Source organism: Borostomias antarcticus (assembly GCF_949987555.1).
Source record: "Borostomias antarcticus genome assembly, chromosome: 4".
Lineage (NCBI taxonomy): Eukaryota > Metazoa > Chordata > Actinopteri > Stomiiformes > Stomiidae > Borostomias > Borostomias antarcticus.
In genome coordinates, this window is record NC_140237.1 from 1,494,989 (window position 1) to 1,567,077 (window position 72,089).

Below are 72,089 nucleotides of genomic sequence, written 5' to 3' on the forward strand. Positions count from 1 at the left end.
AACCCTATTAGCTGAATCCCAATCTGAGTCTGAGTCCTGAGCACTTAATTAATGTCAGCTGGAAGGGCCAGAGGGTGGAAGGGCCCTAAATTATATGCTATTAAAGCATTTCTGATACAACCCAACTTCCTGTTTAGCGGCATTGTCGCCAAATGCAATTGGCTGTCACAAGCGAACGCATTGGAAAATCCAAAACTCATATTGAACCTTTGTAGACTAGGATTGGTCTACAGATTATGTGTAGGCCTACCACGTTTCATGCAGATTGGAAGAAAATCTGACATGGGGTTGAACGAGATTCGAACTCTGTACCTGCTGCTTGCAAGGCCGACTCGCTATCCACTGTGCTACGCCTGATCTTGCAAAGGAGAATTGCCCTTGTCCACAAGGCATGTCAGCCGTTGCTTCCTCTCGATTGATTGAGAGGGGGTGTGTCGTCATTTAAATTGGCACATGGCGAAAATAATACATAGCAGAGCGTAACTATTTTCTTCTATAGAATCCAGACAATCACACAAACATTTCGAGGTTTAATATGTCCTTCTGTCTTCAAAAGTGTAGGAGAGGTGACGAGTTAGAAACACAACATTGATTCAGTCATTTTCTGCTTCAAGTTAGAGCGTGGCTCCATTGGTTTCAATGGAGGGGAGGAGTCATCATTCAAACTGGCACACGGCAAAAAATTATACATCGGAGAGCTTAGCTTTTTGGATTTTACAAATCCCAAGAGTCATGTGAACGTTTTTATATATAATATGTGTATAAGCTGTGTTGGAAGAGGGATGGCAGTTTAGAAAATGTGTGACATTTTTCCTAAGTGCGATTCTCCCCACTCTAAAATCTGTGAAATTGTGCAGAACACCAAAAGTGTAACTTGCATTCTGCAATCAAGAGAATGAAAAATAATGAAACCATGGTATGTTTTACACTCGGCTTGACGCAAGGCATCCAATGATCCCTGAATCATTAAAATCGAACAAACAGTTCAAAAGTTACAAGCATAAACGTGACTCCAACTTTGACACGTTGGTGGCGCTAGAGTGCTCAACTTGTCAACATGTGACTTGGTTACAGAAGTCACGGGAGGGTCCCTAACCAGTCTGCTAAATGTGCTTTTGATACATTAAAGCATTTATGCGATATGCCCTAACTTCCTGTTTGGAGGCTTTGTCGCCAAATTCAATTGGCTGTCACAAGCAAACACATTGGAATATTAACAATTCAAATCAATCCTTTGTAGACATTGGTCTCCAGATTATGTGTATAAATTTTTTTGCAGATTGGTGAAAATCTGTAGGAGTAGCATTTTAAGTGTTTTTCACTAAATCCAAAATGGCAGAAAATCCAATATAGTATGCATGACGTAATAGGGTTCGTTTAACTCGGCTTGAGCCAAGGAATCATATGGAATCTTGATTTTGAAAATTGGACTTACGGGTCAAAAGTTGCGTGCATAAATGCATTGCCAACTTTGACATGTTGGTGGCGCTAGAGTGTTGGAGCTGAGGACATGGGACTTGGTGAGAGGGGTCATGGGACTGTCCCGAATCAGTGTGCCATATTTCATAACTTTCTACCATATGGTTCTATGGGTTGCCATAGACTCCATTGGCAGAAGAATATAATAAAGAAAGAAAGAAAGAAAAAAGGATAATAATAAGAAAAGGTCGAAAGATAATGGTGCAAGTACAAGGCTAGACTGACGTGGCAACATGAGACATGTTTGACAAGGATGGTTCCGAGAATTTCAAAAGTCAAACATATGGTGGAAGGGGATTCGTTCTCTGTACCTGCTGCTTGCAAGGCCTACATGCTAACCACTGTGCTATGCTGGATGTTGCGAAGGTGAATCACCCTAGTCCACAAGGCATGTTAGCCTTCGCTAACCCCCTAACCATATTAGCTGAATCCCAATCTGAGTCTGAGTCCTGAGCACTTAATGTCAGCTGGCAGGGTTGCTTCCTCTCGGTTGAGTGAGAGAGGGGGGTGTCGTCGTTTAAATTGGCACACGGCAAAAAGTATACATAGCATAGCTCAACTATTTACTTCTTCAGAATCCAGACAATCATGCGAACATTTCCATGTATAATATGTCATTCGGTCTTCAGAAGTGTAGGAGAGGTGACGAGTTAGAAAAATCAACACTGATTCTGTCACTTTCTAGAGTGTGGGTCCATTGTATTCAATGGAGGTGGGGAGTCATCATTCGAACTGTCAGAGTGAAAAATATACATCGGAGAGCTTAGCTTTTTTGATTTTATGAATCCCAAGAGTCGTCTGAACGTTGTGATATATAATATGTGTATGAGCTGTGAGAATTGGAAGAGGGATGGCAGTTTAGAAAATGTGTGACTTTTTCCAAAATGCGCCTTTCACCACTCTGAAAGTGGTGAAATTGTGCAGAAGACCAAAAGTGTTCCTTGCATTCTGCAATCAAACAAATTCAGTAATAATGAAACCATGGGGTGTTTTGAACTCAGCATGAGCCAGGGAATCCATTGCTACCATAATTTTGAAGATTGGACATACAGTTCAAAAGTTACTGGCATAAACGCTACTCCAACTTTGACACGCTGGTGGCGCTAGAGTGCACGAGATGTCAACATGAGGCTTGGTGACAGATGTCATGGTTGTATCCCGGATGACTGTGCCAAATGTGGTTTTGATAGATTAAAACATTAATGAGATATGACCCCAGTTCCTGTTTTGCAGCTTTTCTGCCAATTTTGATTGGCTGTCACAAGCAAACGCAATGGACAATCAAAAATCCCTGCACAACTTTTGTGGACATCGGTCTATAGATTGTGCATTCTGCGTTTCATGCAGATTGGTGAAAAAACCTAGGAGGAGATACATTTTAAGTGTTTTACACAAAGTACAAAATGGCGGGAAATCCAATATGGCAGACAATGACGTCATGAGGTGCGTTGAACTCGGCTTGAACCAAGGATTCCAAATGTACCTCGTTTTTCAAAATCAGACTTACAGGTCAAAAGTTGCATGAAAAAAAGCATTGCCAACTTTGACACATTCGTGGCGCTAGAGGGTTCAAACTGTGGACATGACTCTTGGTGAGGCGACTCAGGGGACTGTCCTGAATGTGTGTGCCAATTTTCATAACTTTCTACCATACGCTTCTATGGGCTGCCATAGACTACAATGCAGAGGAATAATAAATAAGAAAAGGTAGAAACTTAATGGTGGCCTACGCAGCTTCGCTGCTTGGCCACCAATTACAATAGGGGCTTTGCCCCTTCGGGGCTTGGCCCCTAATAATAATAATAATAATACTGTATACAGACTACACAATTTTGTTATCACTAGTAAAGTTAGCCAAAAACAATTGCTACAAAAGTCAGACTTGTGCTAATGGCCATTGCCAGGGAGTATTCAGGAATTTATACATGGGGTATGTCCCAAAAGAATGTCCTATTTCCTCCTTTCTTCCACTCCTTCATGACCACTGGTCTCCTATTCAGAGATATCTGACAGAAGTAGAGGAGATAACCAACCGAGGAGAAGAGAAGAACATTGGGATACGTCGACCACTTCTGCATCATACTGTATGCTGCTACGACAACTGCTCATAATCTCATGCCAATCTGAGCTCAGAATGAGTCGCCTGTCCTTGTTAGTAGTAGCATGTGACAAAAAACATCTGGGATCAGATTTACAGATTTAAACAAAATGTTATTGAGTATGACTGACTAGAGATCAATGCAAGGATGAAACAATCAGAATCTTTACTTTCAAACCGTTCAAATTGATAATAGAAAACAATATCTGGCCTGGAATTATTGTTGTGTAAACTTGCATTTAGATAATCCACATGTACAAAATGGTCAGACACAGATATAGTAGAACATACAGTAACAGCAAAGCTAGCATTCTGTAGACTGGCTATTACACTGGGTGCTTCTGAAGCATTTACCCCTTGTGACCAGTGACCTTCTGGGATGAGATCCTTATTGCAAAGTGTAAACAAACTCAGCTAACTAGGTTAGGGCCACATGATGTGCAGTAGCAGGAATCTATTTGTCAGTCCCATGTCATTCATAACCAGGGCTGCTGGGTTGTGATTTTCTCAGTAGCAGAAGAACACAATGGCTTTTACTGAAAACTTTTCATGGTGTGTAACTGCTTGACCTGTGGTCCCTTAATAACACTGTGGCATAGGCAAATTAATCACCTATCTCCTCTTAAATAATAATAATAATAATAATAAGTAAGGTAAACAATTGGTTATTCATTTGTCATAATTGTAAATATCGCCTACATTTCCCTATAGAGGCACACAAAGTGCTTTGTCAGTCTGTGGTATGATGCACTCATGTTCTCAAATTCCATCAGATCACTCCAAAGAAATCGGTGAGTGAGATTGCAGGATAGGATTGAGCATTTTGGTGTTCATTTCAGGAAGTGTTGCTCCTCTTCCTGGTTCGAGGTCTTCTCCTCTTGATCTCCCCCTCCTGGTCACTCTCACAGCTCCTCTGCAGCGGAACAGTGAGTTATTACACCACCCCCTCATTGGCCAACACCTCAGCCCGTAGCATACTTTACAGTAGCAACACCAGCTGGACAAATTCTGGACACTGAAGCAAAGCTGGGGCCTTATGCTATAACCACACCCAAGGAAATACTAAAGAAAAAACGTAGAGGTATCTGAAGATGTGAAGTGAACAGAATCTCTGGGGAGATGGCACGACCATATTTGGATACATGGACCAGGACCCAGCAATAACACGCTTACTCAGAGCGACTCAGGACATCCGTATCTCAGCCTGGATCTGTTCCTTGATCTAATTGTTTGCAGTGGAGCAGAGACAGACGCTCCGCTGGGGATCTGTCATGGTGGAGTGTGAGCAGGAAGACCCACCGGACTGTCCTGCTGCTGCAGAGAGGCGGTCCTCCTCGTCAGCCTGGACAGATGGACGCACAAGGCCACGATCTTGATAGACATCTGCATGGAGAGGGTGGAGATTTCACAGACTCTGCAACATAGGCAGACGCCTACTGTATGTAGATGTGCTTCCAGACAGGGATGCTCCACATAGACAAGGACAGTTAGACAGACAGCAAATATACACACATAAGCACACGTATACACACAATGCTTTCTCAATAATTGAAGCCTATGTTGTATGTAATACTCAGAGAGAGTGCTACATGTGCTGAACTGTAGCTGTGCAGGATGCTACCTTCCATCTCTGTCTGGCGTACTGTGACGTTCAGTCACAACAATACTGGTGGGTAAATCTTTGGCTCTGTGGTCCTGTATGCCATGGATCTTAGCACTTGTCACATGATGGGCAATGCTTTCCAATGCTACATTGGTTATCTAATAGTGATAAAGGTCTTTCTAGTGTACTACTGTATATCTGTATGCCAGACAAGGCCTTATGAAGTTATCAACAAGGCCTTCATTGGCCTCAGAAAGTTTAGATAACCTTTGCTCTTGTCTGATGCACTTATAAGTCCTCTACAATACAAATATATTTTTTTTTTGTCTCATATGCACTTTAATCCAAACACTGAAAGCAAATGATTGAGTGTACATACACTCCGTATCAAACCTCTACTGAACTGTGCTACTCTACGCACACTCAGAAACTAGACTGCACTCAGGCAAGGTGCCATCTTGTACCATATACAGGGTTTTTGCTTTTTCTATTTTTTTCTATTCTATTTGCTATGTCCTTTATTTTAGCTGGTGGTTCCCATTGAGATCAAAGATCCCATTTACAAGGGAGACCTGGCAAAAATAGCAGCATAACAAGTTACAGACCAACAATTAATAAAAACAATAGAACTTCAGAGGTTATCAGTCCCTCCAGAAAAATGTGATTATGCGATCGAATAATTCATTGCATAATCAGGCAAAGACGCAGATTATGCAAGGGTCACATCATTTTAGAAAGAGCGCATTTTCACCACGATAATCACTGAACTCCGCGCAAAAAACGTGGAATATGCGGGGCTCGCTTGATTTCATACTTCCCGCATTTTTCTGCTTCAAGTTAATGTTTTTCACCTCGTTTGTAGGGTTGCCACCTTCAATGGGGAAAGATGAGGGACACCTTGCCAGCAGTCCCATGCTCACGGAACACAAATCAAGCAGGGGTCTGGGGGTCCTCCCCCATGAGATTATGAGTGTCAGACATCTCATTTCCTGCATTCTAGTGAATTGCACCAATGTATGTTTAAAGGATTAACATGGTAATTCAATATAACACTTTCCAGATATCTTTAGGCAACAACAAAACAAATGTGTTTAACTATTTCAGAATTCATCCATAAAAATTCTTTTAAAATATTTTTTTATAGGTCTGAATCTGCCACTCAAAAAGTTCACTCACTCAAAACTGGGCGTGATTCATTACAACTGATTGACAGTTCTCTGAGCAAATGACCAACTGGAATCATTATGATTGACAGACGTGTGCCCCGTTACCATAGATACCACCGCTCCGAGCTAGACAACACGAGCTAGATCGCACAACAGCCAGATCAATAGCCATTTTTCTAGCTGCTAACCAGGGGCATTTACAAAGTCCTTAATATTATATTAACCCCCAAACATTATAAAGATACACGCTACCTAACAGGCCGTATCCTCGAATTTGCATTAGGCCTATTTGGGAAAAGTACGATAAAAGTATAACGACGACACGTCTCCCCTGTTCTGTTGTTTGATAGGTACAATGAAACCGTTCAATGGAGGATGGACATCTCACGCGTCTTGTCTCATTCCTTTATTTAATCCCGCCTCAAACACATCTACTCGTCATGACATAACGTGCCTACGTATCACGTATCAGAACATGTCACTACATCCCCCTTTCCAGATAAGAACCCCTTCTAATACAGAAGCATGAATAACCATGTCAACCTAAAATAAAAGCTTTTCCATGCCGCATCAATTAGGCTTAACAGTTCAGGGATTTCAAGTATTAACAAGGAAAATAATTACTTTTATAAAGAACACTTTTGGCTTGTCTCTTTATGTATTGTACCAACCAAAACCTCACTGCTATGAACATTTTCAGATAACACCAAAATCTCTCTTCTCCTATGTGTGTGTGAGGGCTGGGGTAGACTGCCCAAACCCTTAATCTGAGTGAGGGGATTATTCTGCCCCTTGGGCACTCAGTGTCAGTGCTCACCTAACATAGTCCATAAGATGTGTTGGAGGCCTGCTTTCTCGGGCAGGATAACGTCTTAGGCACACCGGAGTCTGTTGACTGGAGTCACACTGGACAGGTGCGACAGGTGCACTCACTGTGCCCGGAGCGGCGTTCTCCTGCGATGTCTCAGGTACGTTGGTGGGTGTTTCCGGTGCCACAGGGGTCGGTGAGAGGTGGAATCGGTTTCTGCGCAGGGTGCCCCTGGGCGTCTCGATGACATAGGATCTCGGTGTCTCTGATGTAGACACCACTGTACCTCTCTGGGCAATGTCTTTGACCCACACATGCTCGCCTGGTTGCAGGTGTGGCAAGTCACGTGCTCTGTGTCTCTGGTTGTAGTTTTGCTGCTGCTTTTGTCTGTATCTCTGTTCCTTCCTTTTCAGGTTCCCCATGTCTGCACATGCTGGGTTGAGCTGTGATGGGATGATGGGGACAGTTGTTCGAATCTTCCTCCCCATAAGGAGCTCAGTGGGACTGTACCCATTAGCCAGAGGAGCAGCACGATAGGCCATGAGGGCCAGGTAAGGATCACAGGACTTCTTGAGGAGACCTTTGATTGTCCTCACCGCCCGTTCTGCCTCCCCGTTGCTCTGCGGGAACCGTGGGCTGGACGTCACGTGACTGAAGCTCCACTCTTGTGCAAACCTCCTGAAAGGCTCGGAGGCAAACTGTGGCCCATTGTCTGAGCGCAGCACTTCTGGTATCCCGTGACGAGCGAAGATGGACTTACAGTGCTCGATCACAGCTTCTGATGATGTAGATGTTAGCTTGGCTACCTCAAAGTACCTTGAGAAGTAATCTACAATGACTAAGTACTGTTTGTTTTCTATCTGAAACAGGTCTGCCCCTACTGTTGACCATGGCCTTGCCGGGAACTCTGTGGGCATCATTGTTTCTCTAAGATTTGTTCTGTCACGGGCGCATGTGTCACAGTTCTCAATCATCTTAGTCAGCTCCCTGGTGAGGCCTGGCCACCACACAGATTGCTTGGCTCTCTCCCTGCCCTTGGTTATGCCAAGGTGTCCCTCGTGTAGCTTGGACAGTATGTCGGCTCTGAGTGATGCTGGGATTACAATTCTGCACCCTTTTAGTAACAGGCCATTCTGAACTGTGAGCTCGCCCGAGTATGGCAGATAAGGCTCGAACACCCTTCCAACTGAGAACCTGTCTGGCCATCCCTCTGTACAGTACTGCTTCAACTGCCGTAGTATGTCGTCATTGTCCTGGTGCGTCTGAATTTCTTTGAGCCTCCTCTCAGTCGCTGGCAGGCTAGCTATGACAGAGTCAGCATACAAGTTGATCTCTTCTTCTTGTAGCCCATCTGCGGTGTCGTTCACCGGCGCTCTAGACAGCACATCAGCAGTAGCGATATCTTTGCCGGCCACGTGAGAGATGGTGTAGGAGAATCTCATTAACCGCATGCGTAGGCGCTGTATGCGCGGTGGGAGTTCGTCTAGGTTCCTCAAGTCCAGGAGCGGGACCAAGGGTTTGTGGTCCGTCTCGATTTCGAAGCTCTTCCCGACAAGGAACTCTGCGAACCTCTCACAGGCCCATGTGGAGGCCAACGCCTCCTTCTCAATCTGGGCATACCGCTGTTCGGTGCTGCTAAGTGCTCTCGAAGCGTATGCCACTGGCCTCCACTCTGTGTTGTCTCGCCGCTGAAGGAGAACGGCGCCCATCCCATACGATGATGAATCAGCAGAGACCAGCGTTTCAGCATTTGGATCGTACAGTGCTAACCCTGGGGGAGTGGTCAGCTCTTGCTTTATGTTGTCGAAGGCTCGCTGCTGTTCTAATCCCCAAGACCACATGTTAGCCTTCCTCAGCAGATCACGGAGTGGCCGTGTTTTTTCAGCCAAGTGAGGCAGAAACTTCCCCAGGTGGTTCGTCATTCCCAGGAAACGTCTCACCTCACTGACGTTGCTGGGCTCCTTCATGGCCCGCACAGCGCTCACTTTATTTTGCTCTGGTGACTGCTTTTTGGAGTGTCAGATCAGGGTCCATTTGTAATTGTTCTGACAGCCGCTTGTCTCTGAGACCCACTACCAGTCTATCCCTCACCATCTCGTCATGCAGAGCCCCATATCCGCAGTGCTCTGCCAGGCAATGAAGCGCAGTAATGAAGTAGCCGGCAGACTCGCCTATCTCTTGCTGCCTCAGATTAAATTTTGCCCTTTCAAAGATCACGTTCCTGCGAGCTATAAAGTGAGCATCTAACTTCTCCTTGACCGTTGAGTACTCACTCGCCTCTTCAGGGCTGAGATGCAGGGAAGTCAATATGTCCTCCGCTTCCTCACCCATGGTGTAAACCAGAGCATTGACCTGATTTTCATCCGCCTGTGTTTCTAATCCAGAAGCGATACGAAATCTGTCGAAGCGCTTGATCCACTTCGGCCAGTCGTCCGCCTTGAACGTGAACTTCTCCGGTGGGGCAATTTGGAACTGGTTCATGCTGTCGTACTGGTTAGCTCGTTGCAAACGTCACCCGAGGCTACCGACCGAACTCCTAGCTCGGTCTAACTGAAGCTAGTAAAGTTGCTAAGCGCTGACACCAACACCCTCTACTCTTTCACACTCGAAAGTAAACACACCAAATTCGCATTTTAAACTTCTGACACCATGTTCTGTTGTTTGATAGGTACAATGAAACCGTTCAATGGAGGATGGACATCTCACGCGTCTTGTCTCATTCCTTTATTTAATCCCGCCTCAAACACATCTACTCGTCATGACATAACGTGGCTACGTATCACGTATCAGAACATGTCACTACATCCCCCACGACACAGAGGAAAAAGCCCCCTGCAGCCGGCCACGCAAGCTTGGAGGCTTGGGCTATTAGACTAACGTTATAGCTTTCAGCCAGCTACGAACAGTACCTATTTAGTCAAATAATTGCAATTGTGGGTCTTGCCAGAAGACAGATCATTTGCGCTGTGAAACCGACATAACATCCGCATTGTTCACCAGTCTAACGTTATTTATCTTAGTAGGTGTCCAACAAAGCCAGTTGAACACTGAAACGTTACTGTTCTGGGAACATCTGTCAGTTGTGGTGATGTAAGGAATCGAGCGGAATACCACTGCAATAACTGATTATTGGTCAGATCAATTAAATCATTATAGCTCATTTCACATACAAAGGCAACACAATACATTTTGCAGAAAGGGGCTGGGGATGTAGCCTACATATAGGCTAGCCTACTGATCCTACTAATATGTGGCAGACTGCATGCGTAGCGCAGCGATTCAGTATAATCGATGAGTTTGGAGACAGAGGGCCGTGCACCACGACTCCGTGAGCGCAGCGGTCAAGGGCTAGCCTACTCCGGAGTCTGGAGACTAACAGGTCATGCAGTCAATAGATCTTGTTTTGAATGTTATTGTAATGCCCTCTGGTTATAATAGAATATCTCTACTGGAGCTGTTTAATCCCAAAATGCGCATGCTTCCTGAAGTTGGGTCGGATCGAGGTGCTGGGATGATCAACATTATGTGGAGCAGATGCCACAGTGATGATAAGCCTTACACAACTTTCTGAATGTTTTGCAGAATTACAATTAGTTGGAGTTGTAAATTATGAAAGGAACATAACTTGACTTAATATCTTCACCTCCACCCACCCTGAAATGTAGTCATAATTTTAGCACAGTAGCCTCTATATGCGCATCACAACGCTGCAATACAAGACCTTAGGACAAACGATTCAGTACACAGCAGGTGTGTTTGATCAAGTTAAGATCTCAATGTGAGAATAAATAAATGACAAAAACCCGCACGGGTAGGACTACGTCTTTATTTTCCGAGGTAATTGTTGCGCATACAACATGACATTAAATTAAGACATAGGCTACTTTCTCATAAAACAGGGCGGTGTTGTAACATTTATAATATCATTAGGTGACATTGGCTGCAACCTGTCCTCCAGGACCTGCACACCTCCAGAGCCCTGAAGAGACCTGGACCTCCCGAGTCCCAACCTGTCCTCCAGGACCTGCACACCTCCAGAGCCCTGAAGAGACCTGGACCTCCCGAGTCCCAACCTGTCCTCCAGGACCTGCACACCTCCAGAGCCCTGAAGAGACCTGGACCTCCCGAGTCCCAACCTGTCCTCCAGGACCTGCACACCTCCAGAGCCCTGAAGAGACCTGGACCTCCCGAGTCCCAACCTGTCCTCCAGGACCTGCACCCCTCCAGAGCCCTGAAGAGACCTGGACCTCCCGAGTCCCAACCTGTCCTCCAGGACCTGCACACCTCCAGAGCCCTGAAGAGACCTGGACCTCCCGAGTCCCAACCTGTCCTCCAGGACCTGCACACCTCCAGAGCCCTGAAGAGACCTGGACCTCCCGAGTCCCAGTATTGGAAATGTAGTTGGTGATCTGGTTACAAGAAAAGGGGACAAATTATAAAAGCGATTAGTAATAGCATCGTTATTTTGCATATGCAAAACAGCATAAATTACAACAATAGGCTATTTATCAGTAAGTCTACATTATATCGAATTAAGTTTGAGCGAGAGATAATCGGGAGATTCTTGTGGAGACAAACTGACTTATATCCAACTTTGACTTCGTAACGGTGCCTATTGTATTGGCCTATACAACACAGCACACTCACAACAGTTCTGGTAGGCTATCGCTTCGGAAACCTTACAGCACAGTTTGCACCTGGTGCAAGTAGATTTTATGCCAGGGAAGAGTACAGTATGGTGCGCTGTGTTTATGCCAGGGAAGAGTACAGTATGGTGCCAGGGAAGAGTACAGTATGGTGCTGTGTTTATGCCAGGGAAGAGTACAGTATGGTGCCAGGGAAGAGTACAGTATGGTGCTGTGTTTATGCCAGGGAAGAGTACAGTATGGTGCGCTGTGTTTCTGCCAGGGAAGAGTACAGTATGGTGCGCTGTGTTTCTGCCAGGGAAGGGTACAGTATGGTGCACTGTGTTTATGCCAGGGAAGAGTACAGTATGATGCCAGGGAAGAGTACAGTATGGTGCGCTGTGTTTCTGCCATTGCACAGGAGGGCTAACGTTACCAAAAGCAAATGCATTGAGAGCTAACGTTAGCATGCTAGGATAATTAACACAGCTAGCTGACATTCCAAACATTAGGCTAGCTAACGTCAACATGCTGGATAAAGACAGATAGCTAGCTGGATCAGACAGCTTTTTAAAAACTGTTGCCAATTACAGCTAACGTTATGGTTCGTTTATCTAACATTAGCTAGGTTGGCTACTCAGACACGGAGATCATGGTGAAAACTTCCCAATATGTATGACAACCACAAATACAATTAGGCCTATAAAACGTACAAATTATATAAAATTAAGAGACTGCAACTATTCAATTATTCTCAAGATGAGAAAGGGTTCAGAGCTGCCTTACCATGTTGGATAGATGGTGAAACGGCGCAGACAGATTTCTGTTGGAGGCGGTGCAGGGGAGTGGAGGCGGGATTTTCAAACTTTAGGGTGACGTCAACAAAGGGAAAAACGTCACGAATTCGGAGTATTTTTACCCCGAGTCAAATTGGACTGAAAATGTTACGCTTCCAGTTTCTCAAAAACGACAAAACGGATATATTTAATGTTTTTATTGTGTTTCTTCAATGTCCTATTGTGCAAATAGCACGTTCAAACTCAAAAAAAGTGAAAATTACCATGTTAATCCTTTAATGCATCAAGTTCAAAGTCCTCTGCTATTCTCATCATGAATGAAGGAAATAAATAGCCAATAAGAGTAGGCTAAAGTACAGCTGCATCGATTATATAAAGATCAAATCAATAAACATCAGATCATAGACATGGGCAAAATGTTTGGTCTGATGAACTTGGAAATAGCAAATGACCTGAACGACCACAGAGACCAGACATCAGGGGTTGTTTATAAGTTCCAAAGCTGCCTTTTAAGGCTGCCTTCAATCATCAATCAAGCCGGTCTATACCGTACCTGGTCTAGGCGCTCTCGCATCGGCTATGGTTTTGTTATTTCTCATATCATTCCAAGCATGTGAAGACGTATTGTAGGCTATATGCATTAGAGTGGGGTGTGCACGAAAATACAGGACAGGTTCTTGCATTTTTCGCATATTCTCCCAATATTGGCAAGTTCCCGCAACTTCAGAAAATCCCCGCATTTTCAACGCATAAAATCACATAAAAACCCTGCATATTCCATTGCATAATCAAGGATTTTTGCCTGCATAATCAAGGATTTTTGCCTGCATAATCAAGGATTTTTTCCTGCATAATCAAGGATTTTTGCCCGCATAATCAAGGATTTTTGCCCACGTTTTTCTGGAGGGACTGGGTTATGGAGTGTACAAATTAAAATACCGAAGGACATTGACACATGCCAGCAGAATCATTTAACAATGAGCTTATGAGTGCTTTAAAATCTGAGAGACCAGTTCCATTAGCTTGAGATCTGTTTGAAGACTACTCCAGGTAAGAGGACCAGAGCACATAAAAGCCTTCTGTCCCAGTTCAGTCCTAGCGCTCGGCACAGACAACAGGATCACATCATGAGATCTCAGACTGTAGGACACTGACAGATCTCCGTTCAACCAGAGAGGAGATGAAGCTGGGGGTTTATCTAGAATAGCTTTATAAATGAACAGGTACCAACGACTGAGCCTCCGCAAGGCCAGCGAAGGCCAGACAGCCCTGGAGTCCAGTGTGCAGTGGTGAGTTAGAACTTTACAATTAGTGATCAAACACAGTGCACTGTGATATGGCGAATCTAACATGCGCAGGCAATGAGCAGGTGCATTCATGTAGGCCTACAACAGATCACCACAATCAAGCCCCGGTAAAAAGGAAGCAGAGAGTCAGAGACCAGTCTTCTTCTGGCCTCAAAGGAGAAACGGTTCAGGAAGTGAATTTCACCTACATTCACTCCACTGACGTTTCAGAAAATCCTTAGCCTATATAAAGAGTTTAAAACCACGCACCAAGCTGGACTGTATGGGTGTGAAATCCACTGAATGTGTTTGTGTGTTGTGTTTGTCAAGTGCACTGCCTACTGCAGTCAAAAATCAACTTTTCTAAAATGTGAGCAAGGCGAGCTCATTGTCAAATCATGCAATGAAGAGACTGCCCAAAGGACCTTAATTGTCGGATTAAGACCAGATTTAGGGCCAGATTGTAGAACTGAGAAAGATGACTTAAACGTTGTTTTTTTTGTTGTCCAGCCAAATGTATTCTAGTGTAGCGGAGGAGCCATGCGCAGGCACTCAAGACTCCAGATGGGGCCAAATAAGGCCTTTCACACTCACACCATCCTTCCTCCTAACGGTCGGTGGAAGCAAAAAGGAGAACTGGAGCTGTTCACACCAACGTCCTGGTTCCACCTCAAAGGACTCGGCCGGAACAGGCCACACTTTACGACCCTCTCACTTCCTCTCTGCCTCTCTCTCTCTCTCTCTCTCTCTCTCTCTCTCTCTCTCACCAACTGTAGTACACAATATTGTCTGGAGGATTCCAGAGCCTGCATTCATAAGAAAACTCCAGCCATGAAACTGAGTCATGCTCTTAGTGCCCGTGTTTATTCTTCAATGGGGGACATATCTGTGAATAAATGGGGTTTGGGGAGCGAACGTATGAGGGGTGGAAGTAACAAAAATTAATAAATAAATATGTTGTCGATTAAAATGCAATTTAATTAAATGTGTGATCGATTAAAATGCAATCTAATTAAATGTGTGAATGATAAAATGCAATCAAATTCAATTATTCATTAAATTAATCATTCAATTAGTCATTAAATTAATCGTTAAACTGCACTTTTGTCATTTGAGTGTGCTTTTATCATTAAAAGTGTGCTTTCATCATAAGTGTGCTTTTATCAGTCAACTGCACTTTTATCATTAGCGTGTGCTTTTATCATTAGATTGTGCGTTTATCATAACAGTGTGCTTTCACTCTTATCATTAGACTGCGCTTTTGCCCTTTCCCAACACACACCACTCTAACGATAACGCCTTTATCATTAGACTGGCGTGTGTTGTATGTGTCAATCACCTGACCACGCCCACAGGTGTACATCCAGGCTATCCCTGTCGATTGGACATGTCTGGTCTTGCGACTGCGACCAGACAGGCGATTCTAGGGGGTGGCCAGTGGTGCCACCGCTGTGATTTTGTCTGTATTTGTGTCATTTCTAATGAATGAGTCAGTGTCATAACTAAATTAAAATTGATTGAAAATATAGTCTGAGAGACTGATCTTTAATCCCCTAAATAGTTGAGCCTCCTACACACCCTTAACAAAATGGTTTAGTCCACCACAGAAGCTCACGGACACTGCTTTCTGCAGGAGCAGTTAGCTAACTTTACTAGAAGGTATTTGAACTTGGCTGTCTCACATATTCTTTTACTCCCCCTCAGAAAGGTAACACGATTTAATGAAAGCTAGCTAGTGTCATCATCGTCTCTCCACTTGCTTGTAAATCTAAAGTCAGCTAGCTAGCGTTATGATAGCTAGCTAGCTAGCTGAAATGCACATTCGCCATCATGAAAAACATGTTACAAAAAACGAAAGTTTTTCTGATTGCTAGGCTAAATTTAAGGTAATCTGCTGTCCTGTCATGGGAGTGGGACTAGAATTGAACTCGCATGATACTCCATTTTGTCATCAGATTGATAGTAGTAGGTATGCAGCTGCTACTCACACTCAAAGGTGGGTGGAGGGGATGAATTGGCTGTTTTTTAATCCAAAATTGGTCATTTCTTTGATTTGTGTATGGGTTTGCTCTTTGTCACCTTTTTCATCCCAGATGAGTTATCATCCCTGAAATGTGTTATAAAGTGATGTGTTTCATGCAACTATTTACAGTATGAAAATAAATCAGAGCATTCAAATGTAAGTCAGCAGCCAGAGCAGCCAGCACTGTTTGTAGTGATGATAAGGATGACAGCCAGAGCCATCTTGGATGTGTAGCTGGAGTCTCCAGCCTTACACATGGGTAGGCAAAATCCTTCTAGTTCCAGACTTCCCATTGGTAAACATATTTTATTACCTTGATCATGTCAATGAGATTGGTGTTAGTTTAATTTCAGAAAATGAACAGTTTCATTTTAACATTTGCTTTTGGATGGAGATTGGTTTATGGGGTCATTCGGGCTTGTTCTGCAGCTGCGCCAGGTTCTGCAAAATCTGCTTCCCGTGGTCCCGAAGACAAGGGGAGGTTACCGACAACAGTGCTGGCAATGGTGACCTACATGCAGGCTGTGCACATCACTGTATGTAGCCTAGAACCTACAGGAAGTGGCAGGGAGAAATGCAAGTTTTGCATTTCGGCACTCTTTGACCTTTTTCAATTAACTGCTGTCTAGTGTAAGACGTATTCAGCTGCTGCAGTATTGTTGTTTATAAACTGGCTGAATGACGTGATCTGATGATTTTTTTTTCTGAATGTAGCCTAAATATGGCATGTTAAAATAATAAATTATGGACAGTGGACACTTGATTACATTTGTTTGTTGTCATGATTTTGATATTTCAATCACAAAACATGACAAATATGGACCATTCCTGTGATGTGTGTGCTGAGGAGGCTGGAGAACCAGTGTGAGTACAAATTATGGTAGGCGCTTATAGTGAAGTTTATTAAAACCGTTTTAATTATTGTGATTCCTGTAGTGAGTGGAAATATAGTTTGTAAAAAAAATAAAATATACTTAGGCCATTATAGCTTGTAGGTATGACTTTAGACCTGGTCCAGGGCGATCTCCTACGTATAACGCCCTGTTACTCTCAATGCAATTTGCCTATGAAAGCGCTTCATCGGCCCGGTCGTCCGACTCTACAGACAAAACCGTTTCGTTACTCACCAAAGTAAACACATCGTTGGAAAGATGAAAGCCTTTTCTCCTAAAGCGCTACAGTTTGTAGTCCCCCACCTTTCAAATAAAGGGCACATTTGTACACTTAAATGTTTTATATCCACAGCGCATCAACTGTCTTCTTCTACCGGCGAATCGGCGCTCTCCGCTTTGTTTAGCCTACTCACTGCTGCCGCCCATGTCGGGGATGATGCATTACATCCTAAATGGTGTTGAGATACTTTAAGATGTAATGCATCATCCCCGATCCTCACAATTTGAACCATAAAATGGACCGCAAGTAATTCTCCCATGAAATGCAAAGGTACTGAAGAAGATACTGTACTAAATGGTTAGTTCACCAGACATTCCCACACACAGTGGCAGTACTGGATAAAAGTCTGATTGCTCTATACCCTTGAATGGATGAATGAATGAATGAATGAATGAATGAATGAACTTTTCACACAAGCTTTTTGATGGCATGACATGAAAAAAGATCGATCTGCAAAATACCATCATAACTGACAAGAATATGACTCTGGAGGAAATTAAGCTCTCAACTCTACCAAGTCATCCTCAAAATAGCATATTTCCCCGTCTGTCTACATCAGTGACAAAGCAGCCCTCTCATGATCTCTGCTGGCCAGCCTCAGTCAGGTCCAGGTTGATCCCAGACAGCAGGTCGCCTCCACAGGATCTGTTGAGCAGCTCCTTCAGGGCCTCGTTCACCTCATTATTAAAGACCGTGGAGAAGTTGTGGTCGGGGAAGCCTCCACCACCTCCGTCCATGGGAAACGACCCCACCATGTCCTGCACCCACTTCAGCTCATGGCTCAGCTCCTGCCTGAGAGCTTGGAAGTGGCTGTTCCTCTGCTGGTAGCGGGCGCTGAGCGAGGCCAGGCCGACGCCCACGGCCTGCATGTCCTCCTGCAGGCTCCTCTTCATGGCCTCCACCTTGCGGAACTCGTAGCGGATCTGTGACAGCTCGTGGCGCACTCCCTCGCTCTCCTCCTTGTACCAGGCCTCCTTCTCGTTGTAGATGGAGACCAGGGCGTCGATGTCCTCCTGCAGGGAGTCATGAGCTGCCGCCAGGCCCCCGAAGGTCCCCTCCATCTGGCCGATGTCCTCCACCACCTGGGCAAAGCGCTCAAAGTTCACATACGTGTTGTTGGGTGGCATGCTGGAGTGGGATTTGATGGTATACTCCTTTAGGCGCTTGGTCTTCAGTTGCCGGCGCTCACGTTTCTTGGTTACAGGTGCCTTGGTTTCCTCCTTGTGCTCGTTGGACTTGAGATAGAAGTGTGTATATGGTCAGAGCAGGGCAGAGCTTAGACAGCCAGCATGCTTCTGCAGATATTATGCACTGTAACATGCAGAGGCCGGGGTGAGATGGCAAATACACAGCAACTGCTAAGGTGGAATTCATCCATTTCAAACCACAGGAAGTTTCAGGTGAGACATTCCGAGTGTGGTGGAAAATGCATCTTCTCGTCATCACCACAGTCATGCTCTTTTTAGAAACTGGGAGCAGTACCTTCATGCTAAATATAAATCACTGTGTATATAACATGCAGGATCCAGAGGAGGAGGTACACAAGCTCTTTGATATTGTTTATCAAAGTTAACTTTGGTAACTAATGTAGTTTGACCAAAGTATGTATTTTTATATTGACAGACTCATTCAGTCTGTACTCTGGTGTTCAGTCTGTACTCTGGTACAATGTCCAAACCAGAGTACAGACTGGAGACTGATGTAGAAATCAACTGAATATAAGAATGTAAACCGAATGACAGAGGACTTGAGGTCATATTCCATCATGTGCCAACAACTGTACACACAAGCACTGATGGTAAGACATTCTCAAGTTCCTCTGTCCTTAGAGCACCCTCTCTAACCAACACATGATCATTACAAACACCCATTATGATAATTGAATGTCCAGTACAATCTGTAAACATATTTTGTGGACATAAACTTGTTGTTCAAAACAGTCCATTTATTGCCATGCTACCATATCACCATATCTAGCATGCATGTTTGTTCCAGGGCATTCAATTGTTTAAGGATATTTGTGAGGTTGTTCAACACATAGTGGATACCAATATAAGTGTGTAATGTCAAACAAAGAGATATTGCATGCAATAGCATAAGCACACATTGATGTATGTCCTATCATATCGATCAATCAAAGCTTTATTTGTATAGCGCATTTCATACCCAGAGGCAACACAATGCGCTTTACAGAGAACAAGGGAGGTGGGCATACGACCCACTCTCTACATATTCCAGAGGGAAGCAAAAAAACAGTAATCACCCGGGGGCCAGATAAGTGAGCTGTAAAAATTCTTCCCTGACCCCTCTCAACAAGGCGATCGAGCAAGCTCCTGGAGTATGTTTGTCTACCGGCTAAGAACATTTATAAAGCAATACATTATATTAAATTACATTTTCAGAGTAAGAGTAAATATATATATATTGTGTATATATATATATGTATGTATATATGTATTTATTTAAAATACCTTGATCCAAGGGTGGTTGAGAGCATCTTGGATAGTCAGCCTCTTTCTGTCGGCAAACAATTGAATGACTTAATAAAAGCCATGTACAGAATATTGTTGCTTATCACAAAGGCATGAAGAAAAAAGTACATATCCTGCCTGGGCTTTCCTATGCAAAGTAATGCTACAGTAGCAATAGTACAGTCCTCAAAGTTCCTCTCTAGAATGTTCCATGTGCCCTCTGCCCTCTCACCTCGTATCTCTCTCCAGCAGCTGTCTGATGAAACTCTTGGCCAGCTCACTGGTGTGGCAGAAGAACTCCTCGTCAAACTCGTAGTTCATGGCGGAGATGTTGCCCAGCGTGTCCTGTTTAGACTCACCTAGGAAGGGAGACGCTCCACTCAAGCTGAAACAGGAAATGGACAGGAAGGTATAACCTTGTTTGATGCTGATGTATTCTCTTCATCATTGCATATGTAACTGAGTTGAAATGGTTAAACTCACATAAATACCGTTCACCTGAGCCATCGAATCGCTAGCTTTTGGTAGCGTAGCTGGCTGAAGTAGTGTTTCAGTAAAATTGGAGGACTCAAGATCAATCCCAGCGTTTGTGAGGGTGGAATCGATACTGACAAGCAATGCAATGAAACCTCTGACACATATTGCACTGCAGACAAGTTCATGTTCTGTGTTTGTGTACTTACAGGATGTAGGTGATGACACCTATACTCCACATGTCTGCTTCCAGTCCAAGTGGCTCATAGTTGACTATCTCTGGAGCTGAGAAAGACAGAATCATTTCAATCAGTCGACTCCATTAATGATTGGCATCCCAGCAGCCAGACGTAAACAGTAAACACGTCCCCCAGAGCTCCACCCATGAGGCATGTTCCTTTGTGGTAATTAAGGAGTGAAAATGTGATATTTGAATGATGCATGAATATAAATATATGAAATGTTTTATGCGTTGCTCATTTTTTGTGCATAGTATTTCATAAGTTTAATGTCTCGGTGCAACCCTATTAAACGGGTACATAGCCCATCAACTGTAGCCAAGGCATTCGAATCTGCCCACTAAAAGTTTGCTGATTCTAAATTGAAGTTCTCAATGGAGTGAGACGAGTTGACAATTCGGTCTGATATCAGGATAACTGTCCTCCCTCTTTTTCCTGAGGGAAAACAAACTCTCAAATCCAACAGCAGAGGGCGCTGTGCTACCATTCCAGATGCCAGCTGTCACATGACTAGCAACATTTTCTCAGAGTCAGATGACAACATGGAGCGAGCAAAACTGAGTTTGGACATGAAGTGCGCTGCTGTCTGGCGATGGAACGCGCTTTCAAATCCATACCTACCAACACAGAATGACGAGCTAACAGTAGCTGGATTAAGAAACTTGCTGCTTGACCGGTCAATTTTATCTGACAACAGGTGAGTGAAAATGTGTTTTTCTCTTATCTCTCTGATTGATTGATTGATTGATACTTTGTAATCTTATGTTTTTGTAGGAGTAACTGTCTCTGCTCGCACCCCAGCCTTGCCAGTCTCTCTGTCGACAAATCAGGAATCCAGCTGGACTGGGGGGTGGGAAGCGAGGGCTGGGAAGTAACTCAGACACCGAGGGTTCTCTCTTTGACTGTATACATGTTGACTGTAACCGCAGATCAGGACCGCCATTTGTCACATGATTTCTCACTCTGCTTGCATGTACGTAATAAACTTTGTTAAACTTAGAATGATGCCATTGAATCTCTCCTGAACAATACTCTGTAACAGAAATATCCACAACACCCCTTCAACAATAATATTGTAATATTGAAAGCTTTGCAACTGTTACCGGTTTGAGAAAACATTCAGACGAAGTTATATAATCGTGGAATCTTGATTTCACACTGAAATCTTACCCACAAACTCTGGAGTTCCAAATATGTTCTTGAACTCGGCCCCCGCCTCAATCTTGTGTGCCAGCCCAAAATCGATGAGTTTGATCCTTGGCAAGGGCACGTTCTTGTCAAGCAGCATTATGTTCTCAGGCTGTGAACCACACAAGAACAAAGATGGTCGAGTCAGCATGTTTGCAATCTGCCACGCATACAGCACATTTAGCAGTTCTGGCTGTAGCAGCTGTGTTGCAGTCCCCCTGCACATGTGAGAATATGTATAGTCCATAGTCCTTTAGAAGAATGTGAAGATACATTTAACATGGAAATCATTATGTAGGCCTAAAAGGCCGCCTGAAGCAAACCAAAGCACACCATTGATTGGATTCAAGCCAGAGTTTGTAGAGATGCAGCGAACTCAAAATATTTTGTCTGAATGCTAGCCTCCCACTGCACTAAATGTCATGTGTTTCTTTAGTAAATCTCATATAAATGATGTTATCCCTGCTGATAACCAGTCCACATAGTCTTTGAGGGAGCAAACAGCTCATACAATGACAGTTTAATAGTTCATTTGACCAAACACTAACCCCGCTCAAAGATAATTAGGGCCCGAGCGCTGGCGGTGCGAGGCCCTATTGAAATTGTAAGGATTATTATTATTCTCCTACCTTCTACCTTCTCCTATCTTCCTCACCCCAAACAAATGCCTTTTTGGTGGCCTAAACATCGATGAAACTTTGCAGATACGTCAGTCCCGGTGAAAATTTTTATATTTCATGGGTGACGGAAATGGGCGTGGCAAAACGGCTCAAGAGCGCCCCCTGGAAAATTGAAAATGGCGAGCCCCACCTTTCAGTTTGATGTATTAAAAAAAATAGTTTTCACCAAACACTCTTGCCGTGGCGCCCCGCCAAATTCTGACATTTCGCCATAAAACAGGAAGTCCTCATCACAGCAACATACATTATCCAATTTGCACCTAATTGCTCACGCTTCATGAAGCTCGCATCCTGAACACATCTATGCATCGGTATTGAGTCAAACCTATAGCGCCACCTACTGGTGAAACCACAAATGCCTTTTTGGAGGCCTAAACATCCATAAAAACGCTTGAAACTTGGCAGATACGTCAGTCCCGGTAAAAAAAATGATATTTCATGGGTGCCAGAAATGGGGGTGGCAAAACGGCTCCAGAGCGCCCCCTGGAAAGTTTAAAATGGCGAGCCCCACCTTCCAGTTTTTCGTAGGCAAATGAAAGTTGATAGACATAGCTAATTTATCCACACACACAAAAAAGTCTCTTGGAGCATACCCTCAATCCAACAGGAAGTCTGCCATTTTGCTCATTTTTGACATTTCCATTCCTCATACTTTAAAGAACTCCTCCTACAGATTTCATCCGATCGACTTCACACTCGGTCTGCTTCATCTGAGGACCTTTCTGATTAAAAGTTATCCAAACAATGCTACGTTTACTAAACACCCTTGCCGTGGCGCCGCAGCGGATTTTGACGTTTCGCCATAAAAAAGGAAGTCCTCATAACTCCTTCATACATTATCCAATTTGTCTGATATTTCTCACACTTCATGAAGGTTCTATCCTGAACACATCTATGTGTCAGTATTGCGTCATACTTATAGCGCCACCTATTGGTGAAACAGGAAGTCCTCAAACAAAACCAACATTTCTCACGCTTCATCAAGGTACCGTCCTGGACACATCTATGCGACGGTATTGAGTCATGCTTAGAGCGCCACCTACTGGTGACAGGAAATTTCTCTCAGTACTGGACACCGAAATAGCACACCCTTTAACGGCGCCGTACCCCGACACGCGTGGGGTGCGAGGGCCTGCTCACTGCTGCTCGCAGCCCTAGTTTATTTAATTAGCCTACTCTACCAAACCCTACCAACACTTCATAATCGTCACAATAATAAAGTAGCATAGATTGTAAAACTATTGTACTGGATGACATGATCTAACAGGTTACACTCCTGTTTCCCTCATAACAGAAAAGGCCTTTTAAAGCCAACCCAGAAAGACATGTTGGGTGCGCCAGGCCTCCGCTGACAATGTTCCTGAGCCTTGACTTTGGCCCTGGGGTGTTGAAGAGAGTTCCATCCGTACCCTGTACTTATCATGCACCACCTCGTCACTGCCTCTCTCCTCCCCTCCTCCCCTAGGGTTTGCTGTGGTGTGTCTAGTGCATGTGTTTCTGTCATCACTGCCAGGACCTGCAGTTGAGTGCTGCTCTCAACCTGACGCAGCATTTTCTCTCAAGCGCATTATGCTAGCTAGGTGGCTACACCCATACCAGTCCCATTTAGTAGTGTCCTCATGTGTTATGCTGTTGGGCAGAATTTTAGCGTGTCGTTTTCAGCTAGTCAGGTTCCTGCAGTGCAGTTATGTGCTGTGTGAGAATATAGTTTCATAGTTGTGTATTTTTCAGCTTCCTTAAATGTCACATTAACCTCTTATCTTTTCTGTGAAACATTTAACTCCCTTTCTATTTTAGAACTTACTACGTATAGCCTGCTCATAAATGGTTTTCAAATGAGCATTATTCTCTTTAACTTCTCATAAAACATCCATATAGCCAGTAGCCACAGTATGGATATGAAATAGTCTTGGCTGGCAACTAAAGAGCTCATCAATGTTTCATTACTGACAAGAGAAATTATCGTTATCAGATCAAACGAGTGATAACTAAATGAGTGTTGCCGTTGCAGCGGGTCTTGTAGGCCTCCATTAGAGGAGGACTAGTCTGAAGTCACGCGCCACAAATCCTGGGCAGGGGGCAGAGCCAGCACGCTAGCCTGCCTTTCATCAGGAGAGGATAGTCAGGACTAAATTAAAAACTCATTTAAGGAATGCACTTTTGAAATTAAGTCCATGTAAATCGCACCTTGCGTGCCAAATATTATGCTACCAACAGCTCGGTAGAGTGCAGGACTCGTTAGAAATACTTGAAAAGTGGAAATCTGCCGTCAGTGACCAATCAGAGGCCGAATCAGCCTCTCTGCATGGCCCACTATCTGCGCAGGCCAATCAGCTTCCGGTTGAAAATCTGACTGGATTCTCATTGGTGTCCACAGATCCTAGATCTAGGTCCTAGAAGTTCTTGCCGTAGCGAGAGCTTCTGGGTATGCAGGAGTAGTGTATTGTCCTTTGGTGCAGCTACTCATATTTATGAATGATCCTCCTGGTCTGAGCTCCACCTGCTCAGCTAAACAACACACACAAACACACACACAAACACAAGGTACAGACCTTTAGATCAAAGTGGGCGATCTTTCTGGAGTGGAGATAGTGGACACCCTCTAGGATCTGTTTGATAAACTGTGTAGCCTCCTCTTCACTCAGTGACTCCTTCTGAGCCAAGAAATCAAAGAGCTCTCCTCCAGACACCCTGCAATAAACCACATACAGTATAAATGACCGGCATGTACAGTAGGACCCCACTTATCCCAACCCAACGGGACCGAAGGTCGTTCGTATCTCTGAAATGTCCGGATGACTGAAATTTATGTTAAAATGCACCAAATTCAATAAGTGGTATATACTTGTTTCATATAGACTCATAATACACCGATAAATACCCTTAATTACTTGTGAAAATGCATCAAAATTGCAATCAAATAGCCAACTAAACTCATATAGTCTAGCCTATAATAGGCCTACAGTAGCCTAGAATAAAATAAACAAATTTCCACTTGAGTGCGTGCTTTGATCAAATACAGTACTTTATTCTCAAATGAGGCCTACGCTGCATCGATAGGTACTGTATTCGCAGAACAAAATGGTATAGCCTAAAAACAACCCAACATTAGAACTATTAGAGCAAATGATAATCGAGAAATAAATAAATGAAATGACAGACAAGTTGTCGTGTGTTAGGCTATTGTAGCCTAAAAGAAAGTCTCTTAAACAACCGATGTAGGCTAACGTGGCCTAGGCTGTAGGCTATTATTTAACAAATGCAGTAGGCCTAGTAGGATAATCTACATGCCCACAACACGTCTGTGTTCCTGAAGTCCATTAACTGGGAACGAAAAAATGACTCGATGCTGCTTCAGGTTGCTGACGCGCTTTCTGGCTACCAAGGAATGCAGCTCTCGCGCAGCAGACTCGTTTACGTTTTATGCTCGACATTAAAATAACAAAGAAATGAAATGTGACAGTAGGCTACAGCCTACAGGCAACATGTATGTCTACATACAGTTCTGTTTTTATTCACAGTAGGATACAGTACTGTAATGAAAATCCCACCAGTAACCAGATAGAAGGCTAAAAAAAAGAAAACGTCCGGTAGACCGGGAGGTTCGGATCTCTGAAGTTTGGATGAGTGGGGTCCTACTGTACCACACTCTACGCCCTGGTCCATATCCACACTCTACGCCCTGGTCCATATCCACACTCTACGCCCTGGTCCATATCCACACTCTACGCCCTGGTCCATATCCACACTCTACGCCCTGGTCCATATCCACACTCTACGCCCTGGTCCATATCTACACTCTACGCCCTGGTCCATATCCACACTCTACGCCCTGGTCCATATCCACACTCTACGCCCTGGTCCATATCCACACTCTACGCCCTGGTCCATATCCACACTCTACGCCCTGGTCCATATCCACACTCTACGCCCTGGTCCATATCCACACTCTACACCCTGGTCCATATCCACACTCTACGCCCTGGTCCATATCCACACTCTACGCCCTGGTCCATATCCACACTCTACGCCCTGGTCCATATCCACACTCTACACCCTGGTCCATATCCACACTCTACGCCCTGGTCCATATCCACACTCTACACCCTGGTCCATATCCACACTCTACGCCCTGGTCCATATCCACACTCTACGCCCTGGTCCATATCCACACTCTACGCCCTGGTCCATATCCACACTCTACGCCCTGGTCCATATCTACACTCTACGCCCTGGTCCATATCCACACTCTACGCCCTGGTCCATATCCACACTCTACGCCCTGGTCCATATCCACACTCTACGCCCTGGTCCATATCCACACTCTACGCCCTGGTCCATATCCACACTCTACGCCCTGGTCCATATCCACACTCTACGCCCTGGTCCATATCCACACTCTACGCCCTGGTCCATACTGCCCACTTATTATATAAAAGGAGATACACAAGAAAATGCATGAGCTAGAACCTCATTATTACATATTATGAAAATGGTAAAATATAAAATGAATACTGTGATAAATTAAGGTTTGTTGGTCTGAACTTGGTCCAGTCTGTGCACATCCTGAGGCCAGTCCTGGTACAGTACCAGCCATTGTTGGTCCACACTGGTCTCATCTCACTCACAACTCCAGGATGAGCACCACGTCTGTGCGGTTTTCGTAGACATCGTGCAGCGTAACAATGTTGGGGTGCTGGATCTGCTGCAGGATGTTCACCTCCCTCTCGATCTCCTCCCTCCTCACCCCGCGCCGGCTTGCAACGCTCTGACGCTTCTTGATGAACTTGGCGGCGAACTCCAGTCCGCTGCTCTTCTCCCTGCACTGCTTGACGATGGCAAACTGCCCACTGGAACGCCAGAGAAGCACAGAGAGACACACCGATGTCAGAGACTCCAGGACTACAACTTCAGAGAGGCCTATGAGGAAAAGAGGGAGGGGGTACAGTAAGTCTTGCACTATTTCTACTGTATGGTGTCATATTTGATCAAAAAGATATGCTACCGTGAAAGGTTAGCTCAATTTGCTCTCTAAAACTTTTGAAGCAGGCAGTCTAATCTTGGTGAGGTGCTACTTCAGCAGCCAAGTTGGACTGCCTGCATGAGCTAAGCCTGATAATTCTGGGGTTTATATCATGTAAACACATACACAAACAACTAAATATGACAAAGGAACACAGATAAACTAATTCATGATGTAAACAAGTAAACAGAGAGAGAAACTGGCCATTACAGGGAACAGACTCAAAAGATATCTACGGTAGATACTACATGTGTTTTTCTCTCACAGTACAGTCCAGTGGAATGGTGAGTAAGCTTATACCCCACCTCCTCGTCCATGAGAGGAGATATAGACACCCCTAAAGATAGATGGAGTCTTTAAAAAGCACTGTGCCTGTCTAACAGTTGTCTTTAAAAAATTAATTAATTAAACAAATACAGGCAATACAGTGTTGCCGGGTGAAGATTCACAGGAGAAGTAGGGTGGCTCAGAGAACTGGTTCAGATCTCTCCATGCACAATATGCCTTAGAGGTAGCATTCAGATCTCTCCATGCACAATATGCCTTAGAGGTAGCATTCAGATCTCTCCATGCACAATATGCCTTAGAGGTAGCATTCAGATCTCTCCATGCACAATATGCCTTAGAGGTAGCATTCAGATCTCTCCATGCACAATATGCCTTAGAGGTAGCATTCAGATCTCTCCATGCACAATATGCCTTAGAGGTAGCATCAACGGGAGGAAAGGCCCTTTTCGCTGCATCCTAAGGAGAAAGAATAATCTATGACTAACACACCGGGCTAAATTTAAACCCAGCCGGCCTCCTCCGTCCACCTGTTGGCTTGTCTGAGTTCCATAAAAGAGAGAGACACGACGTGTGTGTGTGTGTGTGTGTGTGTGTGTGTGTGTGTGTGTGTGCGCGCGCGTGTGTGTGTGTGTGTGTGTGTGTGTGAGTGTGTGTGTGTGTGTGTGTGTGTGTGTGTGTGTGTTAGAGACTAGAGGGCTGACAGTGTCAGACAGACACAGCAGGAAGCATTAGATACCATGTCTTCATTTGTTACATACTGTACAGAAAATGTTATGTTGTGTGTGTGTATATATATATATATATGTGTGTGTGTGTGTATATATATATATATATATATATATAGAGAGAGAGAGAGAGAGAGGCTACAAAATAGTGTATCCTTTATACTGTGTATAGGGTCGCATTTATATTTAAGCAAGCAGTATTGGAAACTAGTTTTTAGTCTTTGGTCATGTCAATGCATAGCGCCCTGAGGTCTCACAATACATAATAGCAAAGTCAGAAATCTTTTCTCTCACTTGGATGTTTTATCTGTTTAATGTTGGATGACTATGCACTACCCCTTCTTACTGACTACCACTCACTCACTTCTGCAAGATCAAAACAGTTGATTTAAAAAAGAGATAGTGAAGTTCTCAGTTCATGAGTGATCACACTGTAACCTTTTGAGATGTATAACGCTGTATGGAAGGGTTGATGTTCAATCAATGTACCCTAACTCCAACCAGAGGTCGCAAGAGTCATGTCAATAGAGGTCCAAAACATACATTTAAATTAAATTTGGGGTTATTATTACAATTTGATTAGGTATGATAAGCTGTTTACCTTCCCAATTCTTCGCCTATTTCATAGAAATCCTCCACTTTCTGCTGCTTGAAAAGGGCCATGCCTGCAGTCCTCATGTGCCTGGGATGGTGGACTACTATTCCTCCTTCACAGAACAGGAATACTCGGTGACAACAGACAACACATTATGAGGTTAGGCTACTATTAAAAGATTTTACTAGCCTACTTCTGAACGTGTTGTAACATTAACTCGTAACGCCACTAATGATGCACAAAAATAAAGGACAGGTTTGTTTTATAGCATTTACTGTATGGCTGACGCTATAGGCCTATTATTCATTCAAGTTAAACGTTGTTTTAAGCCCTATATCTTCTTAAGAGTTAACAGTTCAAATAGTTAACGCGTTCCAATTAAGTCAATAGACTAAAAATGCAATAACGAAATGGTAAGTTAAAAATTAAGTAGCCTAACGTTCAAACAAACTGACAGAAATACAAGAAATAAAACTGGCTTCCAATAACTTTTTAAGGACATAGCCTAACATTGGCTTAATATAAATTAATGATAACGTAATTTTACCATCAAATAAAAATGTATTGATATCTATTGTAGGCTAATTGACGAGGTCTTACCATCTTTAAATGACTGCTCGTCCTAAACCTCCCCGTTCACTGCTGGTCCTAAACCTCCCCGTTCACTGCTGGTCCTAAACCTCCCCGTTCACTGCTGGTCCTAAACCTCCCCGTTCACTGCTGGTCCTAAACCTCCCCGTTCACTGCTGGTCCTAAACCTCCCCGTTCACTGCTGGTCCTAAACCTCCCCGTTCACTGGAGGCTCATCTGAGTCCCTCGGTCTGATAGACAGCCTCTATAGACAGCCTCTATAGACAGCCTCTATAGACAGCCTCTATAGACAGCCTCTGCTCTCACGTTCTCACAGCGCGCACGCGCCTGATACACAGCCTCTCACAGCGCGCACGCGCCTGATACACAGCCTCTCGACCACGAGCGCTCTCACGTTCTCACAGCGCGCACGCGCCTGATACACAGCCTCTCGACCACGAGCGCGCTCACGTTCTCACAGCGCGCACGCGCTGCAGCTGACGCCACCTGTTCCCCACGCGATGCTTTTTTCCAAGCGGGTGTTTTCAAAATAGTGTTGCCTATTTTGAGCACCAAGACCATCAATTCCAGAGTTAACTGTCGTTAAATCTTTATTATTTTCTGTTTGAGGTAAAATATGCAGTGGTGAGGCTACCCTACAGATCCGGTGGGCTACTGTTACTCCGGTGGCTGCGTCTTCTCTACATACCCCGCTCTGTTTTCACTATTCAATCATTTATTTCGGTTAACAGAATTCATTAGACTGTTGCCAAGCATGCTGCACGTCTACGTTTTCCACTAAACTGTAATGTGTGATATTGTACAAACATCCTACTCAAATAGTCCTGTTGCGTTGCCACAAGATGGCAATATAGCACACATTCTGCAGGCCTGTTTTCTTTTCCCTATCCTATCTTCACCAATAGAGAACAGACCTATCAGTGAAGACTGGTGATCATAGGAAGTATACTAGGATAATATAATCCTATACTGTAGGCCTAGTCTTGGTGATCATAGGAAGTATACTAGGATAATATAATCCTATACTGTAGGCCTAGTCTTGGTGATCATAGGAAGTATACTAGGATAATATAATCCTATACTGTAGGCCTAGTCTTGGTGATCATAGGAAGTATACTAGGATAATATAATCCTATACTGTAGGCCTAGTCTTGGTGATCATAGGAAGTATACTAGGATAATATAATCCTATACTGTAGGCCTAGTCTTGGTGATCATAGGAAGTATACTAGGATAATATAATCCTATACTGTAGGCCTAGTCTTGCTGGTCATATGAAGTATACTAGGATAATATAATCCTATACTGTAGGCCTAGTCTTGGTGATCATAGGAAGTATACTAGGATAATATAATCCTATACTGTAGCTCTAGTCTTGGTGATCATAGGAAGTATACTAGGATAATATAATCCTATACTGTAGGCCTAGTCCTACTGGTCTTGCACCTGTTGCTTATCACAATATATGTCACCATTTGTTTTCAAACAATGTCCTTTTATTATTTTGTTAAAGCTCAGTCAGTTATGTTTTGTTATTAAAAGTTATTTCAGTATCCCCTAATTTACATTGAACCCAGTTCTCAAAGTAAAATCTGGAGGCAGGAAGAGCGATAGGTAAATACCTTGATCAGATTAAAGCCACAGAGGCAACTCTAGTTGTAGTTATGAGGTGAGGTCCATGCGAGATAAACTCAAACAATGGAACTTAAACATGAACTCACACACTGGATGACGTCCGACGGAAAATAGGCAAATTCCCCTGCTTGGGAGCTGGCTGGTGATCGGGGAGCTGCGTGTATGGTGTAGTGTGACCACTTAGTCTTCTGGTCGGGTGGTGAGAATGGAGCAGAGGCAGAGTTTGGACCTTATGGAAGGCCCAGAGGGAGGACTGAGAGAGCTGGTGATGAAGTGGTTCACTGAGACACAGGCGTCACTCATCCTCCACAATGGAAACTTCCCTGACTGGTTCCAGGGATTTACTACAAGAAAGTAAGCTCCACATTTGTTTTTGTGTAGAAAAGTAGTATAAATGGACACCAAAATAATGGATAGAAATGTGTCAGTAATTACAGTAAGCCACTGTTCTGGCAGGTGTTCTGTACAGACTTGTTCAATGCCTTCAGAACTTTTTTTTATTATTTTTAGATTACTGGTAAAACATCTGATTTCTTATTATAATGTTGTAGAGAATTAGTATTGTAAAATAGTTCAATCACAGATCAGACATGCTTTTAGGACATTCTCTAGGCTTTATCAAAGTTGTGTGTGTGCGTGTTTACAGTATGTGTGTGTGCGCGAGTGTGTGTGCTTGCGTATGTGTATGTATGTTTAAGTGTGTGTGTGTGTGTAGATGTGTGCATGCGTGCATATGTGTGTTTGTGTAGAAAAAAAGAGAACGCAGATGTGAGTAATTTGATCATGGCATACTGTAAACGGTCCTTGTCCTGGCTTTATCAGGGAAGCTGAAGATCAGCTGAATGATAAGCCTCTGGGATGTTTTCTCATTCGACTCAGTGACAAAGCCATTGGGTATATCCTCTCTTACAAGTAAGTATCAATGCTTGTGCATTTACCCAGCTGCACTAAAACTATAGTCGTTTTCAAAACGTGGTGGTAGAGTTGTGTAAACATTAGATAGTTACAGTCTGATGCCTTATTCAACAGTACACGTTTGGAAACTAGTTTAGTTTAGTCTGAATTGTTATGGCTATTACCATTGCCCTACATTATATTCCACTAACCATCTATCTTTCTTAGAGGACAAGACCGATGCCGCCATTTTGTCATCAACCAAAACCCAGCTAGTCTCTTCATTATCTCAGGAGACTCTCAGACCCACCTCAGTCTCACAGACTTGATAGAGCACTATAAAGTTAGTCCCATCCAGCCTTTTGGGGAATACCTGACTTCCTGCTGCTATGAGGTAAACAAGATACCCCAAAATGATTGTTTACTTCTCAAAGACTGCTAATGAGTGTGTTATACATAAGGCATATGGGGCTTCCCAACCATGACACTAGATGAAGCAAAAGTTGGTCTAATCACTTGTTTATTATGAAGACCATTCGTTTTTCTTGGTCAGGGCCTCTCCTGGTAGTTTGTTATACTGTGTGTAGACTAACTCCATTTGGATGTGCAGACGTCCTTCCCCCCCCCAATAAGCTACAGTATTCCGTCTCAAGTTTGGATCATAAATTATCCGATCTGACGGGTAACAGCAGATACAGTAATAATAATAATAATACGTTTAATTTGTTTTGCACTTTATATTTAGAAAAAAATCTCAAAGTGCTATAAAACAGGTGTTTAAAAACAACGAAGTAGTTACAGCCAACTACATGGGAGGACAAAGAAAGACAAGACACAATACCTGTATTGTACAGTACAGTATTATGGTATCTTTGTGGTTTATTTTACAGCCCAACACAGGTGAGCTTTATGATGTAGTGCAGTTCGAGGCCAAAGACAATCCTGGACTGCGCGTGAAAGCTTTGAGAAACTTATGGGACCATAAAAATGATCAAAGGAATGACCAGAGCAACCAGAAGGGCTACCAGAGGATCGACAAGAGTATTGACCAGGGGACCGACCAACGGAATGAGGCTCAGGCAGGGACACTCCAGCCACCAGAACTCCCACCCAAGAGAGCCAACAGGAAGCTGATAGGAACAGCCTCTGTGAGCAGGATACAGGTGTTGTCACATTTGGCTTAGTTTTGAGTGGGTATGACTTCTTGGCTACCCATGATTTACTGTACATGTATCTGCTAAATTGCATTGCTCAATAAGGATCAATTGACTATTAACCTACTGCATATGCAAAATTCATTCAGTTAACTATTACGTTCTACATTATCGATTAATTAATAAGATGTATTTTCCTTTTCATGGTTCTATAACAGGATGTCCCTCCAGTGCCAAAAAGAGGCATACCTCTGAGTCACTCACTTAGTGGATCTTTGCAAGACAAGAGCTCACCGTACAGTCAAACTCAATCCACTCATACTGACCCAGACCACAACAAAGTGGAGAGACGGGCGCGAATGGGAAGTCTGAATCAAGTGAAAGTGGACCAGAGGAAAAGTACCGCGTCTTGGAGGGAGGAAGCCTCCCTCTCACTCAATAACACTGAGTCCAGTTATCACAAGGGTGCAAGTAGCACTGCAACAGCACCAGGGGTAATGTACTCAGAGCCAGGGGTCATGTACTCAGAGCCAGGGGTCATGTACTCAGAGCAAGGGGTCATGTACTCAGAGCAAGGGGTCATGTACTCAGAGCCAGGGGTCATGTACTCAGAGTTGGCCTTTTGGGATGGTAGGAGCAGGTCTCTACCCAGACTTGATGACTGTATGGAGGGAGAATCCTCCAGCAAGCTAAGCACCCCCTCTGATTTCACCCCATCCTCATATTCACCCAATCCACCCAAGAGGGTCACCTGCCACACTTATTCCCTCCATGACCCAAGTGGAAATAACTGGCGGACTCCCATTTCAGATGTCCACAGTGTTGGCCTTGACCAGTTCAGCCTCAACCCGCTCTATTCTACACCACAGCAGGAAGACAGCATGTATGCTGCAGTCCCAAATGAGTCCCATCCAAATCATCATGTTGTTGATGACACCTATGAGCAGATCCCAGAGGATGGTGGCCAGAGCAGGCCACAAAGCATCGACGCCCAGGGAAACACGTATGAGACACTAGAGGATCTGAAGCCCAAACATTCAAAGTTCACTTGGGGCAAGAGTGTAAGTACAAAGTTATGTGTTGGTTAAAATATTAAAGTTGGTGATCTTAACACAAACTCATTATCATGAGGTTAATGATCTTGAGGTTAACGATAGGCTATATTCTATTTGCAGGATATCAAATGGCGAAAATTCCTCCCAGAGTACAAGAAGAAATGATGGTACCGGAACAACCTCACAATAATCAGGATGAATCTATAATTCTGGGTTTAATAAATGTATTCAACATGTGTGGCAAACTTGTTTGATCTAATAAACTGAAATGAAATACATGTTCATGAATAAATAATATATGAATAAAGAAAGTATTGTAGCTAATAGTTGGTTCATGAGCTGAATACCACATTGTCTGGTTCACACCCAGTCAGTCTATTCAGGGAGAGAGAGGGAACACGGATTGTTGTAGTTGAAGTAGGTTGGTTACAAACATGGATGTAATAATAGAACTGGATGCGGTGACTACGTTGACACCTTGTTCTTGAGAGAAGCTTTTTGAAGGGTCCACCGACCTTTTGACATGCGCAGTTGTTTTTTTGCGTCACAGGCATGCACAGTTGTACTTTTTAACCACGTGATTTGTTGACCCCTCTTTGATGTTTAATGCGCGTTCACCGCGCTCCCCGCTGTATTGCGTGTGTCTGCATTTAGGCCGTTTCAGACGGGGAGCGATATTCCTCCTGCGTTCTCGCTCGGATCAGCGGGGGACGCACGCGTCCTGCGCGCAGCGGGGAAAGATCACTACAATTCAGCTCTTATCGTGGGCGGGCGTGTGCACGAAACGAGCACGCGCGCGACAATTTCACGGGGTCGCACCCGCTTGCCGCTCCGCCCCAGATTGTCCGCGGCTCCCAAATTGTCCGCTCGCCTCTCTCATTGAAAATGAATTACAATGCGCGGATATCGCTCCTCGTCTGAAACGGCCTTTTAAAGGCCTAACACTAACCCTAACCCTTTTAAAGGCCTAACACTAACACTAACCCTAACCCTTTTAAAGGCCGTTCCAGACGAGGAGCGATATCCGCGCATTGTAATTCATTTTCAATGAGAGAGGCGAGCGGACAATTTGGGAGCCGCGGACAATCTGGGGCGGAGCGGCAAGCGGGCGCGACCCCGTGAAATTGTCGCGCGCGTGCTCGTTTCGTGCACACGCCCGCCCACGATAAGAGCTGAGTGGTAGTGATCTTTCCCCGCTGCGCGCAGGACGCGTGCGTCCCCCGCTGATCCGAGCGAGAACGCAGGAGGAATATCGCTCCCCGTCTGAAACGGCCTTAAAGCACCTGCCATCAAATCACGATTCTGTCAAATATATTGTTTCGAAAAATTATTTCTCCAGAAACCGTAGCCATAGCAGAGGAGCGGCCGGAACAGAATGCTCCTGTTGCGGTACAGAAACGCGGCTAATAGGGGAGTTTTTGGTGCTATTTTCCATTCGCCCTTGATGAATCCTAACACAAACCCATATCTATAACATATCCATTCTGATTCTTATTCTTAATATTATTATCATAACCGTACTCAGCGAATGGAACATAGCACCACAAACTGATCTATTATCCCTGTGCTTGTACCCGCAACAGGAGCTCTCTGGGCCGGCCACAATGTGATGCAGCTCGGCTTGGCATAGGGGGTTCCTGGAGCTCTGGAGCCTGGCTGTACGATCGCAAAGTTGTGAACAGAAAAAATACCACATACGAGCAAATATAACCTGCTCCGCTATAATGAAACTGGTAAAACTAAGATGCCTGGATAAATAAATAATTTTTCTAAACGATATATTTGACAGAATCAGTATTTTACGCAAGCTAGTTCTTAATGCTAATTCAGACACACTAACAGAGCGGGGGGAGCTGTGAACGCGCATTGGAAATCCACAGGAACGCGCAAACTGTTCGTGAACGGGGCGGGGTCTGAGAAAAGCACAACTGCGCATGTCAAAAGGGGTCGATTCGGCAAGATGGCGCTGATCAAAATGTTTCAGGAAGTAAATCGCTTCCTGGCCCCTTGGCTAGTCTGCTTAGCTGTCTAGTTTGCTGATACGAACTTCTCTAAATATGTAGCTAACGTTAGCTAGCTAGCTCTTGGGCTAAAAGTTCATCACGTAAGTATTCGCGGATCGCCGAACGGATCGTGTATCAAGTTTGTCCAAGTGGATTTGCCATACATGATGACGGACCAGGAGCGCATGCGCAGATGCTATTGGAACCGATCTATTCCATCCATGGCTGGAACTGACAAGAAACACTCCCTGCGCCGTTAGCTCAATAGCTAGGAGCAAAAGTCTCTATAAATATCTTAATTAAATCGCTCATTTGTAGCAGTTGTACTTGTTGAAATATAGACATTCAATCACTAGAAAATGGGAACCAGAGATGATGAGTACGATTATCTGTTTAAAGGTAAAGTTATGAACGTTATTCCCTTATCTTTTGGGCTATCTTCAGCTAGCTAGCGTAGTTACCCAGACACACACACACGGGCTGGCTCACTAACCCTAACCCTAACCCTTCAGCTAGCTAGCGTAGTTACCCAGACACACACACACGGGCTGGCTCACTAACCCTAACCCTTCAGCTAGCTAGCGTAGTTACCCAGACACACACACACGGGCTGGCTCACTAACCCTAACCCTTCAGCTAGCTAGCGTAGTTACCCAGACACACACACACGGGCTGGCTCACTAACCCTAACCCTTCAGCTAGCTAGCGTAGTTACCCAGACACACACACACGGGCTGGCTTACTAACCCTAACCCTTCAGCTAGCTAGCGTAGTTACCCAGACACACACACACGGGCTGGCTCACTAACCCTAACCCTTCAGCTAGCTAGCGTAGTTACCCAGACACACACACACGGGCTGGCTCACTAACCCTAACCCTAACCCTTCAGCTAGCTAGCGTAGTTACCCGAGACACACACACACGGGCTGGCTCACTAACCCTAACCCTAACCCTTCAGCTAGCTAGCGTAGTTACCCCAGACACACACACACGGGCTGGCTCACTAACCCTAACCCTTCAGCTAGCTAGCGTAGTTACCCCAGACACACACACACGGGCTGGCTCACTAACCCTAACCCTTCAGCTAGCTAGCGTAGTTACCCGAGACACACACACACGGGCTGGCTCACTAACCCTAACCCTTCAGCTAGCTAGCGTAGTTACCCGAGACACACACACACGGGCTGGCTCACTAACCCTAACCCGAGACACACACACACGGGCTGGCTCACTAACCCTAACCCGAGACACACACACGGGCTGGCTCACTAACCCTAACCCGAGACACACACACGGGCTGGCTCACTAACCCTAACCCGAGACACACACACACGGGCTGGCTCACTAACCCTAACCCGAGACACACACACACGGGCTGGCTCACTAACCCTAACCCGAGACACACACACACGGGCTGGCTCACTAACCCTAACCCGAGACACACACACGGGCTGGCTCACTAACCCTAACCCGAGACACACACACACGGGCTGGCTCACTAACCCTAACCCGAGACACACACACACGGGCTGGCTCACTAACCCTAACCCGAGACACACACACACGGGCTGGCTCACTAACCCTAACCCGAGACACACACACACGGGCTGGCTCACTAACCCTAACCCGAGACACACACACACGGGCTGGCTCACTAACCCTAACCCGAGACACACACACACGGGCTGGCTCACTAACCCTAACCCGAGACACACACACACGGGCTGGCTCACTAACCCTAACCCTTAGCAAGCTGCGGGCTCGAGCTTAATCAACTAACTGCCACTAGCTTCATACTGCTTATAGCTGTAATCCGGACATTTCCGTCACTTGTTTTAGCTTTAGTTTGTTAGCTAGCTAATTGGATTTGCTAGCTAGCTATCAGACTGGAAATGTATGGGGTTGACACACTCACACACACCATAATCACGCTGATGTAGCTAACTAGCTAGCTAACTAAATGCATATAAATTGGAAAAGCAGATAAGGTTAACGCGTTAGCTTGTGATGGCTCGTTAACCCTGCTAACGCTATTAGCTTGTTAGAGAGCCAAGAAAGCTTACTTGGCTAAACTGTTACCCAGCATCTCTTATGTTAGGTTGACGTTTATTTTCATTGACTTATTGACATTTACAGCTACATAGGACCCAAATGGCTTTCCATATTTAAAGTACCTGAAGAAAACTCTAGTTAAACATAGACAAAGCCTACATTTTAATGACTTTCCCTCCTTCCTGCCCACCCCACCCCTAGTGGTCCTGATTGGAGACTCGGGTGTGGGGAAGAGTAACCTGCTCTCCCGTTTCACGCGGAATGAGTTCAACCTGGAGAGTAAGAGCACCATAGGGGTGGAGTTTGCCACCCGAAGCATCCAGGTAGATGGGAAGACTGTGAAGGCTCAGATATGGGACACAGCTGGACAGGAGCGCTACCGGGCCATCACCTCTGCGTAAGTTGTGTGTGTGTGTGTTTGTGCCAGGCAACATTAGTTTGCATGTTAGCCTGTGTATAAATGGCAGCATTGCTCCCTGGTCAGTGTCAGTTGAAATCTTTGTGTTAAAAGCATCAAGCGCCACGCTCAACCAACCAGTTTAGTTAGTACATGCAGTCTGTAATAATTGACTCACTCTACAACTTATTTGGTTAGCATTAGCATGACAGAAAATCCCCCAGAGGATAATTTCTCTCCTGCAGTATCCAGTGCTCTGCTCCTGTCATAAATTATGTAGTCTAGCATATCAATAAGGGAATTGTGCAGTCAGTATGAAAGAACAGGATGCATTAGTGGACATTGCATCCAGTAGATACCTGCTCTAAAATGGAGAGGGATGGATGTTTGTATCTATTGTCCCCCAGCCGATGAGCTCAGTGGGGGGAGACTATTAAGCCTAATTTATACTGTCTAAGACAAACCCTGTGCGTCAGATTTTTTGACTGTTGATTTGGTTGCAATGGAACTAAACACTTCTAAATGGTTAAACACAATTGCTCAGAGCTATAGCTTGTCTTACACAGTACAAATTAGGCTTTAGCTCGATCCGTGTCCCGTTAGTTAGTTCCTCCGTCTCACATGTACCAGAGCCCCACCACTAAGAGGTGCTTGCCACAGTTCATTTTTCCCATTGCCAATGTCGAGCCTCTGTGAGACGACACTGAAGCACGTACCGTCGAATGGGTGTGATTTCAATGTGATGAGAACTCCAATGTACTGTACAAGGAATGACACAATGCCAAGCACTATTATTCACATAAACATTTAGCAATTGCTATTGTTTATGCGTGCCACCACCTTCGCAGCCATGAGGCGCTCAGAGACCGTGCCCACAAGTTGGGGGAAAATATTGTGGCCTCTCCATAGACTCAAAACACAGACTGCAAAATAGCATCTTTTTTGTGTCTTCTGACATTCACTGTGCTTTTTTGAGGATTTCATAATCTTTCTGGTATATTTAGGGAGTGGTTGATGACATATTAAGCTCTTACTGTTATCAAACGACTGCATAAGACACTGTCGCATGATGCAATGAAAACAATCATGGCTGCACACAGTCAGTAATTATCATTAGCTCATCATTACAAACATTGCACAAAAATGAATACATGATGTATTACTATAATAATAAATTGTGTAAATAATGTTTATGGTTGAAAACTAGCATTTTCCACTGGTGTTTGCCATTAGAATGTTGGATTATTCAACATAATTTATTAGCCTACCTTGACACTGGAAAGTGTCTCCCTTTGGAAAAGGGGTTTTAAGAAAATGCAGAGCTGCATATTGATTATCGCACATTGATCTCTAATACGTTGAACATCAGTGTGTAACCCACAGCATGGTAGAGAGCAATATATAAATACAAAGTCAGCATCCTAGGTTGATAGTCCTTGTCCATCACAACTGACATGTTTTTTAGGAAAAAGTCGCCTCAATTTGCTGGTACAGAACCAGACATTGTTGCATCCCTGTAATAGTTAGAGTAACTATACTTACTATATGCAGGTTTAGTGGATTTTTGGACCCTGCTGCACCATAGCTCATTTTCCATGTGTGATGTGATCCCAGGTACTACAGGGGCGCGGTGGGGGCTCTCCTGGTCTATGACATCGCCAAGCACCTGACCTACGAGAACGTGGAGCGCTGGCTGAAGGAGCTCAGGGACCACGCCGACAGCAACATTGTCATCATGTTGGTGGGAAACAAGAGTGACCTGCGCCACCTGCGGGCGGTGCCCACCGATGAGGCGCGTGCATTTGCTGGTCAGTACACCTCTCACTAGTAAACAAGGGTTACTTAAGGGTATATCATGCCTGTTTTAGAATGATGTTGTATTGGAGGCACATTGCAAGACATTGACTCATTCATTACAAGGTTACACGTTTCGTAAGACTGACACATTCATTAGGGCTGGCCCGAGTCACATTCATTAGGGCTGGCCCGAGTCACATTCATTAGGGCTGGCCCGAGTCACATTCATTAGGGCTGGCCCGAGTCACATTCATTAGGGCTGGCCCGAGTCACATTCATTAGGGCTGGCCCGAGTCACATTCATCAGGGCTGCCCGAGTCATTCAACTATTCCACTATTCGTTCAGTAGGTTGGTATCCGGAGCTCGATTCATTGTTCGGAGCTTGTTTTTTTTTCCGTCCCGATGCTCCAAACCGATACCAACATCGACCAGTGAGTGACTTGCGAAAGTGCAACTGGGTTTTCTCCCTCAAAACCCTTTCGGCAGGTCTCTGGTTAGGGCTGTCCAAGCATTTTGCCGCTGTCTCTCCTTCGCTCCGGTGCTGCCACACACACACACACACACACACACACACACATGCGCGCGCGTGGCAGCTAGGGCTGTCAACTGAGCTCAGAAGGATATTTGACTTTCTCTCTTAAATATTTTCAGAAAATTGAATATATATTAGATTATTAATATTATAGAATTTTGCATAGAAAATCATGCATACAATGGAACCACTTCTAACCACAAGAGGGCACTCACCGCCTATTGTAAAGAACAAGCACCAATGGAACTTTCGTGTCTGTCTCTGTTTACAGGATTGAAGTATTCAAGTAACGTTAATACCCAGTCAACATGGGTGACATTTAGTGCAAACAGGGTCCATTTGTTAGGCCTATAGTAGGGCTGCTCGATTAATCGGATTTTAATTTAGATTACGATTTGGGCTGTCAACGATCATTAAAACTAAATAATCGCCATAAAACGATTTTGCACAAATCAAGCGCACCCTACACTGCAGAGCTATACTGCGCTTGACACTTTAGTTCAAAGCGAGACGAGTTGTCAAGCGAGGCGCACGCATGCTCCTCTCGAACAAAACACGACAAGAAGAAGATTATGGCAGCAGAACGAGAGGTGGACAAGAGAGCTAAAACAATGTCAGTGGTGTGGAAACACTATGGGTTCGCGGAGACAGATTTGGACCAAGTTGACACGGTGTGTAAAATTTGCTACGCAGTCGTAGCTGCCCCTCAAAGCAGCCCTTCTCAGTCCCGTTGTCGCATTCCGCTCGTTCATGCCAGACAACAGTCCTTTGCTGCTCCATTCACTTTGCCGTCAAAATAAATCGGTGTCGGCCTATTTAGGAGAGGCGCTCATATTTACAAGTGTCAGATAAACATGAAACGTCACTCACCTAAGCAAACGGGTCTATTTTAACAAATGCTGGGTTTTGAAGCCTCGGCGCTACCATTAAATAACTTATTTAGACGCGTTCTGTCCGAGTGAAATTATTTTTCAGAGGTAGTCTTCTTCTGTGGTGGTGCCGGTGCTTTGAAGCTTCTTAATTTATCAGTTTTGGCACTTTTATTAATTTATTTATCAAGGTCAAGGTTCACTATTTGTCTCCCATGGGAGAAATGTATCTAATCCAAAGAACATTTTTAAAAAGAAAAGCCACTGTCAACATTTAATAAATTAATTGTTATCAAAGTCAATAATTTGATTTGTGAAGAAAATTTGTTAAGAAAATGTTAAAACTTTTGATTAAAAAAAAGAATTCAATGAATAATCGTGTTAAATAATCGTGATCTCAATATCAATCAAAATAATCGTGATTATGATTTTTGCCATAATCGAGCAGCCCTAGCCTATAGCCTAGCCAACTGAAAACAAAACGGGGAATAGCCTATAGTGCTTATACACTTGATCGTATTCACTGCTTGTTTACAATGTTGCCTGCTGGCTGCAGAGAAGATGCGCTCAGATTTTAAGGAAGTACGGTATTTTCTCGCCACCTAGAAGGATAGATGGATAGATACTGTAGATACAGTGGTTTTGTTGTTTTTTGGTTTGAAAAGATTGAATACTAACGTTATGTGTTTTGTCATGGTTAGAAGATGGACGGGACTCTGGAGGCTGTGACACGCTGCTTTGCGGTAGCCTACTAATCAAATCTACATTTTGAAGATCGATCATGCATTTTTCCTCCACTCGACGTTGACGACTAGTCAAAGTTTGAGTATTTATTTGACAGCCCTAGTGGCAGCACCAGAGCGGAGGAGAGACAGAGGTGAAAATGCTTCTTAAATGAACAGCCCTAACCTACTAGCTTGCTACTTAGCTAGCATATATTATCTTTTCTTTATAAACACGACACAAGCACGTTGGTGTGGCGAGAGTTGGAGCGAGCAAAGCTGGACTACTGGTAGCCTACGTTTGGTAGCAAACAGCCAAAAATATTATTTTTTTTAAGCCATTTCGAGTTTTGATTGATTTTGATAGTCTACTATCAACCTCTAGTTTATCATGGTACAAAATAGATCTTTATTAAAGCGAATTGGAAGTGGTTTTTAAGAGTTTAAGGGTGTAGCCTAGAACGCGAAAGTGAAACCACTACAGAATGTGAAAGTGAAACTTAAAATTGGGCAAATTGACACAAGCCATTATAAAATAAACCCACACATGATTAAATCATGAACAAATGCTCACTTAGCAAGCTGAACAATCTAGCAAGCTTACAATCTACAAGTAACAGGAGGCAAAAGTTGGACAACAAAGGAATGACTTTTTGGTGAATTGCACAGCTTGTCACCGGTAGAAGGACTATGCAATACTGGGGTTAGAGAACGAATAGTATTGGATATTCGTTTGTTCACACCAAAGAGTATTCGAAGCCTGTAAAATGGTGTTGGGGACAGCACTAATTACAAGGTTACATGTTTGCAAAGTGTGTTATTACCTTTGAGTGTCTGTTGGTTTAGTATTTGTTGTGTAAAGTTCTCCTGCTTTTAGTAGAACTAGTGCACAGTGCATGTGGGACCATTTGGTGGTCTATCTAGGAGTAGAACAACTTGTGTTTGAGTGCACAATATATTTGAAAGGCCATCCATCCATCCATCCATCCATCCATCTTCATCCGCTTATCCGGGGTCGGGTCGCGGAGGCAGCAGCTCCAGCATGGGGCCCCAGACATCTCTTTCCCTAGCAGCATCAACCAGCTCTGCCTGGGGAATCTTTAGCCGCTCACAGGCCAGTGCGGAGATGTAGTCCCGCCACCTAGTCCTGGGTCTACCCCGCGGCCTCCTCCCAGCCGGACACGCCTGGAACACCTCCCTAGGGAGGCGCCCAGGAGGCATCCTCACTAGATGCCCGAACCACCTCAACTGGCTCCTTTCGACGCAAAGGAGCAGCGGCTCTACTCCGAGTCTCTCCCGGATGACTGAACTTCTTACCCGATCTCTCAGGGAGACCCCAGCCACCTTCCGGGGAAAACTCATTTCGGCCGCTTGTATCCGTGATCTCGTTCTTTCGGTCATGACCCATCCTTCATGACCATAGGTGAGGGTGGGGACGAAGATAGAACGGTAGATCGAGAGCTTTGCCTTTTGGCTCAGCTCTCTTTTCTTCACAACACTGCGGTAAAGCGACTGCAGAACCGCACCAGCTGCTCCGATTCTCCGGCCAAACTCCCTCTCCATGGTTCCCTCACTCGTGAACAAGACCCCCAGATACTTGAACTCCTTCACTTGGGGTAAGGACTCATTTCCTACTCGGAGCGGATGGGCTACCGGTTTCCTGCTGAGAACCATGGCCTCAGATTTAGAAGTGCTTATTCTCATCCCAGCCGCTTCACACTCAGTTGCGAACCTATCCAGAGAGTGCTGGAGGTCGCAGGCAGCTGATGCCATCAGGACCACATCATCTGCAAAAAGCAGCGACGTGATCCCCAGCTCACCGAACTGCAAACCCACCTCCCCACGGCTACGCCTCGATATCCTGTCCATGAAAATCACAAACAGGATTGGTGACAAAGCGCAGCCCTGGCGGAGGCCAACCCCCACCGGAAAGGAAGACGACTTACTGCCGAGGACCCGGACACAGCTCTCGCTCTGGGTGTACAGGGATTGGATGGCCCTAAGTAGGGACCCCCTCACCCCATACTCCCGCATAACCCTCCACAAGACCTCAAGTCCACAAAACACATTTAGACAGGTTGGGCAAACTCCCAAGCCCCCTCCAAGATCCTTGCGAGAGTGAAGAGCTGGTCGGTAGTTCCACGACCAGGACAAAATCCACATTGTTCCTCTTCGATCTGAGGTTCTACTATCGGCCGGACCCTCCTTTCCAGCACCTTGGAGTAAACTTTCCCTGGGAGGCTGAGTAATGTGATGCCTCTATAATTTGCACACACCCTCTGGTCCCCTTTTTTGAATATTGGGACCACCACCCCAGTCTGCCACTCCTTCGGCACTGACCCAGACTTCCACGCAATGTTACAGAGGCATGTCAACCAAGACAGCCCCTCTACACCCAGCGCCTTCAGCATTTCTGGACGGATCTCATCAGTCCCTGGGGCTCTGCCACTGTGGAGTTGTTTGACTACCTCAGTGACCTCCTCCAAGGAAATTGATGACCCCCCATCATCTTCCGGCTCTGCCTCGATCGTAGAGGGTGGATTAGTCGGGTTCAGGAGTTCCTCAAAGTGCTCCTTCCAACGCTCAACAACCTCCTCAGTTGAGGTCAGCAGTGTCCCCTCCTTGCTGTATACAGCTTGGATGGTCCCCCGCTTTCCCTTCCTGAGGTGTCTGATGGTCTTCCAGAAACACTTTGGTGCTGACCGAAAGTCCTTCACCATGGTTTCTCCGAACTCCTCCCACACCCGCTGCTTTGCCTTGGTCACGGCCGAAGCCGCAGCCCTCCGGGCCAGTCGATACCCTGCAACTGTTTCTGGGGTCTCCCGGGCTAACATACCCCGGAAGGCCTCCTTCTTCAGTAGGACGGCTTCCCTGACCACCGCTGTCCACCACGGTGTCCGAGGGTTACCGCCCCTTGAGGTACCTATGGCCCTCAGGCCACAGCTCCCAGCCGCAGCTTCAGCAATGGAGGCTTTGAACACCGACCACTCATGCTCGATGTCCCCAACCTCCACAGGGATGCCTGAGAAGCTCCGCCGGAGGTGGCAATTGAAATCTCTCCGGACAGGCTCTTCCTCCAGACGTTCACAGTTCACCCTCACTACACGCTTGGGTTTCCCAGGTCTGTCCAGAAGCTTCCCCCGCCATCGAAACCAGCTCACCACCAGATGGTGATCAGTGGACAGCTCTGCCCCTCTCTTTACCCGAGTGTCCAAAACACATGGCCTCAGATCAGATGATACGATAACGAAATCGATCATCGACCTTCAGCCTAAGGTGTTCTGATGCCAGGTGTACTTGTGGGCATCCTTGTGTTCGAACATGGTGTTTGTTATGGACAAACCGTGACTAGCACAGAAGTCCAACAACAAAACACCACTCGGGTTCTGATCGTGGTGGCCATGCCTCCCAATCACGCCCCTCCAAGTTTCTCCATCATTGCCTACGTGTGCATTGAAGTCCCCCAGTAGGACAGTGGAGTCCCCTGCAGGAGCCCCCAAAAGGACTCCACTCAGGGTCTGCAGGAAGGCTGAGTACTCTGAACTGCTGTTCGGTGCATAAGCACAAACCACATTCAGAGTCCCCCCCCCACAGTCCTAAGGCGCAGGGAGGCGACCCTCTCGTCCACTGGGGTGAAATCCAGCACAGAGGCGCTCAGCTGGGGGCTAGCTAGTATAGCCACACCTGCCTTTACGCCTCATACCGTGAGCAACTCCGGAGAAGAACAGGGTCCAACCCCTATCCAGGAGTTTGGTTCCGGCGCCGGTGCTGTGCGTGGAGGTTAGCCCCACCAGATGTAATTGGTATCGCTCCACCTCCCTCACCAGCTCCGGCTCCTTCCCCCCCAGCGAGGTCACGTTCCATGTCCCCAGAGCCAGCCTTTGCTGCCCGGGTCCGGTCCGTTGGTGCCCCCCGCCTTCAGCGCCACCTAGTTGGCAGTGCACCCGACCCCGACAATTCCTCCCGCGGGTGGTGGGTCCACGGGATGATGGAGGAGGAGATGGTGCTTCCACGTTGCTTATTCGGGCTTGGCCCGGCCCGGCTCCGTGGTAAGCCCGGCCACCAGGCGCTCGCATGCGGGCCCTCCGTCTGGGCCTGGCTCCAGACGAGGGCCCCGGGCTTCCTCCGGGCCGGGTCTCTCTTCCTTTTGGTTGTTCTTTCATCGGGATTTTACCTGTAACCCCAGGTAGGGGGGCTAGGGGGTACTACCACTTGCCCAAGGTGGACCCCCAGACTAGTGGAGGGAAGGAGGCGTCTTACTTCTCCATTCTAGTTTTACAACTAGCCACTGCCCAGTATTTTAAAATTTGTATTTGAAAGGCCTTTATTCAGAAATTCCACAGTGATTCGTTCTGGAAGGAACATAGGTTTTTGAAGTGTAATTAGGGATTGGAAACAGACGATTTTCTTTTCATAATATGCTGAATATGATACCTTGTTGATCAGTATAAGAGACATCAAGGCTTCCACAGCGATTTCTCCTGAGTCATAACCTCCTTGGTAAGACGCTGAAAAACCTCACGCCCAGAAGGAAATAACGTGGCGGCTGCCTTGACCGCAGTAATATTTCTGAGGGCGAACTTGGAGTTTTTTTTAATTTCGGGAAACTCAGTCAAATAAAGCATGTGCTGATAACGCATCACAGTTTGATTTGAAGTGTCCTGAAGTGAAGGGCTGAATAAAAGCCTACCTGATATTCACACTGTTGATGCAAAATGCCATGAAAATGTGCTGATAAAACCATTTTGTTCACAGATAAATACGGTTGCAATTTGGATAAGATGTATAGCTAGTTGGTTTTTACAGCTAGCTGTGTACCAACTCATCTCACGTTTGTTCAGTGAAGAATGCAATGTGCATGCAATGCCAGTCGAGAACTGCTGATCCAAACAACTTCACAGATGACACTTCACACTCAGGGGTGCTGAGGAATGCAGATGTATGAAGTTGATTCATACATCTGCTGGTTGTTGAGATAATTGCGGACATGGTAAGGTTGCCGGTAGGGGTGGGAATTGGAAGTGATCTCACGATTTGATTTCGATTTTTGGGGTAACGATTCAATTTCAAATAGATTATAGCCAATTATATTTTCAATCAGATTCCATTATGATAAAATTTTCATTCTACTGTACAACGGAGAGTTTGGATACTTGATTCTGATTGGCTAGCAGCCGTTGTAAAATACTCTGTAACCCACGGCTGCGACCGCATAACAATTAGTATTAATGCGCTGTCTATCTCATCGACGAGGCCATTGATAAGATCAAGCTGTAGGCTATGCTTTGCGTAGCAACAACTCGCAGCAACCTCGCCTTTTTCATATCCTATTACAAAAACGCACTCATCAGTCCGACTCCAACACCCCTACCAGCAAAAACGAGTGCTCTGGAGAACTGTTTTAATAACTGCACCATAGCTGGAAATGTTCAAATAAACGTGAACCATGAACACCCGAATTATGCCTATATAGGCGTACGTGAACAAGGCCAACCCAAATAGGCGAGATAGCCTATGTTGCCTGGCAACCATTTAATTCAGAACTATAGCCTATCGCGGAAGATTATGTAATACTAAAATTATAAGAATGATCGGTAAATAAATGATTGAATGTTACTACTGTGTGTTTTTGTGAATATAGATATGTAGTAACCGTTGTAGAAAAGCAATTGACCACTCGAGGCAGTGGGTTACACTCAATCAATCAAAGCTTTATTTGTATAGCGCATTTCATACCCAGAGGCAACACAATGCGCTTTACAGAGAACAAGGGAGGTGGGCATACGACCCACTCTACATATTCCACACAAGATTTTACAACAGCTACAGGGGTTTTAACAACGCCCCATAGCTGTGGTAAAATCCTGTGTAACCCACTGCCTCTCGTGGTCAATTGCTTAAATGAGATTTCCACTATTTGACTGCAGTAACCCATTAAATACAGTAATCCATTAAATACACTAACCCATTAAATACACTAACCCTTAAAATACAGTAACCCTTAAAATACAGTAACCCATTAAATACACTAACCCTTAAAATACAGTAACCCATTAAATACACTAACCCATTAAATACAGGGGGTCCCATAATGATAGGGGAAACACTGAAATACATCCCAAGCACAAAATTGTGAAAACAGAATCAAATCACATTTTTTGTGCAAAAAAACAAAAACAAAAACTTTTATGAAAAAAAGAAGATTTTTTGGAATTTGTGAATCGTCGAGAATAGAATCGCGATTCTTACATTAATAGATTTTCACCACTCCTAGTCGCCAGTGGTCATCGCTGGTCCAATTCTGTAATTAGAGAGATGAGAAATCAAATATTTGATCATTAATTTTCTTGTTTTTCTTCCCTTTAGAGAAGAACGGCTTATCTTTCCTTGAGACATCAGCCTTGGATTCTACCAATGTTGAGACTGCCTTCCAGACCATTCTGACAGGTGCCTGGGTATTTTCATGATGTCATTTTTTTGGCTGACATGTCCAAACCTGTTCTTGCTGCTTTCTTGTTGGTTGCATCTGCGTGAGAAGTCTGCATCTCAACACCCAGCCTGATATAACCTATAACTCACCCTCCCTCCATCAGAAATCTACCGTATCGTCTCCCAGAAGCAGATGTCGGAGCGCCAGGAGAGTGACATGTCTCCTAGCAACAACGTGGTCAACATCCAAGTGCAGCCCACCGAAAATAAACCAAAGATGCAGTGCTGTCAGAACATCTAGCCTGCTATGTCCTCCTCACCCCCTCCCCCTATATACCTGCTAGGGTTCTCCTCCTTCTGTCTCACCCCCCTCCCCCTATATACCTGCTAGGGTTCTCCTCCTTCTGTCTCAACCCCCTCCCCCTATATACCTGCTACGGTTCTCCTCCTTCTGTCTCCCCCCCCTCCCCCTATATACCTGCTAGGGTTCTCCTCCTTCTGTCTCCCCCCCCTCCCCCTATATACCTGCTAGGGTTCTCCTCCTTCTGTCTCACCCCCCTCCCCCTATATACCTGCTAGGGTTCTCCTCCTTCTGTCTCACCCCCCTCCACCTATATACCTGCTAGGGTTCTCCTCCTTCTGTCTCACCCCCCTCCACCTATATACCTGCTAGGGTTCTCCTCCTTCTGTCTCACCCCCCTCCACCTATATACCTGCTAGGGTTCTCCTCCTTCTGTCTCCCCTACGTCCTCCTCACCCCCTCCCCCTATATACCTGCTAGGGTTCTCCTCCTTCTGTCTCCCCCCCTCCCCCTATATACCTGCTAGGGTTCTCCTCCTTCTGTCTCCCCCCCTCCCCCTATATACCTGCTAGGGTTCTCCTCCTTCTGTCTCCCCCCCTCCCCCTATATACCTGCTAGGGTTCTCCTCCTTCTGTCTCAACCCCCTCCCCCTATATACCTGCTAGGGTTCTCCTCCTTCTGTCTCCCCTACGTCCTCCTCACCCCCTCCCCCTAGATACCTGCTAGGGTTCTCCTCCTTCTGTCTCCCCCCCTCCCCCTATATACCTGCTAGGGTTCTCCTCCTTCTGTCTCCCCCCCTCCCCCTATATACCTGCTAGGGTTCTCCTCCTTCTGTCTCACCCCCCTCCCCCTATATACCTGCTAGGGTTCTCCTCCTTCTGTCTCCCCCCCTCCCCCTATATACCTGCTAGGGTTCTCCTCCTTCTGTCTCCCCCCCTCCCCCTATATACCTGCTAGGGTTCTCCTCCTTCTGTCTCAACCCCCTCCCCCTATATACCTGCTAGGGTTCTCCTCCTTCTGTCTCCCCCCCTCCCCCTATATACCTGCTAGGGTTCTCCTCCTTCTGTCTCCCCCCCTCCCCCTATATACCTGCTAGGGTTCTCCTCCTTCTGTCTCAACCCCCTCCCCCTATATACCTGCTAGGGTTCTCCTCCTTCTGTCTCCCCCCCTCCCCCTATATACCTGCTAGGGTTCTCCTCCTTCTGTCTCCCCTATGTCCTCCCCACCCCCTCCCCCTATATACCTGCTAGGGTTCTCCTCCTTCTGTCTCCCCTACGTCCTCCTCACCCCCTCCCCCTAGATACCTGCTAGGGTTCTCCTCCTTCTGTCTCCCCTACGTCCTCCCCACCCCCTCCCCCTATATACCTGCTAGGGTTCTCCTCCTTCTGTCTCCCCTACGTCCTCCTCACCCCCTCCCCCTAGATACCTGCTAGGGTTCTCCTCCTTCTGTCTCCCCTACGTCCTCCTCACCCCCTCCCCCTATATACCTGCTAGGGTTCTCCTCCTTCTGTCTCCCCTACGTCCTCCTCACACACCCTCCTCTCCCCGAAAGACTGCCATGATGGTTGTAGGGGGGGCTGCGTAGCCTCAAGGCTTCATGGCTCCAACACACGTAGTTTAACCCCCCTCCTCTCCACCCTTAAAAATGACAGAATCTGGGAAGACACCATCTGGCGGCAGTAGGCGTTTCTTCTCTCTGTAGAGTTCCTGACTGTAGATGCGCTGACATGTCCTCAGAAATGTCTTCATGAATGAATGTGATTAATTTCCCCTCTTTCTTCCTCTTCTTTTTTTTTCAAATTTGTGTTCTTTGATTTACCTGTTTCCTTTTTTAATCGACTATCTATTGTATCATATTTACTAATGCGTATGTATTTAAAGCACACCGAAGTTGCTCTGAAGTGTATTACCTATTTACAAACTCCCTCTCGTCTTTAGGCTAGCCCCCCCCTTTTTAGTGCAATGTACTGTTTTTAAACATTTGGATGTATCAAGCACAGTGTAGAAGTGTATGACAGTGTCTTGCAGTAGTGTTCCACTATTGATTTGAAAATGAGAACATGAGCTTAAATCGGCGCTACCGAAAAGGGCATAATGTTATTAGCATGTAGCAAAGGGCAGCAGCGGCTTTTTAACATTTGTCACTTTCTTTACGGTATGTGGCAAGTTTGGGCCAGCATTGCATGTTTAGAATGGCACTGGGCTGCGTTGCATGTTTTAAATGGGGGGAAGATGCAAACTGACTGAATATGGAACACTGATGTGGCCTAGATCGCTTAATAGACCGCTTCACTTTAGTGAATGTAAATTGAACTTGGCTCCTCAACATTTTAGAGCAAGACTCTCATAATGTTGGTCTGATGCATATTTTCAATAGAGCTGTCGCATACTTACACAGTCACTAGTAATGTTAGTTTGATTTTGAGGCTATTGGGTTTTCTCTAAATTTAAGGCATTTTGGTCGCTTATGGATAGTCAGTTAAATCACCCATTGGCATTCCCTCTTTCAACATTGATCAAAAGTACTGTATGACAATGACTTTTGGTCCATCATCCAATTAATTTGAGGTATCACTAGTAATATTAATTATTTTAGTTTCAAAGGGCAAAAATATATTCTATGCTTCAGCAGATTTCAGAGAATGCGTTGGTTTTATATCTAATTCCATCTGTATATTGAAATAGGAATGATGGGGATTGGATATCAATCAAATCAAGGTCGTATTATAGACTTGCATTCCTATAGTTTTATTCAAGAATATTATTCACTCAGTATGTTTGCACTCTGGCAATGCATCATGTCTCACTGGTTAGTTTTGGAATGTGACCACTGTTGACTGAACCTGAGAAAAGAGTTGCACCAGGGATCATTGGAGTTGGAATGCAACCTTTTTAATAAGGAACATGGTGTTCTATTGGGTGTCTGAATGGGATTGTGGTTACTACAACTGTAGCTAAAGAAACAACAATTCAACGCTTCTGATCAAAGCCAAAATGTGAATGAAAACGAGCGCAAACTTGCAATTGCTGCGACCGCTGACGAGCTGAGTAGGCTACAAGCATTTTCAATCTGGCTGAATCTTCTCCTCTGGTCTAATTAGTGCATTAGTAGCTGCAGCGGTGTGGACAACAGCAGAATTGCCCTTTTACATTTTTGTGGACTGACAGAGCGAGCTATAGAGCTGCTGGACGCAGCTAATAAACGCAGCTGTGAATGCCCTCTGTTAGGCCACGCCCCTTTCTCCCTCTAACTTTGGCATAGACTGGGGCCGTGTCCAGAAGTAATCCTTAGGTGCTTCACCCTACATTCTGATGGGAGGTATGAAGAAATTGGATGGAGATAAGCAAGATGATGGCTTCACTTTGGCCTCCTATAGGCTCTGTTTAACAGAAGTCACCTTGTTTACACCTGTCCAATTCATTCAAACCTACAGTATTGTCTAGGGGACAAGAGCCCAGAAATTGTTTCACAGTGCCTCCTCAACCACTCATCTCAGTCCAAAACCCTTCTGGCTAATGAACACTTCACTATTCTCCACTCTTACCAACTAGAACTAAGGGGGGTGACGATGCCAAAAGCTTCAGTCACTGCACCCAGTGTCACAGTCACATAAATCCTCTGTACACCAAGCTGCCTCTCACTTCAACAAGGTGCATGGCTTTGTTCTCTCTCCGGTCCCAGTAATGTCATTATGCCTTATGTAGCTGGCTAGCATCATTAGTATTTATGCAACGTGCTGAGGCCTCTTCCATGTGTTCCCCCACGCATCTCATCTCTACCCATAAGGCCGTGCCCAGGCAGAGTTCTATTAGTGCGTGTTACAGTCGAGACGTAGACTAGATGTACCTGACAATCCACATGTGGATACTGCAGATAGAAAACATGCTAGTCTACACAGTGGGCTAAACCGCATAGTCACCATGACCAGTCATTGACCTATGATGGAAGCCTTGCAAAAAAAAAAAAAAAGACACGAGTGTGTGTTCTGTAGGAACTTCCAGATTGTATCAGTAGGCTATCAAGTGTGTTATGGTAGTATGTGTTTTGGCGGATATACAAACGCCCAAACCCCATTGAGTGTGTGTATGTTTAAAACACACCTGGGTCAAATAGAATTTGAATATTTAGTGTGTGCTTGAGCCAGCCTGGGGTACCTGAGACTGCACTGTTGGGACTATTCCGGTAGCTGCGCTGTAACAGACAGACAAGCTCAATAGGGAGTACAGCTTGAGTATGTGAAAGGATTTCAATTACTATTTGGGCCAAGTCTGATTTAGAAGCAGGTAGGAAGCTCATGAGTGTGTGAGGCCGGCTGGCAATACCAATGGCGTTGTTCAACAGATGGCACTGCCGGTCTGTGCCCTCGTACAACTTGCTAGCAGTCTGTGGAACTATAGAAAAGTGATTCCTTGTTTGTTTTGAAAAATGATTTAAAATCTTTTCTCATATACCTCCATTGTTTTTTTATGAACTGTGTTTTGGTTCACAATTGTTTTTGAAATGCTGTCACTGTAACTGATTGTAATTCCATTATAAATGTGTAAAAGTATAAAAAAAAAGAAGTCATTTCAATAAATGGTTATGTGTTTGTAGGGGGGAGAGGGTGGTCGAAAAAGACAGTTTTATGTTTTGTACAGACTGATAAATTGTACAATTGTGTTTATATCTTAAGTTATCAATTCATCTTAATAAAGCGCACCAGTCATAAAGATCTGAACATCTGTTGTATTTAATTGGAAAAAGGTCTCCCTCTCTTAATCATTGGTTCAGTAACAGGCAGTAGAAGATGCACAGCAAAATTGGTGGGTGGCTGACTAATGGAACAGTAAAACAAATAATTATTTTCAAGTCTAACAGCATAACTGCATAGGATAGAGCAGTCAGTTTTCTTAATGAAATATGACACTACTCCCCTGAGCTATGGCAAGTTTATTGAGTTTCGGACATTAAACAGTTACAGATAAGCATCATTGGGTACAACCAGGGTATAACAGTATTCAGAAAGATTTCCTTATTTAGAGAACATCAACAAGTAAAGAAATACTGTCAAAGAAATGTCAAAACAACCGGAGTGTCTCAAAAGGCATTCTACATCTGATTGTCAGCATGTTATGTTGTTAATGCCGAGATGACAAACGATCAATTGGGTGACTCGTGAGCTACTGGTTCTAATTCGCCCGCTGTGCAGAATAAAGGCTTTTGTTTGACTTACTAGGTAAAGGCAATACAATGATAGATGTTGTTTAGTAAATGTCTAAATATTGTTGCACAACAAGAGCACAAGAACTACTTAAAGGAAAATGCTCGTTTTTGACAACCTGGACCTTATTTACGACATATTATAAGAAGTTTGACTCACCCAGATCACTTTTGTGTTGTTCGGAGGCCTGTAGAAGAAATTTAAAATCCAGCGCGAGCCAGTATATCCATGTAATGGCGGCGCACGGGGCATAGGGAATGCAGTTTCTCAAAATCCATTTTCGGCCGCTAAACGGTTGTTTTCATCAATCACATTGCATGAATCGACAGTTGATATTCCTCTACGCGAGCCATTCTTTCGGTTTTCAAATACGTGGTCTGTAGCCTCTGTAATATGATCTTTACAAGCCTCTCCCCCACTTGCTCCAGCACGCATGCGCACAGGCCAGCGCGCAGCCTGCTATTCTCCGGCTCACATTCTCTGCGCTACGATCGTAGTTGGTGCCGAGAATATTGTCGTCGTCATTCGTCAGCAACAATCCGATCGTAGCGCAGAGAATGTGAGGGAGAATAGCCAGTGTAAAGATCATATTACAGAGGCTACAGACCACGTATTTGAAAACCGAAAGAATGGCTCGCGTAGAGGAATATCAACTGTCGATTCATGCAATCTGATTGATGAAAACAACCGTTTAGCGGCCGAAAATGGATTTTGAGAAACTGCATTCCCTTTGCCCCGTGCGCCGCCATTACATGGATATACTGGCTCGCGCTGGATTTTAAATTTCTTCTACAGGCCTCCGAACAACACAAAAGTGATCTGGGTGAGTCAAACTTCTTATAATATGTCGTAAATAAGGTCCAGGTTGTCAAAAACGAGCATTTTCCTTTAAGGTAATCAGATGAGAGGGCGAAAACAGTCATCAAATGGCACAAACCAGCTTCAATACAGCAGTCCTGTCTCTCAAAACATGTTGGTGACTTGACACGTTCAAGTCAAATCAGACATTAATAGTCCATTCCATATTGCAATAAACTGAAATATAAAACAACAGTCATTTCATGTATTCAAGAGTCCACACAAGTTTCAATTGTCCATAATTTAGCTGTATTTAGTGGCAACACTACTTATCAATGTAGGTTTCTACCATGGGTTTTTAAGGTTTCTGTTCCTACGGTAGATGAAGCAGCCAATCATCTCCATGGGTTTAAGGGCTTGTTTTAATCTGGGCGTAATTCCTGTAAAGCATGTCAACAGTATTTTCTCATGTTAAAAAGGTCAGTGTAAAATAAGGATTACAACGGTTAGTTCTGGTTCTTGATTCTGATTGGCTGGAAGCCGTGTTAAAATACTTTGTAACACACACCTGGGACCGCATATCATTCCATTTTCAGTATTAATGCGCCTCCCATTTGATCCAATGCATTGTAGTTGTTGTTGTTGCTTGGCAACCCTTTTGTTAGGGGAACTATTTTGCACGGTGGAATTGAGGGAATGATGCTTCGTTTTGAATAAATGTTTATATTTTACATTGCTGTGTGTTTATTTTACACTAATAGATGTAGTAACCGTTGTATAAAAGCAATAAACCATGAGAGGCCATGTGTTATAGTGATTTTATAACAGCTAGGGGGGTTTTAGCACTCTGCTTCGCGTCGTGCCTAACAACGCCCCCTAGCTGTTATAAAATCACTATAACACACGGCCTCTCGTGGTTTATTGCTTCATTATAGAGGGACTTAAACAGTTAAAGTCCTTCATCTCATCCATGATATAAATGAGATGAGGTTACTCAGTAAACTACGATAGATTCTTAATTTGGCATGCACTCACATTAGCTTTACACAACAGAAATCACTATTACTACTGCAAAGTAAACATTGAATTCATTACTTGACTATATACACATAAATACAAAAAGATTTTTTTTCCCCAAGAGAAAATATGGACCAGTTTGGAACTTAAATATGTAAACATGAAATAAAAAAGTGTAAAAATACAAGTGCACACTTTGAGGAGTGACAGTGAGTGTATCTGAATACTGTAAAGCTGCTTCCTCTCTTGTTCTCCCTCCATAAGAGCACTGAACGCATAAACTGTGCTAGTTGGCCTCTACCACACTGCCTGCACCTCTCATGTACACTCTAAAAACAAAAGGGTGCTATAGAACCCTTTGTAACAATAGAACCTTCTGAAAAAAGATAGAAAATCTTAACGGGGTAGTTCAGAATTTTGGACGCCTCATTTATGACTTACCCATATTGTTGTTGATTGACAGAGAACATTGTCAGCTGATTCCATGCTGTCACTCCTTCCAGCATTAGCGGCATGCTAATGCTAGCACAATGCAGTAGAAAAGGCTGGCACTCAGAAAAAACTCACTTAAACACTCCAGAGTGCACCCAAAACAGATATAAATATATATACAAATATGAGGACAGTCTATCGGGGGCTCATTTGAGTTTTTGTACCATCATTTTTGATGTCTATCGTTGAACCCCTTTGTTTGTTCTGACCTATACAGTATGTTTCCCTCTGTGAATAGGGAGGCGGAGCAATGCATAACTAGCCGGCACTATTGTCTGGACAATAACAAGGAACAGAAGAGTGGACTATTCTCTTACTATCAACAATGGCCACGTTCAAAAGGGATATGTTGGACTTTAATGAGGAGTTTAGTTTATCTGGCGATCCTTACTTGTTTGGAGTGTTTATAAGTGAGTTTTCTTTGAATGCTAGCCATTTTGTGGTGCTAGCATTAGCATGCCGCTAACGCCCGAACAAGAGGCAGCATGGAATCAGTTGAAAATGTTCTCCATCAATCAACAACATTCTGGGTAAGTCGCTATGTCCAAAATTCTGAACTACTCCTTTAAGGTTCCAAATAGACAATGTTCAGCACCGTAATGTACCTGTACTAACCCTAAACTGTTCTTTCTGTCCTGAAAATGAACCTAATGTTCTTTCTGACATACAGTATACAGAACCTATCGGAGCTGAATATGGTTCTATAGCCAATCAAGCCTTTTTTCAGAGGGTTTTGTCACAAATGGTAACAGAGGATTGAGATTAACCCCATTTTTGTTGGTTCCAGAGGAGTATTATGTCAACAAGGTTTGCTGTGTTGCTGGCGATATCAACTCAGTTTAGTTTATACTCCTTACAGGTCCCAAAGATCTCCTCCTACAGTCCACGTCCTTATTCACATATAGCCTAATGCCCATATGGTGCTGGTTGAAGCTTTGTATCTCTTCCTTATATCATTTTCCTTGGCCAGCGCAGTCACAGCTCTTGTGGTCCAGTTCCAAAGAACTGCACATGAATATGTTTGTTTCATGTTGGTTTTAAATCTAGAGTTGAATGTATCGGATCGTCTTTGTCTTCTATTGTCAGATCATCCATGCTGTCCATTCTTTGTTGGCGCAGTATGCATCATTCCGTTATACCTTTATAGAACCAGTCATATCAACAAAGAAAAGAACAGGAGCAGCCGTGTCCGGATGTCCACTCTCATGAACAAGGATGCAAACAGGGGGGAGCTGCATCACTCCTCCGGTTCTGAACAGTGTCCTGGAAGATTTGATATAATACAACTGTATAACAGCTCCAGTTTCACATGGCTGAAGGTTTGTATCGGTCTGCTTGTTCCTCCTCCACCCAGAGACAGTTCTGCCCAATTGCAGTTCCAAAACCTGTTCTCACCCATGACACACCATGTTGAAAATTCTCGAGACCCCCGAAAAATGGAATACATACACATCTCTGTTCATAGCACAAGTGTTGCACTGGTACTAGGTAGTCTCAGGCCACAATGAAGGCTGCTACAGCAGGGAGCAGGGAGCAGGGAGCAGGGAGCAGGGAGCAGGGAGCAGGCTGGGCTCTACAGCAGGGAGCAGGGAGCAGGGAGCAGGGAGCAGGGAGCAGGGAGCAGGGAGCAGGCTGCGCTCTACAGCAGGGAGCTGGCGGGGCTTCCCAGCAGGGGCGGGCTGGGGCTGTGTGTGGGGCTGGACCGCAGGGGCAGCAGGTCATAGTGGCCGGGGATGTGGCTGTTCCTGGGCAGGTCGTAGGGGTTCGGGGGGTAGGTGGGAACCACCACTCCGTTAGAACGGTGCAGGACACTGACTGTGGGCTCTGTGAAGACAGGGAGAGAGGGAGGAGAGACAGGGTGAGAGGGAGGAGAGACAGGGTGAGAGGGAGGAGAGACAGGGTGAGAGGGAAGAGAGACAGGGAGAGAGGGAGGAGAGACAGGGTGAGAGGGAAGAGAGACAGGGAGAGAGGGAGGAGAGACAGGGTGAGAAGGAGGAGAGACAGGGAGAGAGGGAGGAGAGACAGGGTGAGAGGGAGGAGAGACAGGGTGAGAGGGAAGAGAGACAGGGAGAGAGGGAGGAGAGACAGGGAGAGAGGGAGGAGAGACAGGGTGAGAGGGAAGAGAGACAGGGAGAGAGGGAGGAGAGACAGGGTGAGAAGGAGGAGAGACAGGGAGAGAGGGAGGAGAGACGGGGAGAGAGGGAGGAGAGACAGGGAGAGAGGGAGGAGAGACAGGGTGGGGATGAAGAGAGAGTGAGTGAGTGAGTGAGTGAGTGAGTGAGTGAGTGAGTGAGTGAGTGAGTGAGTGAGTGAGTGAGTGAGTGAGTGAGCGTGTGTGTGTGTGTGTGTGTGTGTGTGTTGACTGTCTTAGACAGTATCGGTTAGAAGGAAAAAAGACGCAGAAAGCTGAATGGGAGAGAGCGAGAGAGGGAGCAAGAAAGAGAGATGTAGAAGACATCCAGACGTCCCCCTCTCACTCACCCACGTCATAGATGTTCTTCTTGGCTGTGGCGGAGGCGCTGGAGGTGGTGCTGGTGACGATGGCGGCGGTGCTGTAGGGCGTGTCCAGGCGGCGGTGGTGGCAGACGGGGGACTTCATCTCCACGTAGCTGCTCTCCGAGTGTTTGCCGGGCCGGCCGGCTGGGGGGTCCCTGATGGTGGCGTAGGGGTTCTCGCTGTTCAGAGAGCACGTGCTGGACAGAGAGCCCTTCATGTGGTCTGGGAGACACATACACACACACGCACGCACACACACATGCACCCACACACACACATACACTCACACACACGCACCCACCCACACACACATGCGCCCGCACGCAAACGCACACAGACACAAAACAGACACACATTAATGAGACTTTGTGACTGAACTATTCTTATTATCCTATGATCAGATAGAAAACGTATACCTAGAAAAAAATGCAATCGAATGCAGTATGTGAGGAACAGAGAGGGTTGAGAGGAAGAGAGAAAGAAAAAAAACAGTCAACAACACAGAAACACGATACAAGGGAGCAGAAGTTAGCAGATCCCTTAATGATGATGAGGAAGCTAGCATGGGAAACACAGCAGATGATCTGCTGATAGGGGAACTCCCAGGAGAGAGCTCCGGTAGGACTGGTTCAGGGTCCGGTAGGGCTGGTTCAGGGTGAGAGGGAGGAGCAGGAGAGGACCAGAGCTCCGGTAGGGCTGGTTCAGGGTGTGTTCATGAGGGAAGAGCAGGAGAGGACCAGAGCTCCGGTAGGGCTGGTTCAGGGTGAGAGGGAAGAGCAGGAGAGGACCAGAGCTCCGGTAGGGCTGGTTCAGGGTGAGAGGGAGGAGCAGGAGAGGACCAGAGCTCCGGTAGGGCTGGTTCAGGGTGAGAGGGAGGAGCAGGAGAGGACCAGAGCTCCGGTAGGGCTGGTTCAGGGTGAGAGGGAGGAGCAGGAGAGGACCAGAGCTCCGGTAGGGCTGGTTCAGGGTGAGAGGGAGGAGCAGGAGAGGACCAGAGCTCCGGTAGGGCTGGTTCAGGGTGAGAGGGAGGAGCAGGAGAGGACCAGAGCTCCGGTAGGGCTGGTTCAGGGTGAGAGGGAGGAGCAGGAGAGGACCAGAGCTCCGGTAGGGCTGGTTCAGGGTGAGAGGGAGGAGCAGGAGAGGACCAGAGCTCCGGTAGGGCTGGTTCAGGGTGAGAGGGAGGAGCAGGAGAGGACCAGAGCTCCGGTAGGGCTGGTTCAGGGTGCTGGTTCAGGGTGTGTTCATGAGGGAAGAGCAGGAGAGGACCAGAGCACGTGAGACCTGCGCTGAAGGAACACACACTGAGGAGGGAGGCAACAGAGGGTAGGCTTGCCCTGCAGAGACCCACACACACACACACACACACACACACACACACACACACACACACACACACACACACACACACACACACACAGGTTAACACTGGCATAAATAGGTTTATAAACACACACGTCAGTGCAGGGTCAACACAATACACATCTTTATTGTAATTCCTAACTATTCTAGCCATTTGAATTATGTACAGGTTTAACAATACATTGTTTCAAATGTCTGGGTGATTCTGACAAAATTTGATTAGATTACTGAAGCTGTCAGTCATTGGCCACAGGTGCATATGGAGCGAGGGGATTGGCTGAGGGACTGGAAGGCCAGGCCTAGTGAGCATCATACCTCTGTAGCGCTGCTCCACATGGCAGCTGTAACGCCTGTCCAGGCTGAACACACCTACAGGTACAGAGACACACACACAGCTGTTACTGTCCAGGCTGAACACACCTACAGGTACAGAGACACACACACAGCTGTTACTGTCCAGGCTGAACACACCTACAGGTACAGAGACACACACACAGCTGTTACTGTCCAGGCTGAACACACCTACAGGTACAGAGACACACACACAGCTGTTACTGTCCAGGCTGAACACACCTACAGGTACAGAGACACACACACAGCTGTTACTGTCCAGGCTGAACACACCTACAGGTACAGAGACCACACACACAGCTGTTACTGTCCAGGCTGAACACACCTACAGGTACAGAGACCACACACACAGCTGTTACTGTCCAGGCTGAACACACCTACAGGTACAGAGACCACACACACAGCTGTTACTGTCCAGGCTGAACACACCTACAGGTACAGAGACCACACACACAGCTGTTACTGCATTCTAATATAGGGGGTCTGGTTCCATGGGCCCGTACTGAACCTCTAGGCACTTAATACTGACCAGACAGGTGCTGCTCATGACATGACCGTGGGAGGTAGAAGGAAGGAGGTAGGGTGTAGGAGCTAGGAGACGGTTTAGGAGGCCAGACTGACCTAACTCATTCAGGTTGCAGTAGGCTCCCCACTCTGGAGCGCTGTTCCGGTACCTTCTCTGGGTCTTCATCTGGGGAAAACACAAGGATTTTGACTGAAACACATCAGAAAACAAAGGGAAATGCTTGACCTTGATTATACAGTAAGAATAATAATGACTGTATGGAACGAACGTGGCTCCAAATACTTGATTTGAAACAATTATCTGTGCTTGATTGGTCTTGTCTGGCACAAAGAATCAATGGGCAGGAACCAAACACGGGTACTCCACCCAACCTGACACTGACCACTCAAGCAAAGGGAATTGAAACAGCATGTTGACTCAAGTCTGGTATAAATGTAGGGAGACTACTTGCAATGCAAATGAAAAGCATACTTACTGTAGGTCTACTCTTGATAAAAATGAAAAACGTTTTCATTTTTCGTGTTGAGCTCATGAACAGTACCACAATAAGATGCTAACTGCCTACACGGCAGGAAACAATATTATGTGCATATTGTAGTCGTTTTGACACTTCAGTCTCCCAAACACACATACCCCCCGTGTCCACCCTACCTTGGCCGGAGTGTTCCTCTCAGGCGTGGCGTGGTGGCCTGCGTAGCTGCAGGGCCCCAGGGTGAGGTAGCTGGGGTTGGAGAAGCAGTGGCCAGGAGAGGAGTCTGCAGAGGAGAGCAAGCCTGTACACTGCAACCCTGCACGCCACCAGCAGAGGGAGCACTTGCTCATGTATGTAGACCGTGTGTTTAGTATACACTGTGCACCAGCAGACAAACATGCACACACATCCATAATGTGTATTCACACAAGGAAGGACCTTACGCAAGCACACACATACACAAACACACACACACACACACACACACAAACACTCCTCCACCAGGGTATTGACAATTCCTCGCTATAGAGAGAATGTTTTTTACTAAAGGTTAGGTCGTGTAAAAGACTCTGGGGGCTGAAAGAGAAATGCTGAAGGAAGAAGACACTCACAAGGATGACGTCTCATTAAACAGACGCTGGGTCTGAGTACATCGATCCCAACCTCCACTCAACTATTTGGATCTTGAACCACAAAGAGTCTTAAGCTGCCTTAAGTCCTCCCCATACAGCAATCACACACCATGCCCCAATATTCACCCCTCATCACAACTGAGACGCATAGAAATAGATACATGTAGCTGAGAATGGTGATGGCAACACAAAGGCTGTTGGGTCAATTCCCATCCGAAACACATGATCACCATCAACCATACCTAACGCCATATCTGCATGGCAAGTCTCTTGTGATAAAAAAGAATTGGTTAGGGAATGAAAGAGTTATGAGTTAGTGTTGAGGTTAATGTTAGCGGGAAGGGGGGGGGTTCTCACCGGAGAGGGAGTAGTCGGTGCCTGTGGTGCCCGGGGCGGGCGTATAGGAGACGCTGGGCGTGTGCTGGCCCTTCTGGCGCTGGCTGTGGCGGTACCACACCACCAGGCCCAGCGTGGTCATGATGAGCAGCAGCAGGAGGATGATGCCCATGACGGCGCCCACAGACTGGCGCTCCAACGCCCGGGCCGGACTGATCTTGGTGTAGGGGTTCAACTCCTCCATCATCAACCCAGCTGGGGGCAGAAAGAGAAGCGCATGTGGACACACATACACACACACATGCACGCACACACGCACGCACGCACACACAAACACAAATGTTAATACATTCAGGCAACACAAAATAATGCACAAATGAGGACCGATAAATGTTATTAACACAGTCAAACACACACAGGCACACAGGCACACACACACACACACACACACACACACACACACACACACACACACACACACACACACACACACACACACACACACACACACACTCAGTCTCTATCCTCTCACCCTGGTCACAGCGGATGCCTTTGAAACCAATGCTGCAGTAGCAGGTCCCAGTCACGTAATCACAGGTAGCGTTGTTCATGCACTCACACAGCTGCTGGCAGCCGTAGCCAAACGTCCCTGGTGGACACTCTGTCCAGGAGAGAGAGGAAGATGTATCAATCAATGAGACATTCTGACACGCACACACACGCACACACAGACACGCTCACACACACACACACACACACACACACACACACACACACACACACACACACACACACACACACACACACACACACACACACACAGACACGCACAAACACACAAACACACACACACACACACACACACACAGAGGTTGTAAGGTATTACAAGTATAAGGAGCATCATGGAAAAAAAGCAGCCCTTCCATGTTCAGAATGCACTCGAGGAAACCTGAAAACAAGCTGATCATCATCAGATCTGGTAGGTGCCAAGGCTCCAGTCCAACAGACGAGATGTATGGTGGAAGTTTACCAATAATGGCTTTGAAAATAAACAGATACCAGTGATAGTTACGCCTTAGAGAAAGAGATGGCTGGGACTTCCGGTTTTGGCAATGGCGGAGGAGGTAGCAAGCCGGAGGAACTCATTATTCGACATTTATTGGACATTTTTGCGTTGTTCAGGCAATTGAAGATGTAGAAACGTCCAGACTTCCAAGGGAGAGTGACCACATTGGAGGCTACAGTCAGGAAGGACGAACAGCTGAAGCTCAAGACAGATGACCTCGAGAACAGATCCAGCTCAAGACAGATGACCTCGAGAACAGATCCAGGATGTGCAACATCCGTATGACCAGCATGTCAGAGAAGGCTGAAGGGACACAACTGACCCCGTTCATTGAGTCCTTCCTGGGAGGTGTGGTATTTGGTGCTGATGCCTTCCCTAGCGCTCCAACCGAGGACAGAGCGCACAGAGTGGCGATCCAGAGGAGAGAACGGCCCACCGCGCCCGGTCATAGCCCGCATCCATTACTTCCGAAATCCACATCTACAGTGATTACAGTGCTGAAACAGCTAGAATCTCCCATTAAGGCCCAACTGAGGGAAGTGGGGCACCAGTAGGCCTACAGTCTTGAGTCTACTTTTTCCTGCGATGCTTCGAGTGACAGACAACGGATCCAGACATGATTTCAACACTCCAGCTGAAGCTACCGCCTTTCTTGAGAGCCGACAGCGTAGCCTACAGGATAGGTCTTTTCTGGCGTCATATTAACGAGTAAGCCATAGGGAGGGAAAATGAAAACGTGCGCCCCTAGCGGATTTGTTCCTATCGGAGAGGAGTTTCAATGTAAACTCCCATAGACCGGATTTTCTAATAATTACTACAAAGCCATTTCGGTGAAGTTATCAAAACAAAAACTTGTGAGTGTCTTTACAGTAATAACCTACTAACTGTGAGAATTTCAAAGTATTTCACTTTTTTCAAATTTTGGAAATTGCTCCATTCGTTTCATAAATGTACGTACTACAAAGCCGGGCGCGCTTATGTACGTCACTCATGAGAAAACTGCTGTGCTTTGCGCCAGATTGCTCCCATCGGTATGAGACGAATGGCAAATTCTACTCATTTCCAAAAGATCCCAAAGAGCTGGAAAGATACGAATAATAAGTTGAGTTGAATTGCATATGGACAGTGCTACGTTGTGAAATGTCAACCAAAGCCTCCTATTAACGTGAGCTGGTTAGGATGGTATTAGCTGGTCAGACTGGTATTAGCTGGTCAGACTGGTCTTAGCTGGTCTGATCCACAGGTGCGCCTGGCTATTCTTGGTCCGTAACCCTAACCTTAACCCTTAACCGTAATAGGCTCACTTATGATGCTAACTCACCGTAACATATTATGACCGGTCCTTCATGCTAGCCCTGACGATACTTAACAGCTCCCCCTGTGAATAGCGGCATTTTTCTACATGGCCAGATCTAAAATTATTGTCAGCATGTGGGATGCACTTCTTGTTATTCTGCCAATTCTACTGAAGTATTCTGCCAGCCATGCAATGCATATCGGCATTTTCGTAGGTGTAGGCCTACTGATTTGTAATTTGGTTGCATTGTGTTAGGCTAGATCAGGGGTGCAGACTTGTCACCTTTATGTGAAAATAGCCATTTTTAATCCAAAATAGGTCATTTGTTGGATCAGTGTATGTATGGGTTTGTATGTTTGTCACCTTTTTCACCTGTGATGGGTTTGTACCTCTGGGCTAGATGTTAGCTGGTAGCAAGCTCGCAGAGGCGCACAAAATGACGTCAAGCATGCCGTATGTAGTTCTTTACCACCTCGTTACAAAAAATATATTCATGCGTTTCACAGACCTGCCATGTTGAGGACCTGCACAGGTGTATTATTTGTCCAATTGGCTCTACTGAATAGAATCCTATGCAATCAATTAATTTGAACCACCTGTAGGTCCTCAAAATGGCAGATCTGGTGCTGCGTTCCAGGCAACTCATAACCCGTGTTTTTCCAACCTTCTACATGTGAAAATGCACTGGAATGGCAGTCAAACCTGTGACTTCCCACCCGTGAACTCGTACCAGATCGATGTACTCCCAGTTGCGCTCTCTGACGTCACACAGCCCTCTAAGCAAGATGGCAGCCCCCATGGGTATGGCGACGAAGATAACTTTAGGGCAACGTAAAGTAAATTTGTAAGTTGTAATCAAAATAATACAAGCGATTATGCACTACAACCTGCTATGTGTATGTAATGATGCCCAAATATGTTGACGAAAGATAGCTAGTGCTAGCTAGCTAACATTAAGGTAAACCTGAACGTGACCATGCAAACAGCGAAAAGTCGATGATGTCAATAAATAAAATGTAACGTACGATTTCTTAGCATAGCGAAATTAGGCATACAATCTTTAGCTTGCCAGCTCTGAAAATGTGCCAAATCTCAAGCTTTTACCATATCGGCTTGTTTACATTTATCCAGAATGCCACGCATTCAGACAGTTTGCCTGGAACGCTATGAAGTCGTGAGTCTTGACTTGAAGTCGTAACTTACGAGCTCAAAATCCTATCTGGAACGCGGCATTACTCATACCTTTGCAACTTGGCAGTGAGCCTTCGCCGCCACCTAGTGGTCAGTGTTAATTTTTGTTTTATTTTCATGGTTAGGCTTTGAAGCAAGCCCCCAGGATTCGAAATCTAAAGTGAAGGCCTATTGAACCGCGCCATCTTGGCTAGATTTGTAGTCATTTGGCTATTTCCGGTGACTTTTGTACTTGCGCAGTTGAGCTTTTCTGTCCGACGCGCGTCCACGAAAAAGTTCACCTTTATGTGAAATGTAGACGCATGTTCTCGGCTCTCCCCGCTTTGATTTAGCAATGAAAACCGGCTTGCATATTAAACTGTTTTTGTCAAATATATCCATTGGAGAAATTATTTTTTCATCCAGGCATCTTAGTTTTAACAGGTTAAATATAACTGAACATGTTTTGTTTGCTAGTAGATGGTATTCATTCCGTTCGCGATAACGTTATTGCAGCCAGGCTAAATTCCTCCAGGGAGCCAGTGACCGGCGAGTTGAAAAGCTTCCCTCCCCGCCAGCAGGAGCTTTGGCCGCTGCTACCGCATCTCGGATAACCCGCTGAGTTCGTGGCTGCTATTTCACATTCGCCCTTGATCAATCCCAATACCGATCCATGGTAATAATGAATCAATCGTTCAGATCGGCAGTGCTGCATGCATGTTACAACATCATTGTTAGCTTTATTAACATAACCATAGCCTACATTTATCTCTCTAACGTTAGGCTATCCATCTTACACCAGTCGGCCATTCGATAGCTAGAAGCGGTCAACGCCAACGTTGACTGAAAACACCCAAACTCAGTGTATCGTTTCATCTTTATGCCTACACATCAACTCCTTTCCATTGTATGTGAATACATTCCTGTTATTCTAAAAATATCCCATTTCTGTCCATTCCTGGAAAAGGCTAATAATTGCTGTCAAATGATCACTCCAGTTTATCACCGTATCCCACTACCATTTCAACTATGCACAAGAGGTTGTCTTGTGGTCATTTTCATTAAAAAATGATTAGCCTGATCAGTTTGTTGTATGTATAAAGCCCTTTTTGAGCGGTGTGCTTTGACTACTCTCCTTTTTTGTGGTCATTTTCATTAACACATTTGATTAAACATCCGCACTGGCCTATGAACGGCTAAAGATTCCCCAGGCAGAACTGGTTGATGCTGCTAGGGAAAGGGATGTCTGGGGCCCCCTGCTGGAACTGCTGCCTCCGCGACCCGACCCCGGATAAGCGGATGACGATGGATGGTATTAAAAGACTTTAGCCGGGACCCCGTTGATGTTAGAATTAATAGGCTACCTTTATTTGTGGTACTTGAACTTGTGTCTGCGTTTCTGGCTTGCCATCATGGATGTATTGTTCATAGGCTATGTTTATCGGATGAGATGCAGTTGTCCGGGCAGGCCAGCTAATGTGATTTACGAATGGAAATACATGCTTGGGAATATTTAGACATTTCAAACTTCCTCTGTTAAGGTGGTGCTGGGGACAGCGCAGACGGCCTTGCATGGCAGTAAATTATCAAAAATTAGGCAAAATCTATCTATGAAAATAACCTCAGATTGAAACATATTTTGTGGTGAATAAGGCGATATAGGCTTAATGTGTATTTATACGGAGATAAGATTCGATTGATCAAAGGCGAATGTGAAATAGCAGCCACAAACTCAGCGGGTTATCCGAGATGCGGTAGCAGCGGCCAAAGCTCCTGCTAGCGGGGAGTGAAGCTCTTCAACTCGCCGGTTACTGGCTCCCTGGAGGAATTTAGCCTGGCTGCAATAACGTTATCGCGAACGGAATGAATACCATCTACTAGCAAACAAAACATGTTCAGTTATATTTAACCTGTTAAAACTAAGATGCCTGGATGAAAAAATAATTTCTCCAATGGATATATTTGACAAAAACAGGTTAATATGCAAGCCGGTTTTCATTGCTAAATCAAAGCGGGGAGAGCCGGGAACGTGCGTCTACATTTCACATAAAGGTGAACTTTTTCGTGGACGCGCGTCGGACAGAAAAGCTCAACTGCGCAAGTACAAAAGTCACCGGAAGGCCAGAAAAGCACAACTGCGCAAGTACAAAAGTCACCGGAAATAGTCAAATGACTACAAATTTGCCAAGATGGCGCGGTTCAATAGGGCTTCATTGTTGATAGCGGTCAGTGAATGGAGTGGCTGTATCCAGTTCTATTAATACATCCATGCTTTGAAGGCAGTATGTAACATTCAGCTTTACACATAACTCAGTTGCTCTAGCTGTAAGCTGAACAAGCAATTCTTTGCATAGTAGGCTATTATCACAATGTAATTTTATAGAGTCATGTATTATGGGGCTGCATGACACCCATGGTTTATCTCTCTCTTTAGATAGGTGGTTTTGAATATTGAATCTTTATTATATTTTTAGACAGTTAAGTATGGTTCACTAAGTTTCGAGTAAGTTCTCTTTGTTCCTATTGTCTACATATTTTATATGGACAGAGTTCAAAGTGCAAGGTAGAGCCAAGCACAATGTGAATGACAGCTCAAGGGTTAGGGTTTACAGGGTTAAATGTGCATGTTTTATTTTTTTATTTTCTTACCCCCCGCAAAACATTTTTTTCTCTTATTTCTTTCTCTGTTTCTCTTTCACCATCTCCCCCCCCCCCCCCCCCCCCCCGGCTCTCTACATCCCAAGCAAGACATCTCCTAAACTATTGTGGTGGTTCCGTCCAACAGGATAACTAACAGCCCAACTAAGTTTATATTGTGGAATGTGAAGGGTATTAATGACCCAGTTAAAAGAAAAAGGGTTATGTCCCAGTTGCAACAGTTTTTCTTCAAGAAACACATCTTAGTAATGTCAATATAACTGGGTATAAACGAGGCTGGGTCGGTCAAATATTCCACTCTAAATTTAATGCAAGTGCCAGAGGGACAGCCATTTTAATCAACAAGAATATATCTTTCCAGTCCACAGAGGTAATTTGTGATCCTAACGGGCGGTATGTCATTGTTGTTGGTCAGCTCTTTGCCAATCCAGTGATTTTGTTAAATGTATATGCCCCTAATTGTGATGACAGTAATTTTTTAAGACACTATTTTTGAAAATACCTGAGCTGGATAATGGACTTCTTATATTGGGCGGCGATCTTAACCTTGTATTAAATACCACCTTAGATAGGCCATCAAACACCCCTCAGAATCTGCGCAGGTCAGCCTCAGTTGTTTCTGAGTTCATGAATCAATGTGGCCTTTCAGATATCTGGAGATTTAAGTTTCCTCAAACCAGGGCCAATCATTCTTTTCTAATGTACACCACACCTATACATGTATAGATTATTTCTTATTCTACAACGGAGAGTTTGGATACTTGATTCTGATTGGCTAGCAGCCGTGGTAAAATACTCCACGGTTACGACCGCATAACAATTAGTATTAATGTGCCGTCAATCTAATTGACGAGGCCATTGATAAGATCAAGCGGTATGCTATGCTTTGCATAGCAACCACTCGCTGCAACCTCACCTTTTTCGTATTCTATTACAAAAACGCACTCATCAGTCTGACTCCAACACTTCCACACCCCTACCAGCAAAAACAAATGCTCTGGAGAACTGTTTTAATAACTGCACCATAGCTGGAAATATTCAAATAAACGTGAACCACCCGAATTATGCCTTATGGCTTATGTGAACAAGGCCAACCCAAATAGGCGAGATAGCCTATGTTGCCTGGCAACCATTTAATTCAGAACTATAGCCTATCGCGGAAGATTTGTAAATATCATAATGATCAAAATGATTGGTAAATAAATGATTGAATGTTACTACTGAGTGTTTTTTGTGAATATATATAAATGTAGTAACCGTTGTAGAAAAGCAATTGACCACTCGAGGCAGTGGGTTAGAGGGGATTTTACCACAGCTATACTTCTAACAACGCCCCGTAGCTGTGGTAAAATCCTGTGTAACCCACTGCCTCTCGTGGTCAATTGCTTAACTCGATAACTTGGTTAAGTCCTGTTTATATACTAGCATTACTATCTCAGACCATGGTGCCATTGTATTTGATTTAGACCTTCCAAATCGCCCCCCTCCAAACCGAATCTGGAGACTCTACTGTTGGATGACACATTTGTAGACTTAATTTCAGACCAAATAAAATTATTTCTAGACACCAATTCCGCCCCTGAGATATCCCAGGCCACGCTTTGGGAGACCCTTAAAGTTTATATCAGAGGGCAAACTATTTCATATTAGTCTACGGTTAAGAGAGAAAAACTCTAAATTGTATCACCTTTCTCGACAAATTCAAGACATTGACTCAAAGTACGCTCAATCTCCTACTTCAGATCTATACAAAGAGCGGCTACAACTACAGACTGAATTCAATCTTCTCTCTATGGATGAGGCGACACGTCTTATTCTGAAATCCAGACATAATGTTTTTGAATTTGGAGATAAAGCGAGTAGGTTACTGGCTCTGCAGGCTTGTCAAGCATCCACCGCACGCTCAATCACTAAAATCCAATCAGAAACTGGTGAAGTCTGTAGCATACCACCATAGGGTGTAGTTTGGGAGTCACGACAGTGTGACGTCAGGCCGGAAAGTGCCCTGTTGTATAAAAGCGTGTTGTTCCCGCTGATGCAGGGTCTTACAAATAAACGCCACAATAAGCACAGTCGGTGTCCGTGTATCACTGGACATAACATTGGCGACGAAGACGGGGGGATTTCCTTTCTCACCTCTGCCTCCGTTCCTCGCTCTGCCGGGTGAGCCGCCGATCCCGTGGTCCCGTTGGTATGAGTCTTTCCAGACGTTTATGATGGCTATTGGAGCTAGCGAGGACGCTAGAGACGCGCGTCTGAAGGCTATGCTGATCCACAGCCTGGGCAGCGAGGGACAACGCATCTTTCGTACTCTCGGACCCGCGGAGAAATATGCAGACTGTGTTGCCTTATTGGTCGGACATTTTGCTGCTCCACAGTAGGGCTGTATATCATCTTGGATTTCGCGATACGATACGCATCAAGATACACAGGTCACGATTCGATACGTATCACGATACAGAGGTCACGATACAATACGATACGATACGTATTGCGATACACACATCATTTACTGAAAGATTTTAAGTGTTCAAGACTGAAAACTGAATGGCTCAAATGCACTATACAGATAACTCAAACTCAATGACTGGACAGAGAGCTAGCTAATAAATATTTTACATTTGATATCCATGCTTTTTAAACTGTCAACATTGTAGTATTTATGTTTTTTCAAAATTATTTATATGTATGCTTTTTTAACTTAATATTGTAGAATATGCTTTTTAAACTGGATTTAAAAATTGTAAATCCCCAAAAAAAAAAAAAAAAAAAAATTTTTATTTTTTTTTCTTTTTGAATTTTACAGCGCCCGGCTGTATCGATACTCCGGGCTGAAAGATCGATACAGTATCGCGAGACTACGTACCGCGATGCATCGTTGTATCGATACAATCCTACAGCCCTACTCCACAGAGCGTTAAAGTCCGGCGGAATGTCTTCCGCCAGCGCCGACAGCGGCCGGGTGAGTCTGTCCATCATTATGTCACTGACCTCCGGTGTTTGGCGAGCCTCTGTAAGTTTGGCCAGTTAGAAGAGGAGATGAT

At 45.2% G+C, this 72,089-nt stretch overlaps 4 protein-coding genes and 1 long non-coding RNA gene across 5 annotated transcripts in view; 3 read left to right on the top strand and 2 right to left on the bottom strand.

The window, feature by feature from the left end:
- Positions 1–17,442: 17,442 nt before the first annotated feature.
- Positions 17,443–28,824, bottom strand: dapk2a (death-associated protein kinase 2a; the record flags this gene model as incomplete). Its single annotated transcript, XM_084437095.1, has 8 exons — positions 17,443–18,293; positions 19,530–19,575; positions 19,762–19,914; positions 20,213–20,288; positions 21,413–21,542; positions 24,663–24,801; positions 26,739–26,960; positions 28,748–28,824. 8 exons carry the CDS (start codon positions 28,822–28,824, stop codon positions 17,634–17,636), a joined length of 1,503 nt encoding a protein of 500 aa, XP_084293221.1. The 3' UTR covers positions 17,443–17,633.
- LOC311308163 lies at positions 19,787–21,150 on the top strand. The gene is made up of 4 exons (XR_014630412.1): positions 19,787–19,938; positions 20,215–20,392; positions 20,709–20,939; positions 21,017–21,150. It is a non-coding gene; the product is annotated as an uncharacterized lncRNA (long non-coding RNA).
- Positions 28,825–31,172: 2,348 nt separating the features above from the next.
- On the top strand, positions 31,173–33,045 carry LOC311307867 (SH2 domain-containing protein 7-like; the record flags this gene model as incomplete). The annotated part of the gene is made up of 4 exons (XM_084436756.1): positions 31,173–31,321; positions 31,790–31,879; positions 32,090–32,255; positions 32,752–33,045. The coding sequence occupies 4 exons, from the start codon at positions 31,173–31,175 to the stop codon at positions 33,043–33,045; spliced, it is 699 nt and encodes a 232-aa protein (XP_084292882.1).
- A 3,266-nt stretch (positions 33,046–36,311) lies between these two features.
- Positions 36,312–49,364, top strand: LOC311308251 (ras-related protein Rab-11A-like). The gene is made up of 5 exons (XM_084437191.1): positions 36,312–36,472; positions 38,328–38,523; positions 40,138–40,331; positions 48,811–48,891; positions 49,038–49,364. Exons 1-5 carry the CDS (start codon positions 36,433–36,435, stop codon positions 49,172–49,174), a joined length of 648 nt encoding a protein of 215 aa, XP_084293317.1. The 5' UTR covers positions 36,312–36,432; the 3' UTR covers positions 49,175–49,364.
- An 8,957-nt stretch (positions 49,365–58,321) lies between these two features.
- LOC311308204 (uncharacterized protein) overlaps positions 58,322–72,089 on the bottom strand; it is a gene marked incomplete at its 3' end in the record, with an annotated part of 205,907 nt that continues 192,139 nt past the window's right edge. The window contains exons 18-24 of the mRNA XM_084437142.1: positions 63,387–63,515; positions 62,876–63,109; positions 62,066–62,202; positions 61,510–61,579; positions 60,853–60,906; positions 59,164–59,400; positions 58,322–58,506 (exon numbers count right to left, since the gene is read on the bottom strand). Coding sequence (XP_084293268.1) covers positions 58,322–58,506; positions 59,164–59,400; positions 60,853–60,906; positions 61,510–61,579; positions 62,066–62,202; positions 62,876–63,109; positions 63,387–63,515 — 1,046 coding nt within the window. The remainder of the gene's footprint in view (positions 58,507–59,163; positions 59,401–60,852; positions 60,907–61,509; positions 61,580–62,065; positions 62,203–62,875; positions 63,110–63,386; positions 63,516–72,089) is intronic.

Bases quoted from the DNA above. Each gene is read 5' to 3' on its own strand.
- LOC311308251 (XM_084437191.1), top strand. From the start codon at position 36,433: ATGGGAACCAGAGATGATGAGTACGATTATCTGTTTAAAG. The intron at 36,473-38,327 runs GTAAAGTTATGA...CCCCACCCCTAG, and splicing joins GTACGATTATCTGTTTAAAG to TGGTCCTGATTGGAGACTCG. The intron at 48,892-49,037 runs GTGCCTGGGTAT...TCCCTCCATCAG, and splicing joins CTTCCAGACCATTCTGACAG to AAATCTACCGTATCGTCTCC.